This window comes from Emys orbicularis, chromosome 1 (assembly GCF_028017835.1).
Source record: "Emys orbicularis isolate rEmyOrb1 chromosome 1, rEmyOrb1.hap1, whole genome shotgun sequence".
Classification (NCBI taxonomy): Eukaryota; Metazoa; Chordata; order Testudines; family Emydidae; genus Emys; species Emys orbicularis.
Genome location: NC_088683.1, coordinates 124,627,511 through 124,690,637, shown reverse-complemented (window position 1 = coordinate 124,690,637; position 63,127 = coordinate 124,627,511). Strand labels below are relative to the sequence as shown.

Genomic DNA, 63,127 nt, shown 5'->3' with positions numbered 1-63,127 from the left:
TTTTATGATATTGGGCTTCATTGCCTGTGCAGGTCATTGCTTTTTGTCTGACTCTTTGCTCTGACTGCTACTCCCCTGACCCTTTAGAGGTCAGTTCAGATGCTGGGTGCCAGAAATCCTATTGGCCAGTGACTGCCAGACTTAAGGCGGGTAAACTTCTGGTTTAGACATGAAACACACTCCCACCAATAGCAGTAGTCCCTCGTGGAGAAGCATACTGGCCAGCCTCACTCCTCATTATAACCAGTATCTATTACAGCCCTTTGATAACTTGCCACAAAAAGAAGAAAACCGCTTGCACCAATCTAGTCATCTTGTGCCAGAGACTGTAGTGAGTTGGCTGAGGGCCTTTCTCCATTTAGACTAAGTACTTGCTCATTCTCTTCTCACTTTGTTGCCTTAGACCTGGTGGACCGTTAACAGGAGGTACTAGTGTTGCCTTTACCCAATAGCAGGTTTCAAAACATGGATGGGTTTTCCTTCTCCTAGGTAGTCTGCCCACCCAGCTAAGGGGCCTCACCTACCCTGAGTTCTCTGGTTATTTTAAAGGCACCAGATATTTGCTTTTCACACCCTCACTTTTAGTAAAAACATATGACGGGACATCAGTGGCTACTGTAGACACCAGCTTTTTTTAGGCATTTTATAGATGCTGGGAGGTCATTGCCAACCCCACTCTGGCCAGAACAGCCCCTTTGGGAAGCACATTCAGTAATATAGCCATTTCATAAAAATCAACCAAAATTCATAAATCGGACATAGACACATCACCCCAAATCATCACATGAGGATTAGTTAAAGTTGTTTGTACAGAGCCTTGAAGATGAAAAGTTCTCAGCATTTGTGTGTGATATGACAAATAGGCACACCTAAGGAGGAAATAAAAAATGACACTTGTGAGGCTTGGTCTACCCTATATTGGCATAGCTATGTCAGTCAGGGGTGTGTGAAAAATCAGACCCCTGATCAACACAGCTAATGCTAACAAAAACCCCAGCATTGATGCAGCCATGGTCTGCTTTTGTTGGCATAGAGAACATCGTTGGGGAGGTGGTGTTCCTACACCTGCAGAAAAATTCCTTCTGTTAGCATAGGCTGTGTCTACGCCAGGGGGCTATGCCTGCATAAATATGCCAACACAGGCACTGTAGTGTAGAGGTAGCCTGAATTATATGTAATAAAAGGGCAAAATAGCCTTCCTTTGCCAATTGTATTGATGGCTGTGAAATAGCAAATTTTCCCATGTTTTTCCAATTTGTATCTGCCATGGTAAATGATAGAAGTCACTAATTTTTATTAATTATTTTGTGTCTCCCATATGGAAGATGCTATAGTGATGATCTGAACTGGAGCTGCCGCTAACCAGCTGTCAGAGGTCCGAACTCTAGTGAGCAAGCTCCCCAGCAATGTCTTAAAATATGGAGGGGCAGGGAGGAAGGAGAGAGAGACTTAAAGATTTCTTGCATCTCCATTTGGCATCTCCTTTGGACAAAGTGATTTGTAAATTGCATCTTTTTTTCCCCCTCCCATGTCTAAGGCTTGACTTGCCATGTGTGTTATCACTGGAGCTTAAAATGGAGAGAACTTGCATGGACAGCATGATATCCTATTAAAAAATTATCCATTTTTAATGAACTTAAGCCAAAATATTAAAAAGTAAGGAAAAAGCTCAGCTTAGTCATGTGTTTGTGTGTGCATGTTTGTGAGAGCCTGTGAAAGTGTATGTAAAGGGCACCACCAGTTTATATGTACTTTTTTGAATATAATATATATTTACAATCTCTGGCCCATAAACAGTTTCTGTCTATTCTTTTAATTGTTTCATTTCACGTTGAAATACCTATTTTGGCAGGTATTTTTCAAGCTAGTGTTTTGAAGCAACAGCCTGAGAAGTATACGTGTGTATAGGCTCTAAGCCTGGGCTGCCACCATCTGATGGGCTTTCCCAGAAAGACAAGAGTAGCTGCTGCTGCTCCTGAACCCTTTATGAACCCAGAAAGGACAAGGAGCCTCTTCCTTTGACGCTGCGGGGTGGAAGGGCCAGGTAGGGTGACCAGATGTCCCGATTTTATAGGGACAGTCCTGATTTTTCGGTCTTTTTCTTATATAAGCTCCTATTACCCCCCACTCCCGTCCTGATTTTTCACATTTGCTGTCTGCTCACCCTAGGGCCAGGAGTCCTTTTCCAGCCTAGGATGGACACTTGGATCCCTAATAAATCCTGTGTAGGTGTTATTGTGGTTCTCAGCTGGCCCCTAAATGCTACTGTGGGAAGAGCGTTGTCTGCAAAATGCTATTATGGAAGAAATGCAATTAAACCGTGATTTATTATTATTATTGATTTAGATCTATAAAAATGCTAAAAAAGGATGCCTAGCCACACACGTCAGGCACCTTTGACATTATTTAGGAATCCACCCTTCAGGTAGCACTACAATTTAAGAAGTAATGAATGGCAATAGATATAGTGAAATTGCAATATAGTAGCTTCACTCACATTCCTGTTTCTAACACAGACTGGAGCAGCTGCTGTCCTCTCACATTCTATAGCAGGGGTGGCCAAACTTACTGACCTTCTGAGCTGCATATGACAATCTTCAAAAGTTCGAGAGCCTGCCAGGGCTCAGGATTTCAGTACCGCAGGAGATACCTGCCAGGGCTCGGGCTTCAGCCCTGGTCCTGCTGAAGCCCCGAGCCCCATCAGGTGCCTTCTGTGGGGCTGAAACCCCAAGACTCCCCTACCTGCTGGGCAGAAGCCAGAGGTGATGCATGGGCACCTGGGGTTACATGCACCCTCAGATTTTTGCCAGGGTTTGCTGGTCCCACTCAGTTACATGGTGCCTCTGGGCCCCCTTCCTGCACCACAGCTGCTGGAGCCGGCAAGCTGGAAGCTGCAAGCTGTGGCCATGAGGAGAGGCAGTGACAACCAGCTGGTAGCAGCAGGGAGAGCCTCTGCTTTTGCTGCTGCCTCTTCCCACAGAGCTAAAGCAGTGGCCCCTCCCTGCAGCTCCCAGCTGTTTGCTGCTGCCTCTCCACACTGAGCTAACAGCTGAGAGCTGCAGGGAGGGGGCTGCTGAGAGTAAGGGGGAGGGCAAACCTTTAAATTGTGCCCCCCCCCCACACTCTCAGCAGGCACCAGCTGTCTCTGGCAGACGCCCTGAGCTCCCCCACCCCCACCAGTCTGGTAGGCGGAGAATGGAGGGGCATGGGTGACTCCAGGAGCCGCACTTTAACTGGGAAAGAGCCACATGTGGCTCACAAGCCATGATTTGGCCGCCCCTGCTCTATAGGAAGAGTGAATGGGAGAGAGTGCATCTTGCTTCTGGAACAGTGTGTGACCCTGATGATCAAGCCCCCTGTACCCTATGGCAAGCTGGATCTAACGTCAGCAGCCAGGTCTTTTGGTTTGGTAGCACTCTGGTGTGGTGTGTGTGTGTGTGTGTGTGTGTGTGTGTGTATGTATGTATATATATATATATATATATATATATATATATATATATGCCAGCTTCTTTGAAATTTTTAAAATGGAGGGTTTGAATGAATTCTTTGTGAAACTGAATAATGCTTTCAGTAAGTAATGCATTCAGTAGCCGCTGTGCTACTACTTTTGACATTAAATTCAATTTATTTTACAGTCTCCACATTTCCAGGGACTGAGTCAACCTCTGCATTACTCCAGTTTTACACTGGTACAACTCCATTAACTCAATGATGAATCAAGCCCTCAGTGTTCAGTATGCCATATATTTTTATATTGATAATGTAGACCTGCATCATAGAAGATTTTCATCAGGAAGCTGGAGGTTTCAGTAACTGGATAGAGGATCATTCTGGCTTTTAGGCACATGAGGTGGTGTAAGAAACTACTTGGCATTGTGGCACATTAGAAGGATGTTTTTGCTAAAAAGATCATCAGCGCAAATAGTTTGAAATGTTAACAATTAAATGATTAGGTTTCAGAGTCAACACACCATTGAGCTGAATAGGAACAATTTATATCAGTCTTAGAGTTCTTTTTTTAGGCTGCCTGAAAAGTAACAATCTTGCTTTGGTTCAAATTTGATTTACATTTCTAGGCTGCAAGGTCTAGACGTTTTATTTTTAATGAAAGTTGGGGGGCATGATTCTGTGGCAAGAGGTGGATTCTGCAGCCACAGATTAGTGGAATTCCTGGGGTCCAGCGGTTGATGCTAGTGAGAAGCATGTACCAACACGTGTAAACAAATCTAAAGATGCATAAGAACAAGCACAGAGAGTTACAGCTCCAGACCTCATTCTGTAGGGGCCAGAAGTGGAACGAATTTTTCCTACCAGGCTGTGGAGCTCCAATGCCACTACTTCTGCCTTGAAGTTGCTGTAACCCCTGCTGCTGCTGCTGCACTCCTTGGGACAAAATAGATGGTAATCAGTCCCACATTTCCCCCTCTCATGTCCTGTGGCCATCCCCAGCTGCAAGGGGCACGGAGGGGGCCTCTGGAACTGGGCTTTGCAACAGTCAGGGACTCTGCATCCCTTGTGGGGGCTTCCCACATATTCACATTGTACAGACCCACTCCCATCCTTCTGCAACAGGGACTTTCTACACCCACAGAAGAAAGGGAAAGATCTTCCCCAAAGTGTATACATTAGGCCATCTAAATTGTTTTACTTTTGGGGTGCTTATGTGTGTTTGAAACATCTGGCAAAATTTGCATTGACTTTAATGGAGCCATAATTTCATCCCTGGAGGTTAATGTTTCCCGCTCCAGTTATGTGGTACTTCACTGTTGGGTTTTTCACAGCTAATTCTTTTGAAAAAAATAGGCCATGCCCCTTCTCGCTCTCTGCACCAGCCAGCAGAGCTGGACTGGAGCACTGTAGGAAGCGGGAGGAGGGGTAAATAATGCATCCAGTAATAGCAAGCACAGTTTTGTGTATTTACCCCAGACCTCCTAGGCATTGTGCTTGCCTGAAGCATGGTGCCTGCTTGAGTTTCTTCATTGTTCTTGTTACCTCAAGTTATTTGCTTAAAGTCACCATCCTGCGCTGTGGTAATTATATTCTTCCAAAGCTAGAGTTAAAATCTCTCACAAACATTTCTCTCCAGTCAGTTTGGTGCCAAGGTAACCTGGGAAACTTGAATAGATACAGGGCTCTGAAGTCCCACAGTTGTGTGCAACAACAAAGCTTAGTTTGTTACCAGTTTCAAGGGAACACTGCCAAGGATTTCTGGACTATTTAACTCACTGTATTTTGAAATTGTACTAATCAGGTAGGAAAATCCTCAAAGTTTAAAATATTAATTCTTTTAGTTGATATGTTCACTCTGTTTTTAATCTACAAAATATGCTTCTCAGTTCATCTGATTCAGAATGTGGACATTAGTAAAGGGACACCATAAACAGACATTTTGAAATCAATACCTGTCTATTTAATCTATTTATCTATTGAGAGGCAGGCATGAGAGAGAGAGAATGGTGTACAGGTACCACAGGTCTTATCAGCATTACTTTGAGACGGGCATATTACTTGCAAGTGGCAAAACCGTACGTGCATTATACAGGTGATCACAAATGACTGCTAATAAAACCTTAATAACATGTCACACCATCATATGTCTGTATGTCCCATGTCTGTTACGGAAAGCTTTTGTTTTTAGTATTGTTTTTGGAGATTAAAAAATGTATTGAAACTATTTCTTCTATTTCTCCAACTATAAAGCCAGGTGACTCCGATTTTCATTTGAGTTTATAGGTGTTCGCTGGCTAATGACCTTGAGATATATCCAGCCTTCCAATAATAAAGAGGTTAATTCTGCTGTTTATTCTAATGTATTTCTAGTCTCTGGCTCCATTAATAATGCCACCTCATAAAGTGCACCCAAACACCTTGGCTGGGATTTTCATCAGAGCCTAGGGGAGTGAGGTAGCAAACGTCTATTGAAAATCAGTGGATTTGGGGTTCTTAAGTCCCAGCCTTAAGGAACAATCTAAATGATTCTGCATTATGGTGGAAAAGCCAGGTTTAGATACAGGGTAATATTTTCAAAAGCAAGGTAGTCCCACTTTCAAAAAATGCCCTAGGCATTTAGAAGCCTAAGTCCTGTCAGCTTTCAATGTAACTTGGTTTCATATGTGCCTACGTCACTTTTGAACTTGGAATCTCAGCTCCTATGTCAGTTAGGAGTGTTTGAAAATTTTAGCAATGAACTTGTTTCAATTTGCCAAGCTGGTAGTAGGCTAAGCATGACAAAGTTATCTGCCAGATATGCTATAGTCCTTGACAATTTACAGCTCCCCATGCCAGATCACATGTGTAAAGGGCTTTTATTAGTGCCTAGGGGAGCCAAGGCCCAGATCCTCAAATGTATTTAGGTGCCTAAATACGCAAAAGTGCCTATTCTCCAAGTTGGAGGTCATGTATCACATAATTATTGCCTCCAAAGATGGGTGTTTGGGAAATACAAAGGGAAAATGCCAGTGATGCAGGGCAGAAAGGTATGTATTGTGGGTGGGGAGTTATTTAATTCTTCGAGGTTGGGCAGTGTGACAGGAAAGTCCTCATTTGGAGAACAGTGGGCCAAAAGCCCATTATGGGTGCGGGGAAGGGGAAGAGATTGAACTCAAAGATGATGTTTTATGTAAAATGTCTTGATCCCAATTGTGTGTGTTTTTAACAACTGGCCTGTTTAACAGTGTTACCATTTAACTGGCTCCAAACAGACTTTGAAGCTAGACATCTCACCAAGATGAATGGCGAAGCAAAGCAGTACAGTTCATACTGTACCTTTCTGTTACTATTGTTTTGGGGCAGTTTTCTGGAAGGCTGGACAAACAGGCAACAGTAACTGCTAGCTGCAACATGAAGGTTCTTTTGGATGGAAAAACAACCTGTAGAAACTTTACTCAATAAATTAAATAAAAATCTTAGGCTTCCACAGAAAACTTCAGAAATTGCTAAGAGTGCCCGATAGAGCATGATCTGTGCTTTATTATTTTATTTGACATAGTTTGCCATGTCACATTGTATCATTGTTCTCAAAACACCTCTTAAATAATCTGGCTAGCAGGGAATTCAGCATCTTGCTGCTGCTACCTTATATTATAAAACCCGTACCCCCACTGATAACAGGTGTATCCAGGCAAATAAGTGCTTAAGAACTGTATTAAACCTAGGTATTTTATTTATTTATTTGCTATTTATTATAGGGACTACTAAGGGCCAGTTGCAGGCAGTGGCAAATCCCACGCTGAGTTCAACAGGATCATTAGCCCCAAATTTCTTTCCTTTTTTTGGTAATTATTTTTATTGGTTGCCATGTAAAAGGTTGGCCTCATAAAACCTTTCTCCAGAAACTAGAAAAAATGGAAGGTTGTTACACTGGAGAAAAGTCTCAGGTGAATTAGACCAGTGGTTCTCAACCTTTTTTTCACTTGCAGACCCCTAAAAACTTTTGAATGAATGTGCAGACCCTTTGGAAATCTATTGTCTGTATAGATAGTTGAATTCTGTTCGGTCAGTTTTCAGTCTAAGTCTTTCACGATCCCTTAGACATAGTCTGCGGACCTCCAGGGGTCCCCGGACCACAGGTTGAGAACCACTGAATTTGACTACCTTTTCTTGCCATGTTTGCTAGTCGGAAATGGCTTGAGCAGTGAAGGTTGGACGTGAGTATGAGCTTTCCCTACATTCAGAGATATTTGGGTCCATCTCAGGCTTGTCCATACTAATCAGTGCAGATATTTGTATTTAGAGAAGGCTTTACTTTTTCCCAGCGCATCTTCTCTTCTTATTTGGTGATATCCTACTACTGAATTTGTGACATCAGACATTTCCATGGCAACAGACTGTGATGCCATTACCAAAGGATTATAAATTTACTAAAGGATTAGAGAAATGGAGAGTCTGGTACATGAGAGAGAACTCTTAGGTTTAAACATGGTTGGCTGAAATAATACCAATAGGAGCTCTGAAAATGGCTAGCACATTACAGTTTGTACTCTGTGTGTGTATGTGTGTTGTAAGTTTTCTGCAGTATTACAGGTTGAAGGATCTAAGGGAACTAATTCATAACCACATAGAAAGCTCCTCCCTCCCCCAGCATATTTCAGGTGGAGCTGATGTCTTTGGACTATAACCAGTGTATTCATTCAGTTCTTTTTCATATTTCTGTCTTTTACTCTGTGTCCTGTCTTCACTCTCTTCTTAAATGTTGTAATACCTAAAGCATGAGAAACTCCTTCATCATTCATTTTTCTTTGAAAGCAGATTCAGACTAAATACTTCTGCAAAACACTGAAAAAATCTGCATTTGTTTTATTCTGCATGGCTTTGAAAGCAGATTCTCTCTCTCACTGGTTTTGCATTTAATACTTTTTGCCCCCTACTTCCCCAGCTCCTGCACAAAAGGAGAAAACCACAAGAAAAGCTATAGTTGAGGCTCTCTGACAAAGCAATGCTTTTCGAGAGCTACTTTGTACCCTTTGAATGTATTTTCATAAAGCAGGGGAACATAAGGACTTTGAGTTCCTCATTCTTTACTATCCTTCTCACCCAGAGTGAAATCATAAGTGTTTGATCATTGCTTAAGAAATAGTTTAAGAAATGCGACCCGTTAATCTTGTCTTTTTAAGGGCTAAATTCTCTGCTAGTTAAAACTAGGTTCAACTCCCCTGAGGCTCGCATCAGTAACCTAATATAACCAGGGCCCATTTTACATGAGTACAGGGGAGCTGCACCAGTTTACACTAGCAGACAGCTTGTTCCCATGGTTTTAGGATATAGCCCCCATCGAGGTGAGATTAGGAACCAGCAGCCACTCCCGCTCTGGCATTCTACCTGAAGCCAGCACAATGCCTCCAGAAGTGCTGGGGGGGAGTATACCCAAGGGGCCCCACTTACACCCTTTTACCTAGTGCACATTCACTTCCCCAGCAACTTCATTAGGCCAATGTCCACCCTAGAGTTCCTCAGGCTTGTGCTTGGCCCCTATACAGAGATGCAAGGGGCAGGTGGGAAGGAAAAGTTCCCTTGCCCCCCAATCTTCCCTTTGCTTCTGCCTCACCCACCATTGTATGCCCATGCAGGAATAGATGCAGTCCAAACCCTTCATTTATTATTTTAATTCTCAGTGTTTCTGGACCACAGGCTCTTTCCAAGAAATATAACTAAATAATTTATCATGAAGTAAAAAATAAATATTCTGTAGAACCAGAACTTTCGCTTAAAGTGGTATCAACTAAGGCACACGCAAGACATGACGAATGGGTCATCTGGCTAATACACTCAGTACCTTATCATCGTTCAGCTCAGCCACAGGCTCCTTTAGTTGTGCGGAAATGCTCCTTCAGAAAAATAGCATCGTGGGGATTTTAAGTCAGTTAAAAACATATTTATTTGATAGGATGTTCTCAGGTTATTCACATGCAGTCCAATTTCTAAGCAAGCTTCTGTGTATAGAGGTAACTACTGAAACGTGGAGGGTTTGTTTACCTCATTAATATTGTGAAATCTGGCTGAGCACACGAGAATGAAGAGAGTTGTTCCTTCTTGCCCTGGACCTTGGGCAGTCGTTTTCACCAGTGGGTATAAAGCTCTACCATTCAGGTTCAGTGACACTTTACCCACACACTGAGCACGGTAACAGAAAATCAGACCCAAAGAAAGTATCACTTCAGATATAGCTACAGCCGAGTTACTTTACATCAGATTTTAGGCAGTTCATTGTGTATTTTTTTTAGAAACTTACTGCAGTAAAATGGGCTGTAATTTTTGTTACATTCTTACCTCAGTGTATGTTACTATTGTTTAATATGACTTTTATGTACATATAGGCTACATCTGCACTAGGAGCTAGGGGTGTGATTCACCTGCTTGTGTACCTTACTTGCGCTAGCTCTCATCCAGCTAGCCTGAGCATGAATAGCAGTGTAGCCAGGGCAGCACAAGTAGCAGTGGCATGGCTGAGGCATGTTAGAATAATAGAATTACAGGGTTAGAAGGGCCGGCAAGGGTCATCTACTTAAACCCCTTGCCAAGATGCAGGATTTGTTGGGTCTAAATCATCCAAGAGAGATGGCTCTCCAGTCTCCTTTTGAAAACTTCCAGTGAAGGAGCTTCCACAACCAGGGCCGGCTCCAGGCACCAGCTTGGCAAGCAGGTGCTTGGGGCGGCCACTCCGGAGAGGGGCGTCAGGTCCAGCGATTCGGCGGATGGTCCCTCACTCCCGCTTGGAGCGAAGGACCTTCCGCCGAATTGCTACCGCAGATCGCGATCGCGGCTTTTTTTTTTTTTTTTTCCCCTGGAGCCGGCCCTGTCCACAACCTCCCTAGGCAGTCTGTTCCATTGTCCTACTGTTCTTACAGTCAGGAAGTTTTTCCCAAGATTTAATCTAAATCTGCCATGCTGTAGTTTGAACCTATTGCCTCTTGTCCTGCCCTCTGTGGCAGGAAAAAACAACTTTTCTCCATCTTTTTTTTTTTTTTTTTTTTTTTTTTTGAGCACATACTCACCAGCAGGAGTGCCGCCAGCTTTTCGGCTGCCCTAGGTGACGGAAGGTCCCACCCCGAAATGCCGCCCCCCCCACAGAGGCAGCGGAAGGTCCCGCCGCCGAAATACCACCACAGTTGCCACCCCCCAAATTGTAGCGCCCTAGGCGACCGCCTAATGGGTTGCGCCGGCCCTGCTCACCAGTTTCAGGTGGGTTTGTACTTGGCAGGGCTCAGCTGTGACTCTGCTAGTGCTACCCTTGCTGCCGTAGCTTACTCTAGCATGATGAGAGCTAGCATGGCTATGTATGCACGAACAGGGAAATCACACTCCTAGCTCATAGTGTAGCCATAGAGGGAGATATTCTATGATACAAATAGGAATTAGGCACCCAACTCCCAAAGCATTTTAAGGGCAGCTAGGCATCTAAATAACTCCCCTTTCTGCCTTTGAAAGTGTCCCCATAATGTTTTGCTTGTTTGTGTGGGTATAACCTTTGCTTGTTTGTGTGAGCAGCAGGTCCACTTCTAAGAAATAATTCTGTTGGTGAAATTAAGGCCCTGATTCAAGATACTTCAGTGTGTGTGTAGCTTTAAGCATGTGCTTAAGTATCATGCTGAATTAAGATCTAAGACAACAAACCCACTTTTCTTGTGATAGCCACATTATTGGGTCCATTAAAATTAAATGGCCTTTTAGATATAAGTGTTGTGTGGGAATAATCCTCAGGGTGAATACTTTTTTGCTGCAGAAACGCAGCCCACCTGCTTTTCAAGGGAGCTATGAATAGTTGCCAGACTTTAATTTTTATTTCAAGAGACCATTCTCCATATAAGATAGGTGTCCGAGGGGGACTGGGCCTGCCCATCTGCTGGAGTGTTTTGTATACACGTTTTTCTATCTTTGTCTCCTATTATTTATCTCTACAATCCAGAGATCTAGAGTAGCTTGAACTATTAATATAATGTCACATGAAGGCTCAGAACAGCCACACCATCCCATTCCCTGCCACACACACATTTACTGAGATGTAAGATCTCTGCCTCCAGAATAGTGCTGAGTTGCAGCTGGCATAGGAAAGCCGGCATTGTGGCTGCTTTTTTGCTCTACCTGCCCTCTAGATAAATAGAGGAGTTTGGTGTACAGGGTGTGAACCAGTTTCAAGAGCACTTAAGTCACTAAAGGCATGAAACTATTAAATGAAACTTCAAAGCTCCATTGAATTCTTTTGATTGTGGATTTTGTCCATTTTTATACATATGATTATAAAGTTCTGATTGGACATCTAAGTCTCATTTTCTGGGTTTTACTCATCATAGGCACAGATCCTACAATTGGATCCATACCAGCAAAACCCTGCACTGGTCCACTGGCATGGACCTGATTGCAGGATGTGGGCCAAGGCTAACAAGGGGCTCATGACCATTTTTCCAAGTACTCCATAATATCCACATAGTTAAAACACTGTCTTAAAGGCAAGTGTTGGTCACATTACACATAACCCGAAATTAAGTAGCCGGAGGAGAGACTGATTTATTTTAAGTTATTTTGTGGGGAGAGCCCTAACATTTTAGAGAAGCTTTTGTTTTGTTTTTTGCTTTGCTTTTTATAACTGAAGCATTAAGAACCATGAAAAGCTGGTTTTCTTTAATTAAACAAGCTTATGCACTGAAGGGACAATAGGTCATTTTTTTGACAGCTGCATCAGATTTCATATCCCTTAATCTGAATTCTTTTAAGAATGAGAAAGTTTCAGTGCTCACATTCCTAATGCAGGCTAAAAAAATGGGCTAATTAAACTATGGGCCTATTATTAAAAGACTAACAGTGACATGGTGATTAAAAGGAGTCTTAGTACAATTTACAAGTTTTGTATATCTTCTTATACAGTAGCAAAAATGAACTGCAATTTGATTTGCTTGCACAAACCAAATATCGGATCTCCTAACCCAGTGTAAGTTAAATCACAGCATAGAAATGACCAATTCACTCAATTCATAGACTCCAAGGCTAGGAGGGAGCATTGTGATCATCTAGTCTGTATAATACAGGCCAAAGTACCGCCAGCTTGTTTAGCCTAACCAAAAGAAGGCTGAGGGGAGATATGATTGCTGTCTATAAATATATCAGAGGGATAAATACCAGGGAGGGAGAGGAATTATTTAAGCTCAGTACCAATGTGGACACAAGAACAAGTGGATATAAACTGGACATCAGGAAGTTTAGACTTGAAATTGGATGAAGGTTTCTAACCATCAGAGGAGTGAAGTTTTGGAACAGCCTTCCAAGGGGAGCAGTGGGGGCAAAAGACATATCTGGCTTCAAGACTAAGCTTGATAAGTTTATGGAGGGGATGGTATGATGGGATAGCCTAATTTTGGCAATTAATTGGTCTTTGACTATTAGTGGTAAATATGCCCAATGGCCTGTGATGGGATGTTAGATGGCAGTTACTACAGAGAATTCTTTCCTGGGTGTCTGGCTGGTGAGTCTTGCCCACATGCTCAGGGTTTAGCTGGTCGCCATATTTGGGGTCGGGAAGGAATTTTCCTCCAGGGCAGATTGGGAGAGGCCCTGGGGGTGTCTCACCTTTCTCTGCACGGTGGGGCATGGGTCAGTTGCTGGAGGATTCTCTGCACCTTGAAGTCTTTAAAAAAGGGGTCGGCAATCTTTCAGAAGTGGTGTGCCGAGTCTTCATTTATTCACGCTGATTTAAGGTTTCGCGTGCCAGTAATACATTTTAATGTTTTTAGAAGGTCTCTTTCTATAAGTCTATAATATATAACTAAACTTTTGTTGTATGTAAAGTAAATAAGGTTTTTTTAAATGTTTAAGAAGCTTAATTTAAAATTAAATTAAAATGCAGAGCCCCCTGGACCGGTGGCCAGGACCCGGGCAGTGTGAGTGCCAATGAAAATCAGCTCGCGTGCCACCTTCGGCACACGTGCCATAGGTTGCCTACCCCTGCTTTAAACCATGATTTGAGGACTTCAATGGCTCAGACATAGGTTAGGGGTTTGTTGTGGGAGTGGGTGGGTGAGATTCTGTGGCCTGTGTTGTGCAGGAGGTCAGACTAGACGATCATATTTTTCCCTTCTGACCTTAAAGTCTATGACTCTATGACTCTAATTCCTAGAGCAGATCTTTTAGGGGGAAAAAAACAATGATACACTATCAAGCAAAGCAAATAATCAAATATAATAAGTAAAAGCATGATAATATACTATGTAGTCTATTACCAACCAAAACGCAGTTACAGCTGTGACCATGACTGAATAGATTATTTGCACTTACCTACGAAGATTCTGATAAAAGGTGGTATTGAGTTGCTTAAAATGTCTTTTAGGTTACAATTTTGTTTCGATTTCAGGATTAAAAAGTAAACTATTTAATACGTTACTGAGTCAAATGAACCACTAGCAGACCTCTCAGCTGGTGATGTCCAATGAGTGTGAAGAAGGCTGATTATGCTTAGCATTCGAAGTGTCTGAGGAGACGTCTGCACTACAACTGGGAATGTGCTTCCCTGCGCAGGTAGACAGATGTGCTAGCTCGAGCGGAGGTAGCACGCTCAAAATAGCAGAGTAACTGGTGTAGCACAGGCAGCAGCTCGGGCTAGCTGTCCGAAAATGTACCCGCCCGGACCCCTTGGGTACATATTCGGTGGCTAACCCAAGTTGCCACCTGTGCTACCCACAGCTATGCTGATATTGTTAGTGTACTAGGCCAGCACAAGCGCAGCTAGCACGTTTGTCTACCCCTGCTAAAAAGCACGCTGTCCCAGCTACCGTGTTTTAGTAGGGGTATAGAAGTTATGGGATAGGAAAACTCCTTTTATTCTACATTTACAGCATATTTAAAAATCATGGTTGCTAAATTGGAAATAAAATCAATGTTTGTGGTTCAATTTTCTCTAGCTTCTGACAAAAGTAAGCACCAGGCTGTTGCATGCCTTGTTAAAATTTTGTTTCCCTGATAGTCTTTTAGTAAGAGCTAGAATGGCTTCCAGCTCAGTATCTGTATTTGCATAGCACACGCTTCCACTCAAAAGAAGCATGCTGATAGCTGGTTCAAAGAATGTATGAGCTCTGCTGGATTTGAGAGCTGACGTTCTAAACAGGGCAGGTGTCTGGGGTTTTGTGTATGTGAGAGAGCCATATTAGCTACACATAATGGGATACATCCTTGTGTCTGGCTGAGCTGGAGTTAGCACAGTGCCTATGAGAGGACAAAGGGGGACCACCTTTGTGTTTCCTGCATCCCCAATTTGGTCCCTGGAGTAAGTTAGAGCAGCCTCAGAGCTGCTCTAACACTCACTTGGGACTGTTATGCTAGCCAGTAACTTCCTGAGTTACGGCCATGCCCTCTTTTCCAGGCACACTCCCTTTTCTTCAGCTCCCAATTAGGGCAACTTTACTGCCCCTTTGTGCCGTGGGTGTGGCACAAAGGGGCTGTACCAGGTACCAGGATCTCTAGATGTGAAGGGTTAGTTCAGTCCCTAGAGATAATTCAGTCCTTGGCTTCTCTACTGAGACCCTCAGCAAGGGCATCAATTAATGCAAGTTGTGGTGTTTTACAAAGTGATGTGGACACTCGTTTAGAAACTGAGCCTTTACCCTCAAATTCCTTTCACACAGGCCACCAAAAAAGCTATCAGATTTTCAGTGTGAAAGGTTCTTAGTCCAGCTTTAGCATTTACTCTGTAAAAAAAAATAATGAGGAAAACATGTTGTTTTTTTTCTGTGAGAGGCTGGTACCAGCAGCGCTCTAGAAGGCAGAATGCCAAATCAGTGACTCTGCAAGAAATCTGCCTTTTTTGGGAAAGCTGTTGCCTCAGAGGCTTTGGAAAAGTTTTGAAATCACAGTAAAAAAGAACACCGAGGTTTAGGAATGTTGTGGAGTATCCTCTACTTTTTAAAGAAGGCAGCCCTCCTGCCGTGACGTTACACTGGCATCCTGCCGAAAGCTCTGGAGCACTGAGAAGAAAGGGTCTGACACAGAAGTGACACAAGTAAGTTCTCTTTCTCACTCTCTTTCTTTCTCAGCTTCTCTCCCCCCCCCCCTTTTTTTAATGATTAAATGCTACCTATGGGGGGGGGACGGGACTACTTAACACTAAGTAACACTGGGTTTGTTTGTTGGTTTTGCTTAAACATGGAAGAGACTATTTAAATCCACAAAATACAAAGGTTCAGTATAACTAAAGCCAAAATATACTTTTTTTTAAAAGGACAATGATTGTGGACAGCTGGTGTTTTCACTGATTTATTTTAAAAACTTGTTTACACAAGTGATTCAATAGTTTCTCAGGATTCGTATTATTACACACTGCTCACTAAAAATATTACTGGCTCACAAGGAAGAGCAGGAAAATGCCTACATAGAGTTTAATGTTTGTTATCATTTAAAGGTGAATCCTTAGTCTAGCAGTATAGCACTAAACATTTAGAGAAGAAAATCCGGTCATGCAATTTAAATGATATTTATCTAAAGGAGTCAGATATTGTACACAGTTAATCGTCAGCAAAAGATAAGAGGGCACAAAGTTCATTTGCTTTAGAGAACTCCATTTTTCAGCTCAAATCTCATTAAGACTAGAGTAGGCTTGAACACACAATACATTAATGATCTAAACTGTGAATGCTTATTGGATTTGATATCTAATTGTTAATGATTAGCACCTCTTCAATTGCCATTAAAACCAACATTTTCCAAAGCTAGTACTGCTGAAATTGGAGGTTTTGGGTGGCTCAGATGTGAATGTTGGCCTTTCTGGGCACTCCTGGAGTTTTCAGATAAGTCACCCCTGGGCTGGGAGACCAGAACAATGCAATGGAAGAGGGACATGGTTAAGGGGTTGGTCAGTCATCCTGAATTTTCAGAAGCCCCAAAATGATTACCAGGATCTCAAACAGGTGCTGCTGTTCTACTCATGGCAAGGGCATGACTAAGTTAGCAGGAGCAAGTTAATGCACCGATATCCTTCTCCCTCCGCCAGAGCAGGCCTGTGAACATCCTTATGACTGGAACAGCCTCCAAGGGCTCTATTGAAAGAGCAGGCAAGAAGGAACATGGCTGAAATTGGCTAGGCCTCATGAAAGGGCCCAGTGGTGACTGGCCTGGATAACCCTCAGCAATGGCTGTTAGAGTGAAATATAAAGAACCTAGAAAAATTAAGGCTACATACACAACACTAAGAAGTGACACCTTAGTTGAAAAAACACAAACCATCATGTCAATAATTTCAATACACAAAGAAGAAATAGCATTAGACTCTTATGGTGGCATGGTGTCATCGCAGGACATCCTGGTGAGCCATGCTCTGAGGCGGTCAGGGAGGGGTTCAGTAGGGTAGCTGCTAGGCTGTGATAACCTTCTGTGTGAGGGCACAGAAGAGCAGGGCAGGGAACAGCCAATGGGTCTGATGGTGAGTGTGTGACTCTCTGTGCAGGAGAGAGTCAGTGACACAGACTAGAGGAGAAACCAAACAGGAGCACACATACGCAAAAGACATTAGACAATCTGCAACTGAAGAGAGTTCAGGGAGCAGGGAAGGGCAGTGATTGAAAGATGGAACAAACAGGGGCGGCTCCAGGAACCAGCACAGCAAGTGCGTGCCTGGGGCGGCAGGCCGCAGGGGGCGGCCTGCCAGTCGCTGTGAGGGCGGCAGTCAGGCAGCCTTTGGCGGCATGCCTGCGGGAGGTCCGCCGGTCCCGCGGTTTCAGTGGCAATTCTGTGGCAGGTACGCCGAAGGCGCGGGACCGGCAGATCACCCGCAGAAACGCCGCTGAATCCGCGTGCCCAGCGGACCGCCTGCAGGTATGCCGCCAAAGGCCGCCTGACTGGCGTGCTTGGGGCGGCAAAAAACATAGAGCCGCCCCTGGGAACAAACTACAGGCTGTGCCTTACTAGCCTGGGATGGGTGCAATGGGCACTTAGAGGAACAGTGCCATGGTAGTATGGAGTGGTGGACTGGGTGGAGCAAAGGTTTTGGTAGGAATGCAGCAGCAAAGTGCTAGTTAATCTGAGGTCCTAAAAGAGCAGATCTAGGGCAAGGCTCTTCCCTATCAGACACAACTTTAGTGGTTTCCAAATCAACCTATCACTGAGCTTTTCCCAATTTTCACTTGACCTGTATGGCAAAACATGCCATTAATACTTCATGCCCTCAACATGCCTGTCATATGCATTGACAGCAATGGTCTTGGTTTAGGATAAGACTTCAGCATTTATACAAGGGAAGCAGAAAATTATACATGTGGGCAGCAGGGACCTAGTGAGTTCTTTACCCATAAAATACATCCCCGTGTGCAATATCCATGATAAGTGCTGTCATTCTTGCCCTCATTAAGCTAGAACTTCATCTCTCATCTTTCTTGGAGTTCTTATCCTCACTGGCATTACAATGTCCGGAATCACCTCCAGGATCCATGCAGAACCTTCTGTGCCCAGTACTTCAGTTGATTCAGTCATGATATGTGTGTGTTGGAATGTTGAGCACCTCTCTGGAAATGTCCCTGATTTTCCCTTACACTATCCTGAGTGCACAGACTCTATTAGCATATGCGAATGAGTCTTTTCCATATGGCAATGAGGTGCTGGTGGGTAGAGCAGGCAGATGGGCATTTTCAGGTAATTTGCATTTTGAAAATTCCTCTCTCTGTGGACCTGTGCCTTCCCCACGTGCCTTTTGCCATGCAGAATCCTGGTCCCCTTCCAAATCACAGACTTCCATTCTTCATAATTATTATTGTGCCTGTCTTGTATATCTGGAAATAGGTAGTTTTCACAAGTGATACTCCTGCTGTCAATGAGACAGGCTGCATACCCATGTCAGCAGCTTGGTACTTTGGTACTTCCCACTGATGACTGAAAGGCAGGGGGCTGTGACTGCTGCTGCTCAAGAATATTAGCATAGTTCTCATGTAGTGTGTTAGATATGCACTGATTATCCTCCTGATTGTTGCCCAGATTGGGATGCATGGCAAACTTGTGATGGATCCAGGCTGCCAGAGCAGCTAATCTGTAAATGGCATTATAATAATAATATTTAGCACTTACATAGTGTATTTCGTCCTTAGGTTTTCAAATCACTTTTCAAAGGAGGTTAGTAGCATTATCCCCTTTTGGGGACACTGGGGCATAGAGAAGGGAAACATGACTTGTCCAAAGTCACCCAACAGGCCAGAGCTAGGAATAGAAACCAGGTACCCATCCAGTGCTCTGTCCACTATTCCACACTGCCTCACCCCTGTGAAGTCTGCCTACAGCAAAGTCTGAAAGTTCCACATGACATTACGGAGCCAAAACTAAGCACTGAATTTCCTTACTGTGCCTGCAGTGGGCCACCTTTGAAAAATCCCCCTAATAGGAATGTAGCATCTCTGAAATCAGACCCTTGACCTGTGTATATTTAAGATACAGGAGATGGATAAAAGTGTCATGGGCCAAATGCTCTACTGGTACAAATTAGCACTGTTCAAAAGACTTCAGTGGTGTTACACCAGTTGGTCTCAGCAAAGAATTTGTCCCTAAACTCTGTTACTTGTTAAAATCCTCATCAAACCCCAGGGCCAGACCACAACATTTTGGCACCTGAGGCGGGGAGCTTAAATGACGCTCCCATACCCCCTCGCTTGGGCCAAAACTTTGAAAGGTCTCAATTCTGCCTTCTTCCTTTTCTACTCCTCTCATGGTACTGCTCTGCTACCTATCCTAATAAAGGGGAACTAACAACTTAAAATGCCTTGTTCAAAAATTTTAAGTAACACTTAACTTTCAAACACTTGAACAGCAAATGTAACTTTTCTTGTCTGCATAGTAAACACTGGCATTTTTATCTGTTTGAATAATCAAAGTGGTGCTTTCTGTGCCTTCTTGGTTGCAAAGATTTGAACTGCTTCCTGAAAGTCCACAGTCTGGGCCATCTCATGCTCTATTGAGATGGTTGCAAGGCCGACCAGCCTTTCCTGTGTCATTGTGGAGCGCGGATGTGTTTTTATTAACTTCAGCTTGGAGAAGCTGTGTTCTCCACTCAGGGCCGGTGCAAGGAAGTTTCGCGCCCTAGGCAAAACTTCCACCTTGCGCCCTCCGTCCAGCCCTGCGGCAGCTTCCCGCCCCCCCCCCCCCGCCCTGAGGCTCCCCCCTGCGGCAGCTCCCCCCCCCTGCCCTGAGGCGCCTCCCCCCCCCATGGTAGCTACCCCCTCCCCCGGGGAACCGTGCCGCAGCTCCCCACCCCAGCTCACCTCTGCTCCACCTCCTCCCCGAGCACGCTGCCCCCGCTCTAATTCTCCTCCCCTCGCAGGCTTGCGGCGCCAAACAGCTGATTGGCACTGCAAGCCTGGGAGGCGAGAGAAGTGGAGCGGCGACCGCGCGCTCAGGGAGGGGGCGTAGGAACGCTGTAAAAAAAATTGAGGGCACCGCTTTTTGGCGTCCCCAAATCTTGGCGCCCTAGGCCCCGCCTAGTTTGCCTTAATGGTAGCACCGGCCCTGTCTCCACTGGCAACTGTTACAGGAAGTGTTAGAAGTATGCACAGAGCCACAAAAGCATTTGGAAAGAGGGTGGTCATCTTATTTGTGCACATATATTCCAGAACAGCCTTTGGAGTTGATCCTGCTGAAATGTATCTTGAAAGGGCTTTCAGTTCATCACCTAAATCACTCGCATCAATGTCGCGCATGTCATCATGTGTCAACACTGTCTCTAGTGCCCTGCATTGCTGGTGTAGGTCTTCTTCAGGTATAGTGAGGAGTTTTGGAATATCATACAACATCCCAAATATACATATAAAATATGCTGTGTTCCTTGAGCTGCATGAAACGTTCTTGTGACTGTATTGCACAATCTAGCACCTGGTTAAAGAATTCAACTTTGAATTGTTGTTTGGGGTCTCTTATGGGATTATCCCATGCCTCGTAATCAAAATGTCTTCTTCTTCGGTGACTCTTGTATTCTTGAATGGGTGGGAAAATAGCTTCAGTGTGAAGTTCCTCTGCCAACTTCTGTGCACTCTTCTGAATGTTTTGAAATCCCTCATCTGACTGGTAAGACTGTAGGTATGACTTTGCTTTGTCCAGTTGTTTCATTGCTCCAGATATATCAAGGTCAACACCTTGGAGTCTCTTGCTTACAACATTTATTTCAAACAGTACGTCGTGCCACAACACTAAGCCACACAGAAATTTGAAGTTAAGGATGTTTCTGGTGATTCCATTTCCCTATGCCACTGTTCTCCCATGAACAGTTCCTGTCATAGCATTATCCTCCATAAATGGCAACTATGGCATCATCTATCTTCCCAATTTGGTGTTTGATAGGCTTTATCGCCTCCACTCGACTTTCCCATCGTGTGGCACTCAGTGGTTTCAGTATCAGAGAGGATGTTTCCAGATGTTGCTTCAAAATTTGCCATCGATGAGTTGATGCAGAGGAAAATACACAGATGCTGTGAATTACATTAAAAAATTCAGCAGCCTCACTAGAAGCTGAGGCTGCATCAATGACCACCAAGTTCAATGAATGAGAACTGCATGGGACAAAAAAAGCTCGTGGGTTTAACTCTCGGATCCGTGTCTGTACTCATCTGTTCTTTCCTCTCATGTTGGCACCATTATCGTAGCCCTGACCTCTCATGTCAGCTATCGCAATTCCCATATCTTCCAGCTTTTTAAGAAGCACATTTGTCATACCAGCTCCTGTAGTATCATCAAGGTCAATACATTCTAGAAAATGTTCTCTGACAGTCACCGTTGCAGGAACATTTTCACTAGGTTCTGTTGTTGTTACAAAACGCACCATTAAAGTCATTTGTTCTGTATGGCTGATGTCAGGGGTGCAGTCCAGAATAACAGTAATATCTTGCTGACTTCAGATCTGCCACAATCTTCTGTTTGACTTTTGTTGCCAGTAACTGTATGATCTCATTTTGAATTGTTTTTCCAAGGTAGTGGTGTGTGTACATTTCTTGGGTGGTGACTCTTCTTAGGCTAGGTCTACACTACGGGGGGGGAGGGGGTCGACCTAAGATACGCAACTTCAGCTACGTGAATAGCGTAGCTGAAGTTGCGTATTTTAGGTCGACTTACCTGGCTGTGAGGACGGCGGCGAGTCGACCGCTGCCGCGTCGCCGTCGACTCCGCTTCTGCCTCTTGCCGCGGTGGATTTCCGGAGTCGACGGCAGAGCCATCAGGGATCGATTTTATCGCGTCTTCACTAGACACGATAAGTCGATCCCCAATAGATCGATTGCTACCCGCCGATCCGGCGGGTAGTGAAGACGTGCCCTTAGATGCTCCTGGAGTACAGCATCAAACTCAGCCATCAACTCCACAATTTTAAGGAAGTTTCCATTGTTTGGCACATACAGCTGATCTGAAGTGCCACGCAATGCTAGGTTTTGGGTAGCAAGCATTTTCAATGAGCCTTTTCAGAACATTTTTCCAGTAAAGAGACTCTGATGCAATCTTCTCTGGATGCTGATCATGTATGGTGGCCTTTAACTTTAGTCTCATCTCAAGCTCTTTCCACCTATGGAATACTCTCTGGTGATTTGCTGCCTTCTCATGGCATACCAGATTTCTAGCTAGATTTTTTCAGTCCTTTGTTCCTGTGGGACCCAATGTGGCTGGAACATTAGACTGGAAGAGTTTTCAACAAAACCAGTATGCAGCATTCTGGGTTTTTGAGTACATAAGCCATGGCCTTTCCACTTTGTCACCATTGGGGATTTCACGCCAGTAATGTGTTGGATGGAAACTTCTATTTTCATTGTCTTTGGGGAACATGAAGTTTTTCACTTGCTGTGGCCCATGCAGTACAAGGAAGTCCCTCAGGCTACTGCTCAAGTCGGTGCACAGTCCCGGATCATCTAGACTTAAGGAACTAAACTCAGCAGCAGCTGTTTCTTGTGCCTCTACCACACTCTTCTCTGATCTACACTTTTCTTCAGGAATGTGCATGGTTACATCCATTTGAGATGGAGATATGGATGCTGCAGTAGCTGCCAGATCACCTTCACTCTGACTAACTGGAAGATCAGGCATCTCCTCACCACTCACATCATCATTGGGGCCAGAAGGCTCACCGTGAACATTTGTGTCTATGTATCTCAGGAGAGCTCCTTCCTGCTTAGATAGAAAAGCCTCCTTTGCTTGCTTTCTTTTTCTGAATGCTGCCCCAGAGGGGCGTTTTCTTCTTTCACTCATGACTGCTGTTATGTGCCAGCTGTAGTAGCTCTCAACACTCAGTTGAAGGGGACAAATAAGCAGGCTGGTAGCAGGGCCTGAGTGAGGGAAAATATCAGCGTCTTAAGGGCCTAACTGGCTCCTACTACTTCAGTTGACTGCCTGTTCTCCTCAAGTGGGTTCAGGGAAGCAGCAGGAAACAGGAAGCTCCCTGAGAAGCTGGTGTTAATCAGTCCAGGCTCCTGGGGATGCTAGAGAGGTACATAAGAGGCTCCTCCTCCTCTCTCCCCCTGCAGCTCCTGCTGCTTTCTGTTATTCCCTCTCACCTTTTCTCCTGTCTGCCTGTTATGTCTCTTGTGCCCTCCTTCCTCCAGCACAGCACTCCACCATCTCTGTGTATCTAAAGCAGAGAGACTACATATGCACCAGCAGCAGAGACAGTTTTCTACACTCTGGGTCCTAGTGGTACCCCCCCACAGTCTGTCATCTGAGGCAGCTGCCTCAGTTCGCCTCATGGTAAAGCCAGCCCTGTCAAACCCTATGATTCTGTGATTTTGGGTCAGCATTTCCTTTCAGGTTCACTGTAGTTTCCCCTGATTTGGGTAGCTCAGACCATCCCATTTGGTGAAGAGCACCCTTCTATCTGAGTCTTTAAAAAAAAAGGTTTTACAGCAACATTAAAATAGGCTTCCAGGTATTAGCCTCACATGAAACATATTGTGAAAAATACTCCTTGAATAGCAGTGTGCTCTTTTTCAATCTAGTTTAGGCATCTTTCACTATGGTATTTTATGACTGAGATATCAGTGCCCCTTGTTTTATTGTCTCCTTTCCACCTCTGCCATTGTTTATAATTATCTGTCTAATTTTGGGCCTGATCCTGCAAACACTTATGCCTGTGAGTAATTTTACTCACACAGATAGTGCCACTGAAGTTAATAGACTAGTATTCATCATGTGCATACATTTTTGCAGGATAATGCCTTTAATCTGTATATACTACAGCTGTGCTGAGGACAAAAGTTCCATTTATGAAGGACTTTCAGATTTTGAAATTTGCTATTTTCTGAATTGGAACAAAAACTGAAAATTTTCAAATTCTCTGCAAAAAAAAATTCCCCGCACCCCAGTTCCCCAAAAGTTTTGGATCAATTGAAACATTTCATTTCAACAAAATAAAAATGTTTTGTTTCAGTTTTGTTGGTTTTTATTTTTTATTATATCATGATACATAAAATAATATAATTTTTTTTTTAAAAAGAAAACTAATATAAAAATCAAAACATTTTGTTCCAAAAATGTTGAAACAGGACATTATGACATGGTTGGATCTTTTTTTCAGTCTTCTTCCCAAATTGAAGTAGTTTGATTTCAATGGAATTTCATATTTCGACAGAATATGGTTAGAAGTTTCTCTGAACAGCTCTAGTAAACATTTGGTGGCAGGGTAGTGTCATCTTACTTGTCTATAAAGCACCATGCATGCTTTTAATAATAGAATCATAGAATCGTAGGACTGAAAGGGACCTCAAGAGGTCATCTAGTCTGTCCTCTGCACTAATGGCAGGACTAAGTATTATCTAGACCATCCCTGACAGGTGTTTGTCTAACCTGCTCTTAAAAATCTCCAATGATGGAGATTCCGCAACCTCCCTAGGAAATTTATTCCAGTGCTTAACTACCCTGCCAGTTAGGACATTTTTCCTAATGTCCAACCTAAACCTCCCTTGCTGAATTTAAGCCCATTGCTTCTTGTCCTATCCTAAGAGGTTAACGAGAACAATTTACCTCCCTCCTCCTTGTAACAACCTTTCATGTACTTGAAAACTGTTATCATGTCCCCCCTCAGTCTTCTCTTCTCCAGACTAAACAAACCCAATTTTTTCAATCTTCCCTCATAGGTCATGTTTCCTAGATCTTTAATCATTGTTATTGCTCTTCTCTGGACTTTCTCCAATTGTTCATATCTTTCCTGAAAGGTGGCATGCAGAACTGGCCACAATACTCCAGTTGAGGCCTAATCAGGGCAGAGGAGAGTGGAAGAATTACTTCTTGTGTCTTGCCTATAACACTCCTGCTAATATATATCTCAAAAAGATGTTTGCCTTTTTTGCAACAGTGTTACACTGTTGACTCATATTTATCTTATGATCCACTATGACCTCCAGATCCCTTTCCGCAGTACTCCTTCCTAGGCAGTCATTTCCCATTTTGTATGTGTGCAATTGATCGTTCTTTCCTAAGTGGAGTTTTTTGCATCTGTCCTTATTGAATTTCATCATATTTACTTCAGACCATTTCTCCAGTTTGTCCAGATCATTTTGAATTTTAATCCTATCCTCCAAAGCACTTGCAACCCCTCACAGCTTGGTATCATCCGCAAACTTTATAAGTGAACTCTCTATGCCATTATCTAAATCATTGATGAAGATATTGAACAGATATTATGTGATTGCCATATAAATAATAACTCTCACTTTTTTCCAAACAGGAAGACTTATATATCCAATCTAGAAGAGCAACACCATGGAAACAAGAATGATTCCTGACCAATCTAAAGACAATCCACCTTTCCTGGACAGAAGTATTGGACCACTTCCTGTCAAGAGAATGTATCCTTATTTTTCTAAGTTAAAGGTATAAAGACCGCAGCTCAACCTTTAATTGCTAAAAAGCATTGAAAACTGTGGTTTGATGTTTTATCAATATTCACTGAGTTCAGTGTGCTAGTACTTCACACTATTTATTAAAGTTCAGGAAATGTTACTGCTTTATGGTCTGAGCCCAAGCCCAATGAAGTCAATGGAAGTTTTCAGTGGGCTTTGGATCAGGCTGAATCTTGGAAATGAGTGCATTAGAAATATACAGAGTGGTAATAATAACAGTAACTATGGCTACATTAATTATTATTATTGTATTTAAATAGCTTTACACAGAAAACCCTTGCCAGGAAAAGCAAGAGCAAAGACTAAAATGTAGGCAGGGAATGCATTCCCCCCTGTGGCTAGCAGCCCTTCAAAGATTGCACATAGAAACAGTGGAGCTGAAGCTCAACATATTTCATTGCAAAGCATGAGAGTTTGAAGGCCAGCCTAATTATAAAGTAAACTCTGTTGACTGAAGGAAAAGAACTGAAAGGAGGTTTTACCCAAACAACACATTTAGTGTCTGTATTTCGTTCCCAATCCCCTGAGCCATCCAATCACTGAGGGAAGATGGTTCTTAATCAACTCAATTTCCTTTTCTTCAGATATTTCTTGGGGCACTAGCATTCTCCTTTTTTGCCAAAGGATTTTCTGGAAGCTACATGAAGAGTATGTCAACTCAAATTGAAAGGAGATTTGAAATTTCATCGTCAGTTGTTGGCATCATTGATGGCAGCTTTGAGATAGGTATGTATCTTTCCCTTTGGAAGCAAAAAGGATGAGCATTTTAATGGACAGTTTGTTTAAAAGCAGCTATTCTCATAGGAGCTTTGCTTATATCTCTTCAGGTAACTTAATGGTGATGATACTGGTGAGCTATCTTGGGTCCAAGGTTCACCGGCCCAAAGTAATTGCTGCTGGATGTCTCATCATGTCATTTGGAACATTTTTATCAGTGATGCCTCATTTCCTAATGGGACGGTAAATATGGCTGATTATTACATTATGCACCATTTAGACTCCAACTTCTGAAGCATATTTTCTTCAGTACACTTGAGATAAAAGCTGAAGATCTGGTTTGACAAATTAAAGTTTCCCCCAAAGATTGGATGGTTTCAGTAGCAGGGTAGGGCATGATATTTTAGCATTCATTGACTCTCTGACTTACTGAAGGCCCTATTCTGAGCCTGCCTGGTTCTATGGTACAGGGGCAGCCAGAACTCCATGTTCAGAGAATGTTATTTGGATCTAGAACTAGCCAACAGATCCTGATGGAACAGTCCTCTTTTTCAATGGTCACCATACACAGCTGCCAGAAAGAACTAATTTCTGGGTGCTGTATGAGGCACTGCCCCTTTCCCATCCCCACAACTGCCATATATTACAACCAGGGCACTGAAGGAATGACATAATGGAAAGCAGTTCCTCCCCAACATGCCAAAGGGAGAGAGGCTTGTTTCTTCCCAGAACAGGGCTAGCCAGGGAGGAACTACCATAAAAGAAAGATTGAGTAGGGATATTGGGTGGGGCTATGTGGACCACAGAGCAGAAAAGGCCCCAATCTCTACTCTGCTTGTGGAATTGTAGAGGGCCAGCAGTCTCTGAGAATTGCATGGCACTGCCCAGTGAGTGGTGTATTGATTTAATCCATGCTCTCAGTAGAGCTTTGAAAGATAAACCTTTCCCCACAATGCAAATGTAATATCCAGAGGGAGGGTAGCAACAAGCCATGGACCATATTGTCTTTCATCACATTATTAGAAGCTGCCACTGTACTATACTAAATCCCAGATGCTGTAAAAATAACAACATGGCTTTCAGTATGTGGAAACCCTGAACACTACTGAACACCAACAACATCTGGTAGTCTCTTCTTGACTCCTCTGAATGAAGTCTCCAGATAAAAACATACAGCTATTTGAATGTGCAGCCACACCAGACACTGGAATGTGAGTGGTCACAACTGAATTTAAAATTCCTGTGACCAGGGTTGGCTTAAGGGATGTGCAACCATTCACATCTCTTAGCAAGGGGACAGCATTACAGTCCCATATGAAGGTGCATCAACAGCTATCAATTCTCTTTGGAGAAGCACTAAGCTGTGACTCACCCAAGCCACAGCTATTTGTCTATCAACTCTGCCTTCATATAATAGACAAAGTAATTCCATGAGCACCAAGTTTATATACAATTTTTGTAAAAGATGAGTCATTTATATTTCAGCTACATCTTACACCATTATTTTCCAGTTATGATTATGAAAGAATACCACTTACAGAGGACAATTCTTCTACAAGTTTCTCAGCATGTTCTCTAGCATTACCTTTACATCATCCAACTTTAGATGCTATGGAAATGACTAGAGAGTTGAAAAATTCTGGTAAGCAAAAGCTCTGTGATTGGACTCGGTCTTGGTTAACTTCATTTTATATATTATTTTTTTATTGGAAAGTATAATATTAAAACCACTAAGAAGAAGCATGTTCTCCAATCACCCCTCCCCTCCATCCCATCCCCCAAATTTAATGGAAGCCATGTATATATATTGAGGAGCAAATAGAAAGAGCTAAGTGTAGAACTCCTATTATCCAGATTCTAATCTCTTGTTATTTATATACATATTCAACCTTCTGTAATTCCACTAACGTATGAGGTGGAATATCCAAAGAAAACATACCTATTGTCCTGATTAAACAAAGCACTTAAGTAGGTGCCTAAAGTTAAACACGTACTTAAGTGCCTTGATTTCAGTGAGACGACCTGTCTGAGTAAATGCTCACCAATGTGAGTAAGCATTGCACAATCAGGCCTGTTATTGGGACATCCTGCTTGCAAGATTACTGCTCCCCCCACATTTTTGTGGCCAGCAAAATGTCATCCCCTTGCAATCGAATGATATTTTTCATCGTATCACTGGATCCTGTCAAAATATTATGATATTGCATCAGAACACCCAAGATTTTCTCTTGAATGGCTGGCTACAAAATGGACCCCACAAGGTATAGCAGATTGTGAAGAAAACAGACAGTAACTAAATCTATTATGGGTGTTTTTTCTCCACATTGTTCAAAAGGCACCATTTCATTTCTGTTGAAAATAAGTTCTTCTGAAAGCTCTGTTTCCAAAAATGTAAATATGTATTGCCTACAGGATGTGAAAAAGCAGCAAGCTCCTATCTGTGGATCTTTGTACTGATGGGAAACCTTTTACGTGGAATTGGTGAAGCACCTATTATGCCACTGGGGGTGTCATATGTTGATGATTTTGCCAAAGAAGAAAACTCAGCATTTTACATAGGTAATAAATTAATGTACAATATCAATTCCCAAATCAATCTTTTAAACATTTCTGCATCAAAACTAGAACAGTGTTCAGTTTTCAATATTCTGTATTCTTTCCTCACCTTACAATAGTAAGAGTGGAATGCTGAGCAAGTTCCATGCTTATCTTTGGAAAAGAGTTCCAAATAGCACCTTTTCCTCCCCCTCAGGGTGTCTTGCAACATGGCTCAGTTTGTTGGCTGACAGAACAAGTGGAGCATAATCAGAGACTTACCCTGCGAGTGGTACATGGGGGCCATGAAGAGCCATGTGCGTCTCTAGACCCACAGACTGTCATTGCTTTAGAGAACAAATTCTTCCTAACCACCCTTCCCCAAATAATTCACTTTAATAATAATACTTTAAACATTTTATTAAAAGCTTTCAGAAAACTTGCAGCTGGCACTTTGAGTTTTGACACCTAGCACAACTGATGTAAAGTCACAAGTGTCAGGGAGGGACATATTCAACCAGCTGCCAGGATGTCATTTCCAATCAATGGGCATTTCTTTGGAAGCAGGATCGCTTGTTGACCAGGGGAGAAAGACTCCCAACTCATTCATAACCAGTTTAGTACCTTGAACTATTATACCAAACTCATGTGTAACTGATGCATGGCTAAGCAATTGCCCAGAATAAATTTGATGGCGCATAAACTGGCCATGGAAATATCAATATAATATACTAATCTCAGGAAGAATTTACTAGATGATACTTCACCTAAAGCCACTGAAAACAGTCTTCACTTGGGGATGAGGAAATAAAAATTATAGATAGAAAGATGTGGAATATACAGAATGGGGCTGTAAAAAGCCACTAATTCCTTACTTCAGTTTACCAAGATATTCATGATCACCTCAGAACTTTCAAATTAGGACTGGTCCAAAAGTCCCACTAATCACGCAGCCACAGGGAAGGACCATGGTGCATCAGGGAAATGTAGGAGCAGGTCCCTTAGGGGCATGTGGGACCTGCAACTACAATGTCCTTGAGGCACTCTGGCAGCTCAGACAGACTCAGAGACTAATAATGACTCAACCTGAAACTAAACATTTTCTTTTGGGTCAATTAACTGAAACAAAATTTTTGATTTGGGAATCCTGAAATGTTTCATTTCAACATTTCCGAGTTGAAAATTTTCATAACTTTTCATTCCATTAAAAGTTTTGATACTTCGACATTTCATCCCAATTTGGGATTAAACCAAATGCTGAAATATTGGATTTCCTGCAGGATGTAAATTCCACGTATTGATTCCAGTATCTCATTCCAATACTCTTCTGCATATCTGATGAGCAAGACTCGTCCATGCCATATTAATGCCTAATAAGTATCGTCCTATAATGGAAAAAATTCCACTCAAAGCTATCATTGAATTTTGACCACAAATCTGTGTGTGTGACCTTGGTCAAGTAACTTCACCTCTGTGTGCTCACATTTCCACTTGCCCGCCTTTGTCTGGCTTGTCTACTAAGGGCAGGTCTACACTACGATCTAAGCTACACAATTTGAGTTACATTAGTAGCATAATGCAAATCGACGTAGATTAGATCTACTTACCATGGGGTTCACACTACGCTATGTTGACAGAAGACGCTTTCCCATCGACTCCCCTCTTCTGGTTCTGGTGGAGTACCGGAGTTGACAGGAGAGTGATCTGCAGTCGATTTAGTGGGTCTTCACTAGACCCGCTAAATCGACCTGCGGTGGATCAATCGCTGCAGCATTAATCCACCAGTAACTGGAGACAAGCCCTCATTAGAGTGTAAGTTCTTTGGGATAGGGGTAGTCTCTTAAGATGTGTTTGTACACTGTGCCTAGAACAATGTAGCTCTGATCGCCATTGGAGCCTTTCGGTGCTACAGTAATACAAATTATAAATAATTATAACAACATCTGAAGTGTTATAGAATTTAATGAAAAATGAAAGCCTTTCTGTAGCTTTTTAACCATCCAATAGAATTCAATAGAAAATTATATCCCTGCCATAGAATTCTATAAGATTTTTTTTTTTAAAGCCATAGATAGGAGATCATTCTCTAATGAATTCCACAGAACCCTACTGGATTCATCCCATTCCATTTCATAGGACTTTGCCACAAGGGAGTCCAAGAGGACAGAATTATTAGTGTTTGAATCTGTATAGTGTAGCTTTAAAATAAATGAAAGCAGCACAATCTTGACTGAAGTTCTGATTCTGCAAATGTTTATACACATAACAGCTTTATTCATGTGATTTCAGTGGCACTACTCAAGTGAGTATAATTATTCATATGCCTAGTGTTTGCAGGATTACTGAACTAGGAATCCAACACATTTGGATATATCAGATGGAATTTGTTTGTTTCCATTCATTCATTTAAAAAAAAATCAGTAAAACTCTAATACATTAGGCGCCATTGTAAAAATGGACCTTCACTGCAATTTTTATGATTTCTGCATACTTAGAACAAGAGGCAGGTCAGTGAATTTAAATACTATGACCCCAATCCTGAAAACACTTAAGCAGGTGCATAACTTTGCTGGTATAGGCAGTCTCATTGAAGTCTATAGGACAGCTGGTATAAATTGTCATTGCTTCTGGGAGTAAATGTCCCAGAAAAACAGTAAAAGAACTAAAAAAGAGCCACCGTGGCTTAACAACCATGTAAAAGAAGCAGTGAGAGATAAAAAGACTTCCTTTAAAAAGTGGAAGTCAAATCCTAGTGAGGCAAATAGAAAGGAGCACAAACACTGCCAACTTAAGTGCAAGAGTGTAATAAGAAAAGCCAAAGAGGAGTTTGAAGAACGGCTAGCCAAAAACTCCAAAGGTAATAACAAAATGTTTTTTAAGTACATCAGAAGCAGGAAGCCTGCTAAACAACCAGTGGGGCCCCTTGACGATGAAAATACAAAAGGAGCGCTTAAAGATGATAAAGTCATTGCGGAGAAACTAAATGGATTCTTTGCTTCAGTCTTCACGGCTGAGGATGTTAGGGAGATTCCCAAACCTGAGCTGGCTTTTGTAGGTGACAAATCTGAGGAACTGTCACAGATTGAAGTATCACTAGAGGAGGTTTTGGTATTAATTGATAAACTCAACATTAACAAGTCACCGGGACCAGATGGCATTCACCCAAGAGTTCTGAAAGAACTCAAATGTGAAGTTGCGGAACTATTAACTAAGGTTTGTAACCTGTCCTTTAAATCGGCTTCGGTACCCAATGACTGGAAGTTAGCTAATGTAACGCCAATATTTAAAAAGGGCTCTAGGGGTGATCCTGGCAATTACAGACCGGTAAGTCTAACGTCGGTACCGGGCAAATTAGTTGAAACAATAGTAAAGAACAAAATTGTCAGACACATAGAAAAACATAAACTCTTGAGCAATAGTCAACATGGTTTCTGTAAAGGAAATCGTGTCTTACTAATCTATTAGAGTTCTTTGAAGGGGTCAACAAACATGTGGACAAGGGGGATCCGGTGGACATAGTGTACTTAGATTTCCAGAAAGCCTTTGACAAGGTCCCTCACCAAAGGCTCTTACGTAAATTAAGCTGTCATGGGATAAAAGGGAAGGTCCTTTCATGGATTGAGAACTGGTTAAAGGACAGGGAACAAAGGGTAGGAATTAATGGTAAATTCTCAGAATGGAGAGGGGTAACTAGTGGTGTTCCCCAAGGGTCAGTCCTAGGACCTATCCTATTCAATTTATTCATAAATGATCTGGAGAAAGGGGTAAACAGTGAGGTGGCAAAGTTTGCAGATGATACTAAACTACTCAAGATAGTTAAGACCAAAGCAGATTGTGAAGAACTTCAAAAAGATCTCACAAAACTAAGTGATTGGGCAACAAAATGGCAAATGAAATTTAATGTGGATAAATGTAAAGTAATGCACATTGGAAAAAATAACCCCAACTATACATACAACATGATGGGGGCTAATTTAGCTACAACGAGTCAGGAAAAAGATCTTGGCGTCATCGTGGATAGTTCTCTAAAGATGTCCACGCAGTGTGCAGAGGCGGTCAAAAAAGCAAACAGGATGTTAGGAATCATTAAAAAGGGGATAGAGAATAAGACTGAGAATATATTATTGCCCTTATATAAATCCATGGTTCGCCCACATCTCGAATACTGTGTACAGATGTGGTCTCCTCACCTCAAAAAAGATATTCTAGCACTAGAAAAGGTTCAGAAAAGAGCAACTAAAATGATTAAGGGTTTAGAGAGGGTCCCATATGAGGAAAGATTAAAGAGGCTAGGACTCTTCAGTTTGGAAAAGAGAAGACTAAGGGGGGACATGATAGAGGTATATAAAATCATGAGTGATGTTGAGAAAGTGGATAAGGAAAAGTTATTTACTTATTCCCATAATACAAGAACTAGGGGTCACCAAATGAAATTAATAGGCAGCAGGTTTAAAACAAATAAAAGGAAGTTCTTCTTCACGCAGCGCACAGTCAACTTGTGGAACTCCTTACCTGAGGAGGTTGTGAAGGCTAGGACTATAACAATGTTTAAAAGGGGACTGGATAAATTCATGGTGGCTAAGTCCATAAATGGCTATTAGCCAGGATGGGTAAGAATAGCCTCTGTTCGTCAGAGGATGGAGATGGATGGCAGGAGAGAGATCACTGGATCATTGCCTGTTAGGTTCACTCCCTCTGGGGCACCTGGCATTGGCCACTGTCGGTAGACAGATACTGGGCTAGATGGACCTTTGGTCTGACCCAGTACGGCCTTTCTTATGTTCTTATGTTCTTATGTAAATGTCCAGTTTTTAATGGCATTCGCTATATGTAATAACTAATGATTCAGTTGTAACTTATCTGAAAAATAGAAGAGTCAGGTTTATGCCATTTCCTTTACTCATATATAAGTACTAAATATTATTATTATTATTACTACATATTTGTATTGTGGCAGCTCCATAGTCAAAGATTATAGCTACATTGTGTTAAGCAATGTAGGCATGAATCATGAAAAGACAAGAGATTGGGGGAGGTGGGTTTCTGTCCTAAAGAGCTTACAAGCCAAGGTCCTGGTCCTGCAAAGATATATACACATGGTTAACTTTATGCACTATGAATAGCCCTATTGACCCCATCAAACTCCTCATGGTGCACACAATTAAGTATGTGTTTTAATTTGTGCAGGATTGGGACTTAAGGCCCTGATCCTGCAATTCAAAGCACTCTGCTACACCTGTGCTGAGCCCCACAGAAGTCAGTGGGGCTCCACGCAGGCTCAGGGATCTCCTCATGTAGGTTCATTTGCAGGATCTAGCCGTATGTGATGAGAGACCACAGGTGGTTACAACAGAGACAGAGAGAGGGAGCACACAGTAACAGCGAGAGCGCTATGATAGTAGCAGTCACAGACGCTAAGCCACTGTCATGTGTTTTGTGGGCATCACGGCATAGGTGAATTTTCCTATTTTATTAATGCTCTGGTTTCATTACAACCTTTAAGCTATGTAATTAAAATAGCTAATCACCATGGGCCTGACGATGATTCACCCTTATTCATAATGAGTAGAACCTGATTCCATAAACAGGCCCATTGACTTTAATGGGAGCTCCTGTGGAGTAAGGTATTATTCAAAATAACTCAGGGTATAAGAATCTCATCCATTATTATTTAGTTGTATGCAGATGGGGTGAGGAAGAGGAATCAGAATCTGAATGCCTTGCTTTGTTCTGGTTACTTTGTCAGACTTTCCCTGTAATCCTTTCTAATATGATTGTCTGGCTGTTCTGGTTTACTGCTCACTTTTTAGCTCTACTGAGCACTAAGCCTTCAATTGATTCTCAGCAAACAACATGCTTATAAATTAATGAGTTTAATTGTAATTGGGTATTAGTACAATTAATTGGTTTAGCCAGCCATTACATTTAGCATTCTGCAAGAGGAGTCATTGGCAGTTTTTCATCAGGTGTACCACATTTCCCTGTGTTTCCTCTGCAGAGTAGAGGCTGCTGAATGAAAATTCTACAGAAAGATTTAATATGGCATTAGGGGTCTAATCCTGCTTCCCTTGAAACCAATAGCCAAGATGTGTTTCAGGTGTTAAAACTGATTATATGTGATATTTATTAAACAATATATGGGCCAGATAGCGCTACACTGATTTACAACAGTTGAGGAACTGACCCTCTACATGTAAGTGTGCACAATTTATTGGCTGTGGTTATAGCTGTTCAAAAATTACAGAGTAAATAATGAGACAAGGTGGGTGAGGTGGTATCTTTTATTGGACCAACTTCTGTTGGTGAAAGAGACAAGCTTTTGAGGAACATGACAAGAAAATGTCACAAATGAACTTATTTTGATCTCTCTTATACCTGTTGCACACCAGTATAACAATACTTGCTTCAGTAGAGTGGTTCTTGATTTACAGGGGAGATCAGATTGGCACTCAATATATTTTAAAAGATATAAAACATATGCAGATGTGAAACATAGGTATAAATCTCTCTACAAACATGGAAAATTGTTGTATGCTTGTTTCAAAGTCTGGCTGATGGTTTGATGTTTGTTCAAGAATTACACAGTAAAACTTTGAAGACAGATAATATACTGCTAGGTCTGTTCACTTACTAGTGTATTTTTAGAAGACTGTCAGGAGTGCACAGCACTTTGAATGGGAGCTGTCTTACTGCAGATTAGTAAAACTGACATAAATAAATAAATATAAAGGATGAAATTTGGCTCCATTGAAGTCAGAGAGGTTTGCTATTGACTCAGTGGAGCCAAGATTTCATCCCGATTTCCCCACTGTGTTACTTCAGGTTCTACAGTGAAGTGGACTGAGTGAAAGCAGATGTAATGCAGTGGAGAATAAAGTCCACACAGTGGGATCATAGTGTGAGGCTCCATTGTAGAAGCCGCTGGTCATTTGCTGAGCAGTCACTGTAGTGAGATCTGTAAAATAAGGAGCTTCTCAAATTACAAAATATATAGAGAAAGAATCTTCACATGAAAGGGTAAAAGAAGTTGTATTAGGCATATTAATGTAGATTTCAAGGGTGGTCAATCCAATCATAACTGGCTCCAACTGTCACCCAGTAAGAGATTATTTCCTCCCATTGAAAACAACAAAATAAAGTCAGAGAAATCTCTTCCAGGATTAAAAATTTCAAAAATTCCTAAGTGATTTAGGCATCTGTGTCCTGCTGAAAATTAACGGGACTGAGGTGCCCATGTCACTTGGATTCACACAGGTGCCTAGGTGTCTAACTGCCTCTTTAGGCACTTATGTCCAACATTTAGGTGCCATTGACATTCTCAGAAACACCACTCAGCTCACAGGCGCCGACTTTCCATTGTGCCAGGGGGTGCTCGACCCCTGGCTCTGCCCCAGGCCCTGCCCCTACTCCACCCCTTCCCTCACGGCCACACCCCCGCTCCTCCCCCACCCCACCTCTTCCCGCCCTGTTCCGCCCCCTCTCCCGAGCGTGCCACGTCCTCGCTCCTCCACCCAACCTCCTGCATGCCGTGAAACAGCTGATTGAGGTGCAGGGAGGGAGGGGGAGGTGCTGATGGAGGGGGCTGCCAGTGGGTGCCCAGCGCCCACCATTTTTTCCCCAGGGGTGCCCCAACCCTGGAGCTCACATGGAGTTGGCACCTATGACTCAGCTGCCACCTGACCCTGTAGGCTCCTAAGCTTCCACTAGCAGGCATGCACAAAGCTGCCTAAGTCCTGATGCCACCCCACCGCTAACAAGCTGTTCAGAGCTGTAGCACAAGTGAGTGAAAGCATCGGCAGCCCCAAAGCAAGATTCTCTTTTCAAACTATGTGTTCCCTTGCCTTCTTGTCAGCGGGGTCCAATCCTGGAGATGTTCTCAGAGCACACTTTCAAGCTCGGGCCCCACACAAAAGATAGCTGTGTGGGTATATGTCTCCAGGATACTCAGTAGTCCAGTGATTGGGGCACTCAGGTGGGATGCAATAGACCAAGGTTTGAATTCCTATTCTGCTTGACTTGAACTCTGGTTTCCCACATTTCAGGGGAGTGCCCTAACCACTAGGCTACTGGCTCTTATGGGGTGAGTCTGTCTCTTGTTCTCCATGAGAAAGGGCTGATCTGGCTTAGGTGCCTAACTCTAGGAGAGGGGTCACATCTGAGAATTTGGAGTGGAGGGAAGCACATACCTTAGGTGCTTAAATACCTCTGAGGATCTGGGCCTAAGCCCTGCACCTTTCCTTTGCATTCACTCTTGGCTAATTTAGGCAGCTTCCCACTCAGTTTGCTGGCTTCTGATAATCCCTTCTTTAGATGACTTACTCTCCATGAACAATGCATGGGGAGCTTGAGCATCTAACTCAGGGCAGAGATTCCACTGGACAGCAGGGCACCTAGGAGCCTGGCATGGTAACACTGAGCATTACAATATCTGTTTGAATCTAACCCTTAGGCCCTTTTGACAATTTTACCCCCATTTTGTTCCTTACAACTAAAAACTCCACAGATCAGCACAAGTGAAAGGGAAATGCTGCCCTCCATGTAGGAATTAGCTTTTTGGAACTTTTTATTTTTTTATTGTTGTTTTCTGTATAGCCATGACATGTAGTGATAAATAAAATCAAATTGCGCTGCATTTCACAAATTAGACTATAAAACCTTGTAACAAAATGCAGTATGGGCCTGACCAGTTTGTACTAAACTTTACTGCTCATTTATTTGCTTCTTGTTGCATCTCATCCCTCTCCTTCATCTCTGATGTCTGTTTAGTTCATAAGCAAAGACCTTGGGTGAAATGCTGGCCCCAGTGAAGTCAATAGCAAAACTCCCACTGACTTCAATAGAGCCAGGATTTTCCCTCTTGTCTTCTTGTTTCTCTACTAGCCTACTTTTGGAGCTGTATAAATAAATATTAACATAGCTTTTTTGTTGGTTTGCTAATTTTCTCATTCACTTGTATTTTGTAGACATTTTTATACTGAACTACACTTAAACACGGGCATATTAATTCAGCCTTTTGACTAATTGACCTTTTCAGAGTAACCTATCTAAATTTCTACTTATTAACCTGCACTACTACTTATCACTGTACTTTGGCTCTGAATGAAGAAAGTGTGTAAGCACATGCTTAACTTTAAGCAGGTGAGGCAAAGGAAATACCTCTCCTTAAAGTTAAATTCAGGGCTTATTTGAGTATACGGTACAGGAAAGTCATGCATTCCACAGTCATGTAAACTGCTTGTGACCTGCAGTTGCAACCACAGTTGTGATCCCTGCAATAGTTATAAAACTATATGCTTCTTAGTAATGTTCATTAACTGAATGATACAGTCACATAGAGCTGAAAGAAAAAATATTTTTAGATTAAAATCACTATAATACACTCTTTTTCCATATTGTCTCTTGACCCTGATCCTACCAGGTATAATATGTTTTAGCCCATACAAAACCACATTGACTTCTGTTGGGCTCCATGTGGGTGAAGGAATCTGCCTGAATATTGTAACAGGCAGGATCAGAGCCTTAAAATATAAAGCGAAGTTTCTAAAACATATAATTAGAAATTCTCATGCACTATATGCATTTTTTGACTGTTGTTTTTCTGTATAAAGTATATTACTTACTATATCATGATATCTTCCTTCTCTTACAGGTACCATAAGATCATGTGGAATGGTTGGGCCAACACTTGGATTTCTGCTCGGAGCTTTCTGTGCTAATCTGTGGGTAGATGTTGGAGTGGTAGATCTTGGTAAGACACAGAGATGATTTACTGAATGATAATACTGAAATATCAGTGACTCAGATGTTCTGTATGTATTCAGAAACTGTTTGTCAGTTAGCTCTCTCAGAAAGGGGGCTCTCCAATGGGTGTTACTAGTTCAATAGCTAACATTATTACATGTTAGATGGGAAGCTGGAAATGCAGTGATCTGCATAAATGAAAAGAACAATGGGGAGACTATGTTAAATGAACATTGAGGACCTTCCAAAGAGATGGTTCTGCTCCAAGTCAAGGAATGGGCAAAGCTTCATGTGGAGGGTACTTTCATCATCTAAATCACTTTGCCCATCTTTAATCCTGGGTAGAGTTTTGGGTCCCATAAAGGGAGAATGTTGCATTTTTATGGGTTTTCTTGGAAAAGCATTGCAATGGCAGACTGCAGCAAGGAAGGGACATCAAGGAATGCTAAGGAACATCGTGGCCCCTGAATAAGTGACTAGTATTTCCTATTTTTGGATGCTTGGTAACGATTTGCCAACAAAATAGTTTTTAAATTTCTGTATCAAATATGGCTAATCTTAAATGTTTAAATATTGGATACAAATGTTCTTATATAAGTTTAAATTGCTCTGTGTACTGAAATATATCATATGTCAGTTAATCAAGAAACAAACACCTGGTGCTTAATTTGGAATCTCTCTCGCTCTCTTTTTAGAGAGTTTAACCATAAATCCTAAGGATACTCGTTGGGTTGGCGCCTGGTGGCTTGGATTGGTGATATGTGGAGCAGTCAGTTTTCTGGCTTCATTGCCTTTCTGGTTCCTCCCTTATTCCTTACCAAAAGAAGGAGAAGAAAGAAATTTGAAGAAACTGAGTGAATCATCTGTAACTATTCAAGAAGATCACTGTAAAATAGAACCCCCAAGTCAACCACAGTTAAAATTCTCAGAAGCAGTAAAAGGTAAGAGCATATTGGATGATCTATTTCACATTGTTGTCTTTCAGGTATTCATTCAGGGCTGCTTATATGGTTGTACAGCACCTAGCACAATCAGGCTGCATCCCTGGATGTTACTGCAATGCAAATAGTAAATCATCATCATCATCATCATCCTATGTAGTGCTGGTATAACCCCCTGGTGAGAGTGTGTTACAAGTCCCTCTCTGTGCCACTCCACAGAGAATATGAGGTGGTAAAACTCCCACCACCATCTACGGAGGTTTAGCTAAAGCTGTAACAGCTCATGCTTTTACGTGTAGCGGTCCCCAGTTTAATGTCTCGGTGTGTTAGCCATCACACTGGCATGGCATGTTACATGCATAAACATAAGGTAAGAGGTATTGAGCAGGGAAGACAGTGCAGGAAAACCTGATTCTGCATTAATAAGTCCTTCATTCCTCTGAAGTTACTCCCCTCTATTAATAAGATCAAAGTAAAAGAGGGAAATACCAAGCACAGTATTGCCAACACCTACAATTCTCATGATATTCAGTGTTTTTCTTAAAGCCCCAGCTCTCGAAGTCACATGATTATGGGAGACTCTTATCTATCTTCTTTTTTAAAGTAAGCTTCTAGCCCTCATGATTGAAGAGGAAAACTTGAAGATGCAAACCCTAAATGCTCACCTGAAAAAGAGCTCTGTGTAGCTCAAAAGCTTGTCTCTTTCACCAACAAAGGTTGGTCCAATAAAAGATATTACCTCATCCACCTCATCTCACACAAAAAAAGGCAAATAAAATGAACCCTACAAATATTATTTAAAATATCATGATTTTTGGGACCCCACACATGAGTTTGAACACCTAGGGTTGGCAATACTTCAAATAACTTGCAACCACTGACATTAATAGTAGTAGTAGTAGTCCAGTGGTAATTAGAGCCCCCAATCAAGATTTGGACTAAGTACTGTCCAAGCACATAAGAGACAGTCCTTGCCCCAAAGACTTTACAATCCAAGTAGGCCACTGACAGAATCAGGGATATAAACCAGGTCTCTTGATTCTCAATCTAGCACACTATCCACTAGACTTCATGTACTAATATCTCTCTAAATCAAGTATGGAAGAAGAGGAAAGTCCTCACTGTTATAAGGATGCCCTTTGATAGTGTTTAGTATAAGGGGGAGAAAAATAGAAAGTTAAATTTAACACAGCCAGTAACTAAATCAGTGTCTGGTTCATCAGCTGAATAAGGACAAAGCTTTCCATATGGCTATTTCATGTTTAGCAGAGAATAAGACGCTCAACTTTCCTTTCCAGATTTCCTACCAACTTTGAAGAAACTTCTTGGGAACCCAGTCTTTCTGGTGTACTTGTTCCTCACTATTCTGCAGTATAATTCTATGGTTGGGTTGATAACTTTTGAGACAAAGTTTATGGAACAGCAATTTAACGTATCCGTGTCAAGAGCCATCTTTCTAATTGGTATGTGTCCCTCTTTTTTCCATCTTACAATGAAAAATTGACATGTGTTACTTCATCTTCTATCTTAGGACCAAATCCTTGTTCCACTCATTTCCAAGAGAGTTTTGACACTCGCTTCAGTGGAGTTGAATTGGGCCCTTAGATATAACATGGATATAAAGGATTCCTTTGTGGGTGAGGGTTAAATCTTAAATTGAGGCTTATTATTTACCTACAGTATTTTTGAAATATTTAGTCCTAGTGATCATTTTCCTGTGTTTCTTCATATAGTAAACTGGCGGATAGTCTGAGATTTATTATGCTTTTTTCTACTATTGATGGGATAATGTCATCTGAACCCTTTGGGATTTTGAGAATATTGAGGCACTTGGATTCAGATTCCTGAATCTGAACCAATCCCTACTGCTTTCATTATAGGTTGGATGGATCCAAACTGGAAGGGACTTATTTCTGGTCCTGGTTTGGATGCATCCAAAATCTCACAAAAGAAGAATGGCTAAAATCTCACAATAACTGCTTGTAAGATTTCTGAAGTTTGGGGTCAAAATTTCAGGAGGAGAGTTTGTGAGGTTTCAACATCATTGAATCTGAGCCCAAACCTTAGCCAGGATTCAGGCTCCAAACCTACAAATGGAATCCCAACTCAAGCTCAGTCCAAAATCCAAACACTGCTTCCTTTCACCATCTTTGTTAGCTACCTATGGCCAGACCTCAAAATGTTTGGAGGCTCATGTCAGCTGAGTAAGTGCCCACAAGGTGAGATTTTTATCTGAATTGTCCGAACTTTTAGCACCTGCAAACCTGTGCTGGAAATCACATACAAAAAGGCAAGGAATATAATGAAAACAGTCTTTTTCTAAGGGAATTGCAGGCATAAGGAGAAAATGAAGCCTCAAGCAAAAATGAAACAGAACTTTATTGAACTTCAAAAACTCAATATGAAGAATAGGATGAGGTCTGGATTAGTGTCTATTTCAGCTAACCTGAATTTTTACATATTCATAGTTAAGAAACTAAAAGACACAAAATGAAAACCACTAACTAGCATCAGACTTATTTTAATAGGATGCTGTTTTAATAAATGTAAACATCATTCTGTTCCCTTTTGTTTGCAGGTGTGATACTTTTACCCATTACAATTCTGGGGATGTTTCTGGGAGGCTTTATCATTAAAAAGTTCAAGTTACACATAACTGGAATGGCAAAATTTGGATGTGCCACCTTTATAGCTGCATACCTGTTAAACCTCTTGTACTTCACATGTGATTGTGAGGTGCTCCAGGTGGCTGGTTTAACAGTCTCCTACTCTGGGTTTGTATTCTCTCTGGGTTTGTATTCTTGTCTTCATCGTTCAGAAACACACTTTCCATATCTTTGAATTCTTCTCATGATAGCTACGTTTCAAGATGGCCCGAAAGTAGAACGCCAGGGAGCCGTTCAGATCTGAATTTAGATCTAAACTCTGTGACCCAGGCCCTTGTTTGCATACTCTAATTTACTGGTATATAACTTTATACACAAATATACTATAACTATTTGTTTTAAAGTATAAAGTTTATAGTGTTTAGTTAAAGAGAAAAATAACAAGACCACCTCCTCAGCTGAGGTAAATCAGCTCAATTCTACAGAGGGCAGTGGAGCGACATTGATTTGTGCCAGCTTTGCTGGTTGAGCCCGTACTGACAGTGCACACTAGAGAGTGTTAGTAGTCAGAGGAGATGCTTTAGGATATTCGGATGCTCAGGGTTAGAGATGTATGGAACTTGGTGGTGTCAGTTTGCAAATGGCTCTGCAGACCTTGCTTCGCTTTCAGCTCATGGCAATTCGCACACTCCACATCAGATTCATCATTGCTTTGCACTTTGCATAGACATTTATCCCTGTGCGTGTAGGTGCAAAGCACTATCATTGGCAGACATCAGTGGAGACATTGGAATTGATAACACTTTACACCCAATTTACAGAGGTGTAAATGTCCACCTGAGCTGCAAGGCAGTGGAGATTCAAACTCCCAGGATTTTGTGTTGAGTTCAGTCTAATTCAAAGCAGACATTCAAAAGGAAATTCACCCTGAATCCTCCAGTAGAGTTGGGCAAATAACATAATTTTTGGTTCAGTGGCAGTTTCAAAAAGTTGAAAAAAATGCTTCAGGTCAGTCTGAAAACCAACATTTTCATAATTTTCAGTGAATTGAAAATTTAAAAAAAAATTGGGTCAAATGTTTTGTTTTGATTTTGGCCATTTAAAAATAAAAGTAAAGGAAAGTTTGAAATGAAAAGTTGTTTCAAGCTGAAGAATTTAAAATGTTTTGTTTGAAAAATGTCAAAACAAATTGTTTTCATTTTTTTTTCACAATCTTTTGTTTTTCCCAAACAAACAATTCAGCTAAATAAACGTGAATTAGGAGAAAGTTTCACTGTCACTGAATATGCATTTCCCCCCTCCAAAAACATTTTGTGTGAAAGATTTCACCCAGCTCTACCCACTAGGCTTTGCCTGGTTTCCAGCCCAGGTTTAATCAAAACTCAGTCCATTTTTCTTGAAACAGCCTATACTCACCTAAACATTCCCAACCCTTTTGTCAAACCGGTCACCAATGTTCTCTGTAACCAGGCCAGCATGACTTGGAGTTTAGTTACAATAGGGTCTCAGAGTTTTGTTCGGTGGAGATGACTGTGGCCAAGTTCAGTCCCTGGCAATCAGGCTGTCTGTGGAATTAGAGATGATGCAGGAGGATTAAAATGACTGATTTTGATTGCTCCCAAAATTGGGGGTACCCCAAACACGAATAAGTAGGTCAAGTAATTGCTTCTCCATACCTTAACAACTCACTAATGGGGGATTTACCACATCACAGGACCTTTCTGCTGAAGTGAAAGAGACCTTGTGCTTCACAGATTATTTCAGCCATCTCGGCACTCTGCAGCCACATTAACTGTGAGACGAGCAATACCATAACTCAGGGGAAAACACAACTAAAATACTTTTCATTTGAAAAATTCGGGGGGGCGGGGGGAGGGGAGAAGTGATTGTTTTTCCTTCAATGGCATGGCTTTAAATTGGGCACCCAGGCCTAGATTTTCAAAAGCAATTTGTGGTTTTTGGTGCCTGAATCTTTGAGTATCCAATGTCAGACACCTTAAAAGCATCCAATTTTCAGAGAATGGGGGCACAGCAGTTTTGGAAAACGTGTTCATGCATCTCAAGTTGGACACCAAAACAAACCAGGCCCCCCCAATCACTTGTCACTTATGAACATCTTGGTTCTCATCTGCAAGATCTTAAATGGGTCCCTTGATCTCACTTGCACCAGCATAAATCAGGATTAACCCCATGGAGGTGTTGTTCTGGGGTGAAACCAATGTGAGATCTGAATAAGGCAACAGGTGTCCAGCCTGACCAGGGGGCTGCTGAGTAGAAGACTTCAGATGAGAGCAGTACTCATGAGTCAGGGCTTGTCTACACTTAACACTACAGCAGCACAGCTGTACCACTGCAGCTGCCCTGCTGGAGAGCTTTAGAGTAGACACTACCTATGCTGAAGGGAGGGATTCACCTATTGGCCTAGGTAATCCACCTTCCTGAGAGGTAGTAGCTAGGTTGATGGAAGAATTCTGGCATTGACCTAGCTCTGTCTACACAGGGACTTAAGTCAGTTTAACTACGCTGGTCAGAGGTATGGATTTTTCACACCCCTGACTGACGTAGTTAAACCCACCTAATTTTCTAGTGTAAACCAGGCCTCGCACACATGTATCCAACAGATCAAGGAGCAGCATTGCTACTGCTACTCTGACCAAACAACTGGAGCTATAACAATCATGTAGGGGTTTATACCACTACCTTGCATTTGTAGGGGTAGTCGGACAATGTGGAGGGAGGAAGGATAGAGTTAGTCTGAAGATGGCAGTGATTTCATGTGTGATTTCTCTTTTCCCCCCCCTACCCCCCAGGCTGAATCTTCCACTAAATCTATTAGCAATCCCATTTTGTGTCTGTTCATGTCCTCCTTGTCACTGATGATCCCACCAAAGATCGCTAGTCAGACATGGTTTGCAATTTGAAGCTACAATCCAGCAAAATTCTTAATGCTTTATGATAAAACCAAGAGAACCTCGGCTTAGATCAATTTAGCTGACATTCTACATGCAATTACTATCTATCAATTCTTCATGCTCCACTGAATGCAGGCTGCCCACGGAGACTGCTTTACTCCACCTCATTTCTCTGTGCTTGGTCATTCATGTGTTGTCTATGTTTATTTTTCTAATAAGGAATTATTTTATTTGATCAGTTAAGATTCTACTTGTAATCTCTCCAGAGTAAAACAATCTTCCGTCCCAAAAAACAACTTAATTGCCAGCTGCAATTCTGACTGCAGCTGTGAATTGAATCAATGGGATCCTGTATGTGGGGACAATGGAATCACTTATATGACCGCATGCTTTGCTGGGTGTAAATCATCGATCGGGACTGGAAAGAATATGGTAAGTCGGTAGATAGCTATAAAAGCATTTCTGTTGCTTATTTTTAATTCATTTTATTTTATGCTTAAGCAACGATGTAGCGATAGATACCCATTCTCTACCAATGTACCTCTGAACTAGTGAATGGATAAAGCACAAAAGCATCCAGCTGGGAATTTCAAGGGAGCGAAATGCCTCGCTCCACTTTCAGAGGAACCCAGGGGAGTTAGGCACCCAACTCCCATTGGAATTCAATAACCTAGATTCACTCTTAGATTTACTTTGCTTTAAAGTGTGTTTGTTTTTTAACTTAGATGATTTTTTTTTTAAACAATGTTTTCTTTCTCAGGAAAGTGACTGTAAATATATATTTCTCAGCAAATCTGTTACTCAGATGTAGGCAGATAGAATGCTGACTACTTCAGTGACAAAAATATTTTTTTACTGCCTTTGTTCCTGTTAGCTCACGGGGCAACACTGAGTAAGAGGATTCTATAGAATTTTGTGCATTATTAGCAGAATTGTTAGCTATATTCCAATCAGTCATACCAGCGCAAATACATAAAAGACAACGAATTTCCTCAAATGTTTATGATGGTTTAATTTGGCTTGCAGAATCTTTATTACTGAGGACAATATGTGTGATAGAAAGATCCTAGTTTAGGGTCTGATATTCATTTGCACTTAGGGGAAGGTAAGGTGTGATTCTAAATCTGTTCAATTAAATTGGGTACAAAAAGATACGTACCCCAGGGCTCCGGCGGCTATTTAAAGGGTCGGGGTGGTAGAAGCAGGGGAGTCCTTGGCCCTTTAAATAGCCCCCAGAGCCCTGGAGTAACAGCGAGGCTCCGGGGGATATTTAAAGGGCTCGGGGCTCCCGCTGCCTCTACGGCCCCAGCCCTTTAAATAGCCCCCAGAGCCTTGGAGTAACAGCGAGGCTCCGGGGGATATTTAAAGGGCTCGGGGCTCCCGCTGCCTCTACGGCCCCAGCCCTTTAAATAGCCACCGGAGCCCTGCTGCCGGAGCCCTGGGGTAGCAGTGGCAGCCGGGGGCTCCGGCAGCGGTTTAAAGGGTCCGGGGCGGTAGCAGCGGCTGAGCCCGGGGCCCTTTAAACTGCTGTCGGAGCCCCCGGCTGCCGCTGCTACCCCGGCGGGAAGGGGGAGGGCACTTACCGGTACAGGGCGGGCCGGGGCTGGCTCTGACCCCCACATCCCTGCCCCTTCTGCCCGAGGCCCCACCCCTTCCGGGGGCCAGAGCCAGCCCCGTACCGGTAAGTCCCTATTTCTACTTTCACCCCTGCACAAAACTGAAATAAGAGTGTCTACACAAGTGTTTGTATCAGTTTAAAAGCAATTTGAGATAAACCTGTGCAAATTTCAAGTAAGAAGGCCCTTTTACATCACACTGGTACAGTTGGCATATATTGCCTCAGGTGAATAATGAAGTTTACATCTTGGAAAAATTGCATGTCTATATTAGCATTTACAAAGGAGCTTGCCAATTAAACCCAAGTTATCCATCAGTTAACTCAGATCACAAACTCAGATCACAGTCCTACCTATTATGAGTATGGTCAACATCGTTGTGAAATAAGCAATGTAAGGTTAGGTGCTTGAAATAAAACGTATGGCTAGGATTATCAAAGCAGTGCAGGAAATTTAGTTCAGCATCGCCATTGAAAATTATCCCTGTATTGCTCTGAAAATCTCATTTGGTAAATTGTTCTGGGAAGTGGTGAATGTGAGAAGAAAACTTTCAAATCTAATCTGTGATAAACTCAACAGGGTTTCTAGGACATCACCTGACAATTATAAAATATAAGCCAATACTTTCCAACGTGGTGGCATCTAAATCCGTATTCCTAGGCACCTAAATAAGAGTGCTGGGTTTCAGAGGTGTTGAGCACCCATAACTTCTACTGACTTCAATGGCCACCTGTAATTGGGTGTCCATCCCGCTCAAGGTAGAGTAAGTTAAGTGAGGTCCATTAACCTGATAGGCTGCACCCGGGGAAGAACCAGGGATTGAAAAGTTAGTCTAGCTGAGAAGGAATAGCTGGGGCTGGTAAAGGCCAGAATCTGTAGTCACTGCCTGGGAGAAGGGAGTGTGTTATGTAATCTGCTGACACTCCCTGGGAGGAAGGAATTTGGATTGATAAACCCAGCCAGGGGACAGGCCAGAAGATAAAAGCAAAAAAGTAGGAAGGAGTCCATGGGGAATCAGCAACAGGGTCTGGGTGTAAGCAGACCACTGTCGCTGGCAGGGCTGGCTCCAGCGTTTTTGCCGCCCCAAGCGGCAAAAAAAAAAAAAAAAAAGCCGTGATCGGCTTCATTCTTCAGCGGCAATTCGGCAGTAAGTCCTATCCTCCAAGAGGGACTGAGGGACCCGCCGCCGAAGAGCCGGACATGCCGCCCCTCTCCGTTGGCTGCCCCAGGCACCTACTTGCTGCGCTGGTGCCTGGAGCCGGCCCTGGTCACTGGACATAGGGTCTCGGGACTGGATCCTGGAATATTGGGTGGGCCTGGGTTCCCCTACCAGCCACTGAGCAAAGTGGCTTAGACTGGGCAGTGGAGACAAAGACTTCATGGGACAGTTTTCTAGGGGGGACTTTGATACCCAGCAAGAGGAAGACTATAGTGACCTGGCTGGAGGGAGTACCCTGAGTCCCAGAAAGAGAGGGAAGGGCCATGGTGTGAGGAAAGAGATATCAGACCTGGAAGGAGCTAATCCCTAAACAGCCAGGAGGATGCTCCCTAGTGCTGAGTGAAACCTGTTACCTCACCACACAGGCCAATTTTATTTAGGTCCCTAAACATAGATTTAGGTACCCACATTTGAATATTTAGGTCCTTAGTAATCTATACTTATTTATGTACTTTAGATGGCCCCCAAATCTTATATATGAACAACCTTGAACTTTAACTTTAACCCGTCTTTAATCTAAACACAGAAGTTCATACCCCAGTACAGTAATAGCATGGATGCCTAAACTGGATTCACAGCTGGTTTGTGTCACTGGAGCAATGCAAAGCAGCAGACACATACAGGGTAAGCTGGCCCGCAGTCTGCAAAGCATTTAGGGGTCCTCTATTCCCATATGAAATACACTGTATTCTTAACTACCATCAAAAGTCTAGATGCTTGGAAATCTATGAGTACTCATGAAGTAAGTGAGTCATCTTATCTTTCTCTTTCAGGTGTTTCACAACTGCAGCTGTGTGCAAGCTGAAGGGCTTGAGAGTGGAAATTTCTCTGCAGTTCTGGGACAGTGCCAAAGAGAAAGCTGTACTAAAACATTTCCCTATTTTTTGGCATTACTGAGCACATGTGCACTTATTTTAGCTTTAGGAGGCACTCCTACATACATGATTATGTTTAGGTAAAATACTTTACCTTGACCATAAAGTTTGGGGCAAACAGAAACAAAGTATTAATGTACCATTCTGTCACTTCATTTCTGCTTTGAAGAATGAAATTCTAATCTCAAAGAGGCAGTGGGTGTTTCTGCACTTCCTACAAAATCCACCCCAGTGCAAAGGGCCAGCAAAAGGCCAAGCCATCATTTGTCTCACTTCAACTCTATTTGGGACTTATGTGATGGATTGGGTAGGCCTTGTTCTGACAACCCTCTCCACTTAATTATGGCCGGGGACGGGGAGGGTGGGGAAAAGGAAGGGAGTATTAGTCAGTAGTCAAAGCAATGGATTCTTTTTCTGACTCTGTGCATGACCTTAGCAAAGTCACTTAATTTTTCTGTACCCAAGTTAACCCATTTGTAAAATGGATATAATACCTACTTCACATAGGGTTTTCTGAGAAAGAACTCACCTTTATAAAGTGGCTTACACAAGGCAAAGTGCTGTGCATCTGAGATTAGAATCTCTGGTCTGTATTGCTCTTTTACAGTTATATGTGTGGTTTTCAGAATACTTGAATTACTTCAATACACACCCTGAAATATCATATCTCCTATTTTATCTCAAGTTGGAACAAAATGAATAGTTTCAGCACCAATGAAAATTGACCGGTACAAAAAAACAAAAACTCAAATACCAGTGCTCTTTAAACATAAAAGTAAAACTAAAACTGTTTGCCTTACTTACCAAAGTCTGTTTCTGTTCATTCATAAACATAGATTATAATCTTAAATTATTGGTGCACAGCACCACTTATTGCTGCTTCATTTGTGGTGATTTTAAATGCCGCAGTTCTCACCACCTGTGTGGATTAGAATCTGTTACAGCTAAACTGCTGCAATTATGATGTATTCCACTGGCTCCCCATTCATTTTAGGAACCAGTTTGAAACTGCCTTCTATTGTCTGTTGACTTGCTTTAATTCACCTGATGGATTGGCTATGATGTCACTGCCTAAAAAGGTATGTTTTTACACTGAGATAGCTAACTCAAACTAATTATTTCACTGTAAAATCCTAGTGGAGTTGAGGCACAGGTAGGTTTTCCCTTGATGTAGCTGTGACAGTTCACGGCAACTGCACCTGTATTCCCCCAGCATGGTCCAGATAGGTGACAGCTGAGGAGCTGGGAGCCTATCTTGGGCAGAAACCCATGTCTCTCTCCTATCTGACTGGAATTCTTCCAGACTTCACAGTTCCCTGCCTAAACTGAGTTCCTCAGCAAGCCAGACTGCCTAAACAGGCCTGCATTTGTGTTTTGCTTTCTCCTCAGAGGTTATCAACAGTTGTAATTGCCTACAGTTATACATTGCCACACAGCTCTTTCTAAGCAAGCATATTTATTCTTAAGGTGAAAGCATTACAGAGAAAACATATTTAAAACAATAAAAAAAACCCTACATGCTAATCAGCTTACTAGAGATCACCCCCAACTCCAACAAGGGTTCTGGTAGGTGGTCAGTTCTTCAAATCCCACCAAGGCATTTTTGTGTGGTTACAAGTTAATAACAGCTTTAGCTCAGAACAAACACCACCTTCCTTTTATTCAGCTTGGGCCTTTGATCTTGTCCTCACGTAACATGTGATCAGCAGACAATGGTTCTCTCCTTGAGGCATAGTTTCAAAAGATTGTGTCCGGAGGTGAGAATTTGCATTCACCTTCCCCCAGGGATTCCCTAGGAAATTCTCTTAACTTTGTTTATCCTAAAAGTTCCTTCTTGTCTGCCACATTGTTTAAAATAGTCCTTTGAAGCTCATAACTATTTCTAACTTTTACACTGGCCACATCTCCCCATTAGAGAAGTTACATAAAATCCTACCACAACACATAAACTTTGCATTTAATACAATGGACTCCAAAGAAACTTAAGCCTAATGCAAGAAGATATTTTTCAAGGATATTACAGGAAATTGCCCTATCTGTCACAGTAGCTAGCTGAGGTCCCCCACCTGTGAGTTACTGTGACTAGCTAGTTAGTTATTGAGTTAGTTATCTCGCTGTTAAAATACATCTTTTATGGAAATGTTCCTGTGCAGAGTGTTGCATGTATAAGCTAGGGTAAAAAGTTATTGGCAGGACAGGGAGTGCAGCAGGACCCAGTCATTTGCATGCTACACAGTCATTAAATTACTCCTGCCTAGCAGCAAAAGGAAGGCAAAAGGCAGCAGTATGTAATCAAGAGCCTCATTTGCATGTTGAAGAGCACATTGAAGCCCATGTCTCCTCACACGCATCCAGGCCTTTCACCATTTGAGAGTAAGGGAACTGGCCCTTGAAGGGTGTGAGATTTAATACTTTTGAGTGCAGAAGACTTGATACTTAAACTTACTTGGGCCTAACTCCCAGTTACACTAAAGCCATCTTACACTGCTTGGGTAAACACCACCGTAAGGCCACTGCACCAATATAGTTAAAGTGGTACCTCCTCCTCATCCAGTGTGGATGCGTCCCATAGAGGAAAAGGAGTAAGCTATACTGCTATAAGGCACTTTCATACCAATATAACTGTGTCTGCACCAAGGGGTGCACCAGTATAACTATCGGTAAAAATAATCACATGCCCCGAACTGACATTTATACCACTACAAAAACTGTAAATGAGAATTGGTCCCATTTATTTCTACACTTGTGCTGGAATGCAACACCATTGTACTCATTGCTCCATGCCCTGTTAGAATTAAAGGCTTTGTGTCTATTCCCTTCCCTATTTCTTCCAATTTGTACCAGCCCACAATCTTACCACTTTCCGCTGTGATGTTCGCCACAATTACGGTCGTCTCAAATAGCCTTCCTGTGTCTGCCTCAGCAACTTTCCAGCCCCTTTCAAGTGCCATCTGAAATGCTCTCTCCATGCCCTTGCTATGCCTCATACGTTCGCTGTGCCTCAGGCCCTGAGACAGTAACACCTGTTAACTTTAACCACATGAGTCGTCCCATTGAATTCAATGGGAGGACTCAGGGCTAAGTGTCTGGCTGGATCAGGTCCTTAATAGTATTGTGAGAGAATGTTTACTTTTCTTTCCTCATATGATGGCTTCACATACATTTTTACACCATACACTTGATTGTCTGAAAGCCTGCTCCTACTCCTATTTAGATCAATGCTGCTTCTGCACTCATCTTAAATGAAACCTTTGAGGAGTGTTTTCCATTACAGCTTGTATGCAATATGGTATATAAAATAAAGTTGTGTGGCACTCGTTACAATGGAGCATATATGGACATGCACAGTGTAGATGTTGTCAAAACTGCATTATCGTAAGTGCTCTTCCCATGAATATAAAATTAATGTGATCTTGTCCTCCTACTTTTTAGATCTGTTTCACCAGACTTGAAATCATTTGCTGTTGGCATTGACGCTTTGTGTGGAAGGATACTAGGTAAAACATTTTGTTGTTTTGGTTTTTGTTCATCCTTATTCCTTTTAGGATTTAAATAGAACACAATAAAGTACACCAAGTCATCTTAGGTCCATATGGACTTGTTCTATGTCAGAACCAAAAAAACAAACAAACCCCCAAACCCTTCCAAAAATTTGATTTTGTTAAATTTGTAGAGCGTATTGAATATGTCCCACCTCAATATGCTTCATAGGTATGTCCTAGCACATGCTGATGTAATATATTTGTCTGTTTAAACAATCTATGTAATGAGAGTCAGGGAAAAGGAGGGGGATTGAACTGCAGCAGTTTTTTGTTTTATTCATGTAGGCAGGCACCTGGGGATTATGATTTGGTGTTTCAGACTTTAAAATGGGATAAGATTACCCAGGGGGGAGGGATAGCTCAGTGGTTTGAGCATTGGCCTGCTAAACCCAGGGTTGTGAGTTCAATCCTTGAGGGGGCCACTTAGGGATCTGGGGCAAAAATCAGTACTTGGTCCTGCTAGTGAAGGCAGGGGGCTGGACTCGATGACCTTTCAAGGTCCCTTCCAGTTCTAGGAGATGGGATATCTCCATTAATTATTATTATTATTATTAGCTCCTTTAGGGCTGCATCTCCAAGTACTCTCTCCCCTACAACCACGTCCCCACAGCTTCCATGTGCTCTGTCTACCTCCTCCTCCCCGTTACTGTCACAAGGATCTCCCTCTGCTCCCATCCCTGCCTTATCTGACCGTTGCAGGAACCCATTTCCGAATGAGCTCTCACTGGGCTATTTTCATATTTTTTTAAAAGATTTTTTCCTTACAAAGCTGAACGCAGATCATTGTAAATTGTGATTGATTTTTGTTTTGAAAATGGAAGTGTTTGGCAGTCAGTCAAGAAATGGTTTAGGCCCCAGTTCAGCAAAGCACACGCATAAGCGCCTGAAGTCAATGGATATGGCTACACTGCAAAAAAACCCCACAATGCCGAGTCTCAGAATGGAAGTCAATTGGGGCTTGGCCTGCGGGGCTAAAAATTGCAGTGTAGACATTCCCACTTGGGTTGAAGCCTGGGCTCTGAAACCTGGTGAGAGGGGAGGGTCTTGGAACCTGGGCTCTAGCCCAAGCTGGAATGTCTACACTACTGTTTTTAGCCTCTCAGCCACAAACCCATGCACCAAGTCAATTGGTCTGTGTTCTGAGACACAGTACCATGGGTTTTTCTTCGCAGTGTAGGCATACCCAATGAGACTTAAGCACATGCTTAAAGTTAAGTACATACTTAAGTGTTTTGCTGAACTGAGCTCTAGCACTGATCTATTTTAATTACTCTGCTTTAATGGATACAGTGATGTACATGGGTTGTGGTGAATTGTGACACACAAATGAAAACCAGGAACAGACTGATGCTTGAGAGAATGTGAAGAAGAGGACCTTTAAACTTTTTTTTGAGAGAGGCAAAAAACTGAAAAAGTGGAATCACTGGAATCATTAACTTTCTTTTCTTATTTGGGAGTAATAATAATGCTTGTCCAGTCTACAGAACCCTCCATCCAAGGAATTCAAACCAGTTTACGTGCATTAATTAAGTTGATAACAAGGCTGGGAAGTAGGAAATCACCATTTTACAGCTGGGCAAACATGGCGGCTGATCAACTTGCCTAAGGTCATGCAGCTAGCAGAGGTGGGAACAGAATCCAGGAGACCTGAGTTTACATGCTCCTGCTCTAACCATTTGTTAAGGGGATCCTTCCTCCGCTATGAACTAAGCTCTGTTACTGTTATAATGTTACGCTTATTCTACTATGTATTTTCATTGCAGGTGGACTTCCAGCTCCTATTTATTTTGGAGCTTTGATAGATCAGACCTGCTTGAAATGGGGAACAAAGCGGTGTGGAGGATCAGGGTCTTGCAGAGTGTATGACACGAAAGCATTCAGGTGAGATGAAATTAAGAATAAAGGCTAAAAACAACAGGGAAAAGAATTTGGCTTACCAAGCAGTGTTGACTTTAGAGTATTCAGAATAGCTCCTGTCTCCTGTTCTTCAATCAGCTGCAGCTTCAGAGTTTATACTAAGTTTTCTACTAGTTATACTAAATTTTTTGTTGATTTGTTTTTTGGGGGGAGGGGGAATGGACAACTGGGTTTTTGATTAAACAAAAATGTTCATGAAAATCATTTGTACCATCTCTGAAAATTTTCAAATTTGTGTCAGAAAACAAACCATTACAAAATAAATGTTTTCAGCCCCAAACTATATGTTGGGCTGTTCCTATCAGTTTTTAGCCAAATATATTTTGGGTTTTGGCTGAAAACCTCAACTTCTAGTTTTTGAATTTTACTTTTTTGATGAAAAGTCAAAACTTTCTTCAGAACAAAAACCATTTTCCAAACAGCGCTATTTCTCAGGGGGGAAAAAGAAAGTCACAAAATTGATTGGACAATCTCAAAGCATCTAAACTTTGGCTAGGTCTTAGGAACAACGTTCTTTTGATTAGCTTTAACATATGAAATTGCAGAAGGTCTCTTCTTTATTCCTAAAGGTTGTATTACCAAAGGTTGCATTTTTAATAGTTGTTAATTTAATCCTTAGACCACCGAGGAACACTGATATTATGGCAATGGGAAATTGAGTTCAGTGGAGTGCTTTGTGTGTTAGGGGTTGGACAAATGAGTGTCTATCACACACAATTTAGTTTAGGGTTTTCTCTACCACCCAACTGTGCCTTGGACCGGTTAAACGGCTAACACTTTTCTAAGGTGGCTGTTTCTATACAAGTAGAGTAAACGCTCCCTGGATAAACCGTTCTTTTCTAACTTGGCTTTTTAGTGCAGCTGTGAAGTGGCTCAGATATAAAAAACAGGACTGAAGAACAAAGCGGGTGTTTTCAGGTTGATTCTGTCCTGTGCCAAAAATGCACTCAGTCCAGGAGAAAGGGGAGCATCACAGTGCTGCCTGCAGTCCCCATGCCAGGCAGCTCTAAGCTGTGCCACTGATGGACCCTATATCAATAGAAGATAGGCCTAGCAGAACTAAGATGTGTGATTGATGTATGATCTATTAACAACCCTGCATCAGTAGAGGATTGGCATTGCAGATAGAGCTCTGCTCTGTTACACCCTCTCCCTGCCCCGACATACTCCCCAGGCTGGTTGGAGGGTGCCAAATGCAGCACCTTAACCCCCAGCAGGGAGCCCTTTCTCTGACGGAAATTATCAGTTAGTTTATGGCCTCTTTGCACCACCTGAATTGTGCGGAGGAGGAGTCCTAACACATCCCAGATCCTAGCCCTTAGTGTTGTGTTTGTGATTTAGCAGGATTCAGAGTGTCTCAGCAGTTTTTCATAAATGCATATTTTACATCTTACACTCAAATTCCAGTAAGACCTGGTAAGTATTGACATTTTAGGGATCACCCAGACCTGTAAGAGGTTCTGTGACTACCTGTTATGTAACCATGGGTACCTTAATGCTCTGCTGCTATAGCTCAGAGCCCTGAAACCGGTAACCAGACCTCAAGAATAAGGTCTCACCCTGGCTTCCACCTGCCTAGTTATTCCTTGCAGGGTGACCCCAATAGCCCTTCTGGTCCCAAGTCTTCCCAAATCTGTCTCCAGAAGTTCTTAACTATCAAACACTTGGATTTTTCCCCTCTGGTTCATCACTCCCAAGTATGTGAAACCAGACCACCACCTCCTCCCCCAGATACCAGCTTTCTTTGGCCTCCACACAGCTTGTTCAACAGAGACCTGGTTGAGGTAAAAAATAAACAAAAGATTTCTTTAATAGAAAAACCACAGATTCAAAGATGAAATAGTAAGGGGACGCAAACACATACAAGTTACTCAGAAAATAAACATAATGGTGTAACCTCACGCTTTACACTTACATATTAGATAAATTCCCTTTTCTAATACAAGATACCCATTGTCTTTGAACAGTTTCCCATTACCCTCCCCCCCCCCCCGTTCTGTCTTTAGGGGGGTGTTTGGACCCTGACTTTGTCTCAAGTATCAATGATAGAAACATTCATGTTTTCATTTTTTTTCTAGAAATGTCTATCTTGGACTCATTGCAGGACTGAGGGCAGGATGTTGTTTCTTATATATAACACTCTTCATTTTAATAATAAAACGATTCCGACCAGAGAACAATGAGCTGATAGATTTGAAAAGTACAGAAGTATCATCCAGGAAGGGATCAACTAGTGGCAGTAAAAATGAAACTTTTCCTTGTGCAAAAGCTTTGGAGGCAAATGAAGAAACATGTCTGTGAAAAGGACACAGGCATTTTCTAACTCTGAATGCTCATGTGGAGGTTTTACAAGTACAGCATAGGGCCAAATACTGATGTCTACAGCTTTTTGGAATTGCAATGAAAAATTTTCAAGTTTTAACCCCTCACCTCCCCCCGAAAAAGCAGGAAAAATGATAATTTTATTTTTGTGTTTTTTAAACAATTGTAAGGCTGGTTGAAATGTTTCCAATTTTAAAATTTTAATTTAAAAACAGGTGGGAAATTTAAAATAAAAAAATGCACAACAACTCTTCCCTGTTTTTCAACCCGATCTATACAAGTTCTAGCCCTGGGTCTGATCCTGTAATCCTTATTAAATCATATAATCCTTATATACTCAATTGTTCTTCCTGAGTTCAATAGGCACACTCATATGAATGAGGATTACTAACATGAATAAAGGTTGTAGGGTTGGTCCCTCAGTCATCAAACACTTCATAACAACTTCAGGATTTGGCTCAAACATTAACCAGTCAAAACAGACTGCAGAAGAGAGACTATACTGTATTAGTTTTAAAGTACCTTTCAGTATTGAATCAAACCTTTTCTCATCATTATTGTAATTATTCTGATCCTGTGCAATGAGGTGGCAGATACTGGAGTTACATTTCTTTGATTTTTAAAAAAAATTTTTTAGAACGTTATCAATGTAAGTTTGTAATAATTGAAAGACTGCAGTATATATATTCGTCATCCCCCAATAAAGTGCCAAAAAAGGCCATTAAATAAAGTGCTAAAAGCTCTCAAATAGAGCTTCGGTGACATGCCAGAGAAGAGAGAGCCTTAATAACAAACGCGCCTATCATTTATTACTAAAATATCTCTTTAAAAAAGCATCACTACGTGAAGTGTGATGTCCCCCTGACAAAGACTGCTCTGTGACTTTTCAAAGGGAATGAATATCACTAATAAGAACAATTGGGGTAATTTGTCACCGCTGTTGCAGCATGTTGTGTCACATGCTTAGGGATTGTCTACACTCCAGAGCCTTTGCTGACAGAACCCCCTAATGGAGATGCAGCGTAGGCTGACAGGAGTTCTTCTACTGGCATAGCTATACCACCTCCCCGAACCACATTAGCTAAGCCAGGAGCAGCATTCTTCTGTTGGAGTACTCACATCTACAGCAGGTGTCTTCTGAGCCACCATAGCTATGCTGGCAAAACTTTGTACTGTAGACTAAGTCTCACTCTATTTTAGGGTTAAAGCCTACTCTCCCCAGGCTCTATGCCCAGCTCGAGGAGCCGTGAGAGCCATGGCTGGATTGGAATAATCTTCTCCATACCTTGGGCTATAGTTTATAGAAAATGGAAGGAAGCTCAACATGTCTAAAAATGAGCTCTTTCTGTTTCCCCTACATGGGAGAAATAATGGGTAGCGATCGATTTATCGGGGATCGATATAGCGCGTCTCGTTAAGACGCGCTATATCGATCCCCAAACGCACTCCCCGTCGACTCCAGAACTCCACCAGAGCGAGCGGCGGTAGCGGAGTCGACGGGGGAGCCGCGGACGTCGATCCCGCGCCGTGTGGACCCCAGGTAAGTCGAACTAAGATACTTCGACTTCAGCTACGCTATTCACGTAGCTGAAGTTGCGTATCTTAGATCGATTCCCCCCTCCCCAGTGTAGACCAGCCCCAAAGAGCCTTTGGTCCTGTGCTTCCGCCAACGCCCCCACCAGTCTGGCTGTAAACAAAAGCACAGGAAGCACCCATGACATGGCACACATGCTGGTCACCTGTGTGAGAGCTCCTCAAATTTTGGTCCTGGGCAGAAGAATTGCCCCAGTTTTGCTGCTCACAGAATTAAACCAACATGTTCAGACTTCGGGATTCTTTTATAAAGGGACGTTTGACTTCAGGCTACAATCAGATAGAAGAAAACAGGCTGTTTTGTGTGTTGGAATATAAACTACATTAGCACAAACTATGTCAGCATTAGAGATGGGCCTGAATCAAAATCCCAGATACAACCACCCTTGAACTTTCAGGGATTCAAAATCAGTGGGCCTCATTCTCCTCACGCTTACATTGGTGCAATTGCATTGACTTCTCTCGAGTTACTCCTGATTTACATTCTGCAAATGAGGAGCATCTCAGGCCCTGGTACATGAATCTGAACATAGTGGCTTGAACTGAGCTTGGTCTACATGCAATTCATTTTACTTTTTGGGGTGATAAATTAAAATATGTTGATTCCTGCTGATCAGTGAATGTATGCGGCACGATGTTTTGTTTAGATATTAATAAAGTATTTTTGACAAAACAAGAGCACTGTTTGCACACTCTTATCTTACCTTTCGCAGTAGGGTCTGTTTTGCTGAAGATAAAGCACTAGGTCAGGCTAGGTGTGGGGTTTGGGTCAGACGTGGAGATCCAAGACCAAATCCGAACATTTAGATGTTTACATGTTCTGATTGCCATGTGATATGTCTGCCAGGAAGTTTAAAAAAAAAATGCAGTTCCTGAGACCACGATCCAAAAATAGTTCCCACAATAATGGATGCTTGAGTCACTCTGGTAGAACTCCCCCCACAAAGCCAAATAAAAATCTGTAATAGTTACACTTCATAATGTAAAACATGGTTTTTTTCTCTAATTCTTAACAGCATGAATGTGTTCACATTATACATATTCTGCTTGTTTTCAGGTGTCACAAAGTTCACCTGGTCAGCGTAACCCTAAGCCACTCTTGTTGCTCTCTTCCATTTTCCGTCAGTTTTTATTACCCCTTTCATTTCCTGACTGTACAGGAGGGTACGGATTGCACAATATTCTGATGTGCTGAAGCCAATAATGTTCTTTCCTACACTGATTTAAATCAAGTGTAATTCCACTGAAGTTACCTCAGTGTAAATTAGATTAGACTCAGACCAACTCTCTCAAAATTTGAGCTTCCAAAGTGGTGGCAGGTCTGGCCCGGATCCAGCAAAAGCACTTAAGCACGTTCACAACTTTAAAGCACATGAATATAGTAGTGCAGTCACAGATAGACAGAGTTTACCCACTTCCCCTTTGGGCTGTATGGGGTTTAGTTGAAGCGTTTACTCACTTTTGGTTTTTTAAACACCACTCCACCATTGCATAAACAGCCCCATCGAGTTCAGTGGGACTACTCACGCCCTGACAGTGAAGCGTACACCTAAGCGCTTTGCTGGATTGTGGCTAGAGTGCTCAACACCGCACATGATCACACCTTGATTAGTACAAGGTGGACTTATGCTTCTTTTCTAAAGATCGGTTTCTTTCTACACATCAGAGGAATCTGCAGAACAGTCATTGCTCTTTGAGATAACATCGATATTCGTAGCTCCTCCTTTCTGTCCCCCATTTTCTGTGGGGCTGCAGTCTCCTGTGTGATAATATTTCTTCACTGTCATAAAAACAGGCAAGCTAAGAAATAGAAAGGTGCCCTTATACTTGCAGCTAGGCCTCTGTAGGTATACCCGGGAACAGAGCTCAGAAACAAAAGACTGTCCACAGATCTTTCTTTACAGCACAGCTGCTTCGCTGGTGTAAATCAGAGTAGTCCCACTGAGGTCAATGGCGTTATGCTGCTTTGCAGCAACTGAGAAGCTGGCTGAACTGTGGTGTTCTTATCAGAGAGAGTAAAACTTAGGACCTGAATCTTGGGTTTGGCAGAACTATGCTCAGCACAGGAGGTGGGAGATGGAGCAGGTGGAAATGTGGCTTTACACCAGTTTGGTGCCCAGTGTATGTTAGAAAACCCAGAAGGCTGCTCTAGCTTAAGCCCAGATACCCATGGTTCCCAGTGGCTGTTCTGGCAGCTGAGAATTGCCAACATGGAGACATGCTCCAGCCATGCCCCTGTTCACCTGTCCACGCCTCCTATGCAGAGGGCCAGTAGCTGAGTGGCCAGGTCTATGCCAAAGCGCGAGTCCATAACATCGCCCTTAATTATTATTATCAAGGCCCTTCTGAAAATAGCCATGGAAGAGAGGAACTTACTCCAATAGATAATGCAGCCTTCACTTTGGCATTTCTTGACTTTTAAATGTGTAAGAAAAGCAGCTGTAATGACCTATGACTATTAATACATATCTTCATGTGAAATTTCCAAGATGTTTACGAAAAAGAGAAAAAACCCACACATTCGAATCATCCTACAAGCTCCTCGACCCCCACAGATTTTGCTTCCCTATTTTAAGCAAGTTCTGTCTACCAAAGCACAAAAATAAACCAGGGCTGGAATTCCAGCTGTAGTGAAACAAGCAACAAATGCGTCAAGATGTCAAATTAAATTTCAAAAGCACTAGTACAAAAATAGCAGAGTGAAAGTATGTGAACTGGTTCAGTCTGTTGGAGTTTGAAATACATCAAATGTTGCAAGAAAGTCCTTTTGCTTAGTTATGGTTTGGAGCATGCTCAAAATTCTCTCTAATCTAGATTATTAAAAAAAATTCTGTGTCACACATTTTAGTTTAATTGAGTAATTAACTGAATATATAATTGTGACGTTCCCCTCTGGTGTTATCTGGACCGGTGATCTGCTAGGTCACTCCAATCCTTGACTCTGGGAGCCAGCCTTACCCTGCTCTGCTGTGAGAACCCCCACTCCTAGGCTGTTCACGCACAGCCTCTGGCATGTAAGCTGCTCCCAACTACTTGCAACCGAATGACACTAGCCAATATCTCTGGTCCCAGACACAACCCTAGGAACCTCCGTCTTGCAGTGTCCAGTTATGCCCACTGGATGCTGCAAGCTTATATAAGTTCATCAATTTAACAAAGAAATTGATATGTATCAGGCTTATTATCTCCAGGGGAGACTCTGACAGTCTTCAAACCAAACACACTGCTTCAGGTAGATTAGACAAACAGATTTTAAGTGATTATAAGTCAAAACATAACAAGTCAGATTTGGTCAAATGAAATAAAAGCAAAATGCATTCTAAACTGATCTTCCAAAACAATGAGGAGTCCGGTGGTACCTTAAAGACTAACAGATTTATTTGGGCATAACCTTTCTTCAGATGCCTAGAGACATGCTGATCTTAACACTTTCAATGCCCTTACAAACTTAGCTGCTTCTCACCACAAGCTGGCTGGTTGCTTTTCAGCCAGGTTCTCCCCTTTGATCAGCACTTCAGTCGCTTGGTGTGGTGGCTGTAGATGTAGGTGGAAGAGAGAGGAAGAGCATGGCAAATGTCTCTTCCTTTTATCATGTCCTTTCCTCCCTCTTGAGCAAGGTTGAGCAATTCCCCAGGTGTTGCCTCATGCAGGTGAGTCACTGCATTGTAGCTCCCTTGCTAGACAATGGTTGATGGGTTGTTTGACACTCCGCCCGGGCGTTGGTTACTTTCCTTGCTGTTGCCCCTGGGGAGCTAATATCTGGCTGATTCCCCCAATTTACAGCATGTTTTAGTGAGAACCATACTACACAATTCTCGTAACTTCATATGCATTAATAATATACATATATGGATAGAGAAATGACTTTCAGCAGATCATAACCTTTCCCCTGATACCTTACAAAGCATGCTTTATACATAAGATCATGATTATATGAAAATGAGGAATATGGGGGTTACAATACGCTCCACCAAGGTATAGAATGTTACAATTATATATATGTAACATTAAAATAGTTAATACTTGTATCCTTAGCCATTAAATCATAAAATAATCATAACTCAAAATCATTAAAATCCTCTTCTATCATTCAAAAACCCTGGCTTATATTCATGATCATGCACATTTTGAGGCACAACCAAAATGCCTATATAGAAGGCCTCGCATCAGGAAAGTTTCCCTAGTAAAGAAGAACTCCTCAGCACAAAGCATGTGCTTACATTACATTGAAGTCAATGGAGTAAATTCCTGTATCTTTTAGTTTTGATATGGAAGCTAGGCAACTTTTAAAACATTTAATACTATGCAATTTGGCCTAAATTTTCAAGTGGGTGCCTAACTGGAGACACATTAAAGGAGCCTGATTTTTCAGAAAATACTGAGCACTGACCCTTTGAAAAATTTGTGCCTTTAAGCTGTCCCAAGTTGGGCACCCAAAAACTGAAGCACCAGTTACTACTCATGTCTGACAATATAAGTTTTCATATATGCCCATATTTGATTAAACCAGAGTTGGTTCTTTTTCAGCTTACTATGCAGAATTACTTTATGCACGTAATTCCCAAGGCCCTGATTCAGGAAAACATTCCTGTTCATAATTCCTGACTTAAGCATATGTTTATGTCCTAGTGATTTAAGTGCTACCCTGAATACAGGTGGATATGAGCACATGCTTAAGTGTTTTCCTGAATCTACACCACATGGTTACTTTAGATCCCATTTATTATTAACGGATGTTTGGTATCCAGAAGTCACACACACTACTGAAAAGGCAGTCTGCAGCGTATATCAAATGGCAGCTAAACAACTAATAGAGCCAGAATACTTTCTTACTTAGAGCTCTCATCATCAGTACATACATAATTTGCAAGCAATTTCAGCGCTGGATCAACACATCTTAAGCAGATACACAATCTAAGTAACAAAATCAGTCTTGATAATACCTGTTTAAAACAGTTTGTCCTTGTTTAATGAAGAAACGGGAAGGAAATTAAAAGGGAACTGAAACAGTCAAAAATATGCACAAATTGATGCCAGCTATTCCAAAGTAGTAAAGGAAGAAAGGGAGAAAATTTGATGGCTGCTTCTAGGGCATGATCCACAGCCTATTAAAGATAATGGAAAGCCTACCATTGACGTCAGAGGGCATCGACTCAAGCCCCTAAAATAAGCTTTACAGTATAACTACTCACAAACAGGCTGAACCCCCTCCCCATTATCTTTCCATACCAAATTTCAATTAAAAAGATTAAGGTTAACTTTAAAAACAAGT

General features: G+C 42.1%; 1 protein-coding gene across 1 annotated transcript; it reads left to right on the top strand.

Moving 5' to 3' along the window:
* Positions 1–25,179: 25,179 nt before the first annotated feature.
* LOC135875786 (solute carrier organic anion transporter family member 1C1-like) lies at positions 25,180–56,241 on the top strand. The gene is made up of 14 exons (XM_065400803.1): positions 25,180–25,290; positions 25,904–26,045; positions 26,147–26,279; positions 27,548–27,678; positions 28,449–28,595; positions 38,221–38,319; positions 39,008–39,253; positions 40,552–40,716; positions 41,832–42,027; positions 45,038–45,203; positions 48,380–48,561; positions 51,914–51,978; positions 53,787–53,904; positions 56,019–56,241. Exons 1-14 carry the CDS (start codon positions 25,180–25,182, stop codon positions 56,239–56,241), a joined length of 2,124 nt encoding a protein of 707 aa, XP_065256875.1.
* Positions 56,242–63,127: the final 6,886 nt, after the last annotated feature.

Excerpts from the sequence above, each read along its gene's own strand:
- LOC135875786 (XM_065400803.1), top strand. The coding sequence starts at position 25,180 with ATGGAAACAAGAATGATTCCTGACCAATCTAAAGACAATCCACCTTTC. Across the intron at positions 28,596-38,220 it reads AAACTCAGCATTTTACATAG|GTACCATAAGATCATGTGGA; the intron begins GTAATAAATTAA and ends CTTCTCTTACAG. Across the intron at positions 39,254-40,551 it reads ATTCTCAGAAGCAGTAAAAG|ATTTCCTACCAACTTTGAAG; the intron begins GTAAGAGCATAT and ends TTTCCTTTCCAG.